Here is a 63,138-nt window from a genome sequence, read left to right as displayed (position 1 = left end):
TTAATTAGCCATATCACCACAACTGGAAGGAGTTTTGAAAGTTGGGAACAAATCCCACCCATTTTTGTAGGGTTCCACTATCTATCCTCCTTGTAAGGGTTTTATGCATATAAAATCCAATTCTGTCTCGGTAGTGGGAGCTTGGCTTGGGTACAAGCACAACATGGTTTAAGTATAATGAAACAAATCATCAGTTACATGTGATCACTCCCACTTTCCACATTTTCAAGCTTAACTCTTGTGGTGATTGCATAATAAGTCTTACAAATAATTTTATCCTCAAAATTCAACAAAATAAGACTTAACACCACTTTGTTCTGCTCTTGATATCATAGGAATTTAAGCTTGTTAAACCATACTCCTACAATTTGACCAAAAAAGAACTATATTCCTACATTATGTAAAATGATGACAGATACATATATATGTACACACACACACACGTGTCTGTGTGTGTGGGACTTCTATTTTATTTTTGGAACTGATGATCAGACCGTTTCCAATTAATATATAGAAAATGAATGAATGCATGATTCAATCAAATTAACGTACAGTTTATTAATGGAATAACTTAGAAATCAGCGCAACATTCTCTGGAGGTTGGAGTTACTGGAAAATGACAATACGGAGCTCGGCAACTCTACACTAATTTGTTTTTCTCATTGTCTGATGAAATAAATAATTAATTGTATTAAAGTATGAAAGCTGCCATTTTGTTTTGCTTATGGTGTAAACTACATTATTGTTTCATGTTGATCGAAGCCTGACTTTCTGATGAAATAAAATAATTAATTGTATTAAAAAAGAAAGCTGCCATTTTGTTTTTCTTTTCGTGTAAACTATATTATTGTTTCATGTCGATCGAAGCGCAAACTACACTAACGTGAGTAGTCACCGACATGATGAATGGATGGATGAACAAACTAGAGGACTGGGTAATGGGAAGTTCTTGGAGCAAGACCAGCGTGGTTAAACGCCAAGAGTACCGGCTGCTCCACCAATTAAAATCGCCAGCCTAAGTAGCTCCAGCCCATTCGGGCTATTGGGCTGAGGGGAGCCCAAAGGACAACTCAGGTACAAATCCAAGGCCCTAGCGTCTAAGTGGGGGATGATGCAAGCTGACGTTAGCCATGCTATTAAAAATTTTGTGTTAGGTGCGTGCAACACAAGCGCAGGTGGGGGTGTATAATTGATAGGATTTGCGGCAATGGGGCCCGCGCTAGACAGGCTATCTGTAACCGTTGCTGGGTGCAACGTAGCACCCTCTTGGCCGTTGGATTTCAACGACTCTTTTTTCTGGACCGTTCGATTTCCAACGATCAAAAAAATTTTCAAAACTCCCCCAACGACTAGATGACGTGACACGATCTGAGCCCTTCGAATACAGATCAACGGTCCAAGTTTTTCAGCTTTAAAAAATTAAAAAAAAAGAAAAAAAATTCTAATATGTTACCGTTATGCCACGTGTCACAATCTGTAGGGTTGGATTTCAAATTTTGTGTAATCCAATGGTACAAATTAATTAAGTTAATAAAAAATTTAAAAAATATTAAAATTAATTAGAAAAATCCGAATTTTTTTTAATTTTCTATAAATCCCTTATCATTATCTTCCACCTTACACCACACTTTCATATTTTCTCAAATATTTTCAACCACTTTCCAATCTTTCTCTCAAAGTTTCTATAAACTTCTATTTCCAAAAAAATGGCCAATGATGCATGTACTAATTGGACGCTTATTGAAGATGTTGCATTGTGTTCTAGCTGGGTTGAAGTTACTCATTATCCGATTATGAGTAATGATATGCAGTTGCGAGAAATGTGGAGCAATATTCATTCCCTTTTTCTTGAGAAAATTGGTGGCAAAAGAACGAAACAATCGCTCTCAAGTCAAGGGAATACTCAGCTAATCGTTTACTCATTGGAGAAACGCCTTGGCACAATCTAGTACCAATATTCGAAGTGGGGAAAATTACGTGGATCAGGTAACAATATATTATTTGTTTGTTTGTACTATACCCAAATTTACATTAGCTACTTTGATTATAATTTTTTCTTCTCCACATTTTGTAGACACTTCAAGTACAAGCTTGGTACAATGCCAAAAATAAAAATAAATCATTCATCCGGTGGGAATGTTGGAATATTGTCAAAGATTCTCCCAAATTCAGAGTTGTGCCTGTCGGTCCAGGAGTTGTCATGAACAACACCCAGCCAGATCATGACTCGCATGTTCATGAAAGTAATACATAAAGAGTACCGGAAGCGACCCCTGAACAAGTGTCGGGGTCGACCCGTTATCCACTCAAGCCGCAAGGTAAGAAGGCTTCAAAGAGAAGAGGGAGTTCTTCCAAGAATGATTATGCAAAATATATGGAAGAACTTGCTCACCAAGGTTAATTGACTTTGGCGCGGAAAATGGGTAAATTTGAGGCTCATAAGGCTAGAGATGAGGCAAAAGCTACAGCTGCTGAGAGATTGATTTAAGCTAATAAGAGAGAAAGAGAGCTACTTAGGCAAGAAAATGGAGATGCTTAAAGAAGAAAGAAGGGCTTAACAAGATCGTGACATTATGAACATGCATGTAGATGCGATGTCTCTGAATTCTAAATATTTTTGGAATTCGAAGAAAGAGGATATGTTGCATGGTGTTCTTCAGCGGCGTCATGAGCACAATATATCTGTGTTTTGGAATTATTCATCGTGTCTAGCTCAAATTCATCATTGGCATCATAATTAGACTCATCTTCCATAATCATGCTATGAAGAATGATGCACGTCATCATGATGGATCGAAGCGACTCTAAATCAAACAATCTGGTAGCATCCCTGACAATCACCCAACGAGCTAAGAGGATATCAAAACAACACTCCACATCCTTCCTGCACCCTTCTTGACATCTAGCGAAGTGTTTTTCCTTTTCACTTTGTTGACGTGACACTGTTTTGACAAATGATGTCCATATTGGGTAGATGTCGTCTACTAGGTAGTATGCCCCTGAGTGTACTATTCCATTGATTGTATATGTGACTTGAGGAGCTCTTCCTTGCAGGACACCGTTGAACACTAGGAATTGAGTAAGGACATTAAGGTCATTTGAGCTCCTGGAACACCGAAAAAAACATGTCAAATCCATGTATTAAATGATGACACCACCTTCAAAATGATACTTTTGGCTTTTTTTCTATCCCCATAAGCTCCTTGCCATGCAATTGGACAGTTTTTCCAGGTCCAGTACATACAATAGATGCTTCCAATCATGCTAGAAAAACCTCGCATCACACCCTTCTTTAGAAGCCTTTGCAAGTCCATTGTTGTGGGTCTCCGGAGGTACTCTTTGGTGTGAATAGATTCGATTGCGGAGCAAAACCTCATCAGGGACTCCTGAATGGTTGTTTTCCCCATCCTCGCTATCTCATCCATTTGGTCTGCAGATGTTTCGTATGTAAGCATCTGCAAGGCAGCAATAATTTTTTGCTTAGGAATGAGACCCATGACACCAAAAGCATCCTTCTTTTACACAAAGTAAGAATCATGGTTGCAAATAACAATTATGAGTTTGTTGAACAAATGTCGTTGCATTCTAAAACGACATCTAAAGTACATATCATGGAATGCACTATTACGGTCAAAATAATCATCCAAAAGATCCTTACCTCATCCTTGCCTATTTCTATCAATGTTTTGCGGAACGCCTAGGCCTAGAGATCTCGGCCACAACTTGGATGACTCGACGAGAATGTGAGGCTCTTTGGCTTCTTACTTCGTCATCTCTCCTTCTACGCTCTTCATCCTCTTCCTCTTCCATCTCATTTTCTCCCTCCTGGAGATTGAACATTCCTTCCTCTTGCTTAAATAATTTTTTCTCTTACCCATTGATTTCCCACAATATCCTTGAAGAAGACATTGTAAGAAGGAATGAGAAACTATGAATAAAGATAGAGATTTTGATTTTGGTGTGTGATTTCTTAGGATGGATGGTGGGTTATATGGAGGAAAAAAAAAAGGATTATGTTGTAGATAATACCACGTGGCATGTCGTGATTCGTTAAAAATCTTATTGAAATCTATCCTCAAATATTCTAAACAGATTGTGCCACATGGCGCGATGGAATTGGTTAAAAATCTTATTGGAAATCTATCCTCAATGATTCTAAAAAGGTAACAACAAGTGGCGCAACGGAATTGGATAAAATCTTATAGAAATCTATCACAAAAAATTATATTGAAATCTGTCACCAAAAATTATACTTTCGGATAATGACACATAGCGTTGCGTGACCGGTTAAAAATCCTATCCAAAATTACAAATAAATTATTTTTTATTATTTTATAAAATAAAAAATATTAATATTTTATTATCTATTGCCATGACTATTCAGTTTAGGGGTGGAGATGCAAAATGCAATTACTGTTCATTAAAGGCAATTAGTATTCACTAGAGGGGATTCAATTGCCTATTGCTATGGGGAGCCCTTACACACTGGAATTGCTCTTAAGGCAGTGGTGCGTAGCAGTGTGTGCAGGAATCTAAAGCTTTTGTAAGCTTCTTGTCTCAAGAATCTTAGCTGCTGACTAATGATATTTAAGAAACTCTAATGCCATAAGTAGAATACTAAAACTCACATAATTGCATTCAATAAAAACAAAATGAGTCCTCATAAGGAAGGTATCATATGTGCGGCAAGGCTCTAGGGTTAGGATTCAAGAAGGTGACAACGCTGATACTAGCGTGCTGCTTTCCGAATCAATAGAACGTGATTTGGGATCGGATCTTGTGATTGCTTCGTGTATTAAGGACCTGCTAGCATATTCCTACCAGTACGACTAACCTTAGTGATCTTAGGGTTTGCAATGGAGAGGATAGGCATGCAGAATATGGATGTTTTGGCAATGAAATTTGGAACTAGTCTTTCTCTGTAAAAGAAGGAGAAGGGGGACTAAAATTGAAAAGAAGGCTATCAAGGGTGCTTGGTTGGGCTTCCATTATAATGTTGTGGGGGAGGTTTTTTCGAAGAAAGCTGTCAATGAGAATGGGTTTATTGATTAATTTACTAGTTTATGGAGAGGAAGGGAGGGGGTATCAATTAGGGCATTGAGTGGGGCTCGGTTTATGCCTCGTTTTATGGGCCGTTAGGATATGTGTCGAGTTTTGGAGGTGGAGAAGCCATGGCTATATCAGGATGATATGGTTTTAGTTGTTGATGGTGCTCGCCATGGTCGATGGGCAGAACCTCTTCACTTGGCGACAGTGTGGGTGCAATTACATAATGTTCCTCCACTCAATATGACGAAGGCTGTTGTTTTGGCAATAATAGGCTTGATCAGTAAAGTGGTCAAGTTGGACAAGGATGATGGGCGAGATTGTATTGGTAGATTTTTACGTGTGAAGATTTCTTTTGATGTCTGAGAGCCGCTTATGAGGGGAGCAAATGTGGAATTTCCAAATTATGGGACAATGTGGGTTGATTTTCGCTATATGGGGCTACCGAACTATTGTCTCATTTGTGGCAAGGTGGGGCATGTCACTTGGTGGTGTAAGGTTGAAAAACTTGGTGTCGAACCTCGTGTTGCGTTGGAACTACTTCAGCAACAATGGGGTAAGATTGAGGACTGTGAAGGGAAACAGCCGCAGCAACCATGCCATAGGCAGCAAGTGAGGGGAAATCCAAGAAGGGAGGACAAAACCTCCATTTTGTACAATCAAAGTGAATTGTGACGAGGCTTGGTGTAGTCACATTAGAGTGGGAGGTTTTGCATGGGTCGCGAGGGATTTTGCTGAGATTTTTAAAGGTGCTGGTGGTGTGGGAAACATTCTATGTGAATCTAGCTTCATGGCGGAAGCGGAAGCAATGAGATCGACTTTGTTGGCTTGTGTAGAAAAAGGTTTTGGGGTAGTTCAGTTGGAAACTGATTCGAAGATCCTGGTGGACATGTTCAATGGGGTCTTGCAACCGGAGGCGTCATGGAAGGTATTAAATGGGATATTGACCATATTAAACTACAATTATGTTCAATAGAGTTTCTTTTTACTCCTCGTGCCTGTAATGGGGTTGCCCATCAGGTGGCATCTTATGTCACGCGTGTGGAGGGTGTTCATATGTGGGATTGCTTTGAACCAGAGTGATTGTTTAATTCTCAGGCTTTTGATGTAAATGTTTCAATTCATATTTAATAATATCTGATCTTCGACAACATATATATATATATATATATATATATAATTGCATTCAATGTAGGTATCCTTTTGCCAATAAAAATATAGCCAAGTTAGTTTTCGTTTATCATTTCCTAATATAAACTCGAACATGGCACGACTCATTAGATGCAGAAGTAAAAGAGTAGTAAAGCGAGTCAAGTTACTGTCAAACTTACTAACTCGAGTTTGAAACGATAAACACGTTTAACTATCATTAAATGAAGAAAACGATTTAATTTTTCATTTGTTAATATGCATTCTATGAAAATTTGTATCATTGTTAGACTACTGGTTCTCTTTTTTAGGGTTTGGTAAGTTTAATTCTTAGGGTTGTTTTCGAAGGAGACTCAAGCTTTGCGCTTGCCTCTATGAAGATGCAGGGGGATTTATGCGTCTTAGGACCAATTACCAATTATCTCCGCGCCTACCTACTGGAAGTTCCTCATGCCCAGATCAACCATATATGCTCGTTGTGAGGCTAATGGAGCAGCCCACCATCTCGCGCGTACTGGGCTTGGCTGTGGAGAGGAATTAACTTGGTTCAGGCTCCTCCTGACATACTTCTCGATCTGCTGCTGCAAGAAAGCTCTTCGTGAGCTATTTTCCCAAGTATTAGAGTTTAAAAGCCTTCAATGTAACTCTGAGGATATCAAACTTTTGAAGTTGGTTGTGCGGGACGTTTTTTTTCTCTTCGATTGGGTTGAAATCTCTGACAAGATTTTTATTGAGCTCCATGATTGCACACTCCTCTATTTGTACATATTTTTTTTCAATCAATAAATATCGTACTATTTTCTCAAAAGTTTAATTTCATATTTAAGTGAATATCTATTTTATATGTAATGATTCAATAACGGAAGCTTACTCTCAAGTTCTTAACTCAAATAAACACAAAAAATTTGTGTGAGATTTGACTTGCCACTGAATTTTGCTGAATGGCACTACAATCTATTCAAAACTCGCCTACATGGAAAGTTTTAAATATAATCATTTATATTTAAATTCTCGTAATATTTTTTTTCTACTAACTAATATACACCACGGGATCAATCTAATGGTTCATTTTTTTTTCTTCTCCTCTTTCTCTCTCTTTTTTTTTCCCTAAAAGCACGAAAGAATTTCTAATCAGCATCTCCATTCACTCAAGTCTAGTTAGCAACACTTTTTATTTTTCGAAAATTGTATTTCTGTTTCCATGAAATAATTGATGCCCACTTCATTGTGCTTCATGTTTGCTCAATTGTTTTTTAGATTGTTTGTTCACATCAGTCTAGTTGAATTGATATCTGTTGGAAAACTCTTTTCACACAAATTCTAAAGCACTAAATTTGAATGGAATATTTGGGAAGAAAAAAAGGGAAAAAAGTAAAAATATAAACGGTTAAATTGATCTCATGGTGCATATTAATTAGTAGAAATAATATTTATGAGAATCTTAAATAAAAAAGAATGATAACTGATTATATTTAATATTTGCCACATGGCAAATTTTGAATGGATTTGTAGTGTCATTCAATAAAGTTCAATGGTAAGTCAAGCCTCATACAAGTTTTTCTTCAAATTTACGTAAATATAAATAGGTTGAGTTAGGGTTAAATCCTTCAACACAATAAACTAAACACATTGAGTTTAAATGACTAACACAAGAACACAACACGGTTATGTCCTATTAACATTAATTGCTAGCTTTCAGTTTTCATAACGTGTTGTAGGGTAAGTCAGGTTAGATCTGAATCTTTCGATAAATTAAACATAATATGTCTTTGACACAAATACGAAATGACACAACACAAATATGACCGAATAACATGAACTGCCATGTTTAATTAGTTTCCATAACGTAGGTTTGTCCATGTTATAGGGCAAGTGGTAGTTAACTAAAACCAAAATGTAACTTCAACCAGCATCATATGTTTGAGTTTGACAATCATATTCTAAATATCTTAAACCAAGATTTAATTAGCTGCATAACTTAGACCAAGTACACAAATGTAAAATAAAAATATGATTTATGCATGCAAGAAGGTTAGGACTTGGGAGTCTCTGGGTGTCCTCCAAGATTTTTGTTAAGAGGTATTGCACGTCATGCCTATTTCTTGTATTTAAAATATACATCAATAAAAAATGGATAATATTCAAGGCCCAAAAAATAAAATAAAAAATCGACAAGAATATGAAAGTTAAAATTGAGGCACTGATGTCAGTGCCTTAGATACACACACACACTACTCAATGAAACTGGTAAGGGTTGTGATTAGTGATGGGGACTTAATTGTCTTGCTCAGCAAGAATAATCTAGTTGTTTATGTTTGAAATGTTTAAGTAGTTTCTTAATGAGGTTTTAAAAGGCACCAAGTGGGCTCAACTGTAAAACAGATTGTGACTTTTATTAATTAAGAAGTTGCAAATGGCAGCAGCTTGCATTACAGACCAAATGGGAAGGTTGTTGACAATGTAATCTTCTTCATCTGGTGACGCGTGCAAGTGCTGTTTCTCACCCACCGTGGCGTACCGCTGATTTCAATTTTCATTTGAATAGGAAATTTAGAGGTAACTACATTTTATACTCTTCAGATTTGAGGTGATTTTTAAAATGGGTTATAAAATTTTAATTGTCTTATATTGCACTATAACGTATTGATATTGTATCAATTTGTATCTTAGGTCTGATTGATTATATGATAATTTATTAAATTAATGAGGCAATCAACTTGAGACTCTGTATGACCTGACATGTAAGTCATGTTTGCACCACAATGACAAAGAAAAAATCATCAATTTAGTGGATGATTTGATGTTCAAAGATACAAAACGTGTAAATCAATACAACCTCAAAACCTTAGGGTGCAATGTGAGAATTGAAGCCTCATCGCCCATTTTCAAAAGGACAATGCTATTTCAACACCCAATTTTACCTCCCATACTCTTATTAATTTTTAGCTATTGATCGTCTTCAATTCAATCGACCCGAAGTAAATATGGGTGTATGGATAGCACTACCCCTTTCAAAATCACCTCAAACTTCAACGGTGCCTAAATATAGTTAGTCCGAAAATTTAATACAATTTTATTCTCTTATATTGTATTAGGGGCTGTTTGATAACTGTTTTGTTTTCTATTTTATTATATTTTTTGTGCGTGAGACATGGGAATATCACGTGGTGAGAAAATAAGGGATGAAAAAGGGTGGCAAGACAGAATGGAAAATGAATGAAAATAAATTTTTTGAAAGTGAAAACAACTTATAATAGTTTTTTGTTTTAATGTTCATTTTGTGTAACTTTCCTTATACATTTCTTCTACACTCTCTATCCCTCATTTGCCATGTTGATGACTAAAATTGGTTCAACAAGGTGACGTCTCGTGATTGAGGACAAACAATTCTTCCAAACTAGCTCGACGCAACCAAGGACATCATCTAGAGCTCTACGAAGAGCTATTGGGAGAACACTGGTGTGGTGTCGTTCAAAAGCCCTCTAAGGCTTAGAAGTGCACACTTTGGAGGAGGGGCAGTGAGGTCTTGATATAATGGTGTTAGATGACCTAATTCATTTAGGAGTAGAATCGCAAAACGATCTTATTTGATCCTTAGCTGATACTTAAGATTTGGCGATGATCTTATCAATACGAAAATCCAACTCATTTAGGACTAGGATTCTCTTTAGCGATCTCCAAGTGACTTGGAGTCTGCTCTAAGTTAACCCCAACTCTTTCCTTTTAGATAGTATCTAATATACCCATTCAAACGAAAAAATAAAAGTATCAAATATTGATCGAGTTAAAATGTGCTTATTTCACACTGAGGCCCAAATTTATTATCACATGATCCCATGCGTCCACTTTGTCAACATAGAGAACATTTAAGTGGCTCGCTTGCCCACGCATGGGTTGTGCATTATCGGTATTGATAGTGTATTAATGTCGTATTTTCACCATTTTGATAATAATAAAAACTGTGTTTTTATTATACTGTTAATATAGTGTGAACATATTGTCCATACGAGGTATGTGATCAAAACCTATGTGCACAAGATAGAATTCCTTTTCTTTCTGATTTGAAGTGAGTTGGAACACACGCTGGTCACCCTCGGGTCTCGTTGGCAAAGGAGTATTAAAACGAAAATGTATTAAGAATCCGTTGAATTGAAGAGGTTGGTAAATTGAGAAATGTTTTGAACCAGACTTGCAGAACTAAATTGAACTGCAATTGGGTTGGTTGTGTTATGGGTTGCTAAGGATTTGGGTTTGAAACAATATAACCTGGTAGAGCTATAAATCTGTTCAAATTTTCCTAGGGGACTTTTCGGGCCACTTCGTGATATAGTTTGGAGTGATTAGCTTTGCTAACCTGTGCATGTTTTTTAACATGTACATGTTTGAGATTTAACTAAATCTCAACTAGTTAGATCCTAACCCATTTAGTCCTGAAGGAAAATGTGCGGGAGAGAATTTCCACCAGAGTGATTATATATGGAAACCACAAAATCAACTCTTTTTTTGGTCGAAAATTCTAAATTCATCTCAGCACACTTGAGATTCAAGCATTTCAAAAGCTACACTTATATACAAAGTCACTAAAATGGAGATCAATAAAGTTAAACTATTCTTTTTTTTTCATAATAAGAACAAAAATTTGAGGAACTAGAGGAAAAATGGATGTTGTATTTACAAAAACTGACGTCGGAAGACAATCTTTTAGTGTCTATAGAATCCTCTATGGTCTAGTATTGCGCTGCAACCACATATGGAGCAGAAAACAACTCTATGCTACTCAACGATTTCTCACACAAGAGACTTACGATCTACAGATTTCTAAACAATATTCATCTCAGCAATGATGTCCCAGCTTCAGATCCGTCAACGACGCTTGCAATCATTTAACTGAAAATATAGCCAAAGCAATGAGACTGTCGATGCTATATTCTAAGAGAGAGCTTTTTGGCTACAGTTAGTAAATAAGAATGCAAGAACCAAGAACTACCAAAATGAGAATATCAAGACAGATTTTTACAACATTGTCAATTCACAAAGAATACAACCAAATAGGAATAAAACAAGAAATTTTCTATGCAAGTGAGGTGATGACCTCGTGTTGGAATATATCTTAAAACCGTAGAAACCAAAACTCTCATATTGACGAGGCATCTCAGGAAATAAGCAAGAGATAGATTTGTTCTATCCATAAAAGATGGATAATTGATAGTTACATCTCCCTTTTGCATCAGGCAGGTTAGCTTTCTTACTCCTATTGTATGATACCTTTTGTTGTGCCAATGAAGAAAAGCAAAGGAAAAGACTTTTTTAACAGCAAACACCTCAGTTTCTAAGGCCTAGTATTTTCACATTTTTTCCCTTGATCGAATTAACTAACCTTGCTCTCGACAAGACATGGATCATTTGGCATTTTGATTGCCAATAAGTGGTCCTTCCTTTTTGTTTAGTGAACCATGAACGACCCTTGCTGCTGATATGGCAGAATCTGCCCTCTTGATAACTCCCTCAAGCTCTCCAACCTTCTCCGACAATGACATGACATTTGAGTTTGTTGACTGAATTAACTTGTTTGCAGTTTCCAAAGCACTGCATAACTGGAATAATTAAAAGATAAAAACTTCAGAATCTACACCATATTACGAGTCACAACAATTGTTTACACCATAACACAGAAAAGTCCCATAATCTATAAATCTAAATATCAATGGAAACCTTACGTTGTTGTACAAAGAACAAAATTATATGGTGTCCAAACTTTTTTTTGGTTATAATTTTGTCCCATCTTTTTGTCCAGGCAACTTTTGGGACTTTCTGTGACTAATATGGTGTCACATCTTGGTGCTTAAGCTTCTGCAGCTGCATTTGATCCAAGTTACATGTTTCGTTTCAATTTCAAGTGTTTGTTCTTAGTTTGTAATGTAGGGCTGAGATTAAAACAAAGCTAATAGGCTACATGTGTGCCACATGTCATAACAACTCACTTATAGATGAGCATGTGTTGTGCATGTGAGTGTGTGAGTTGGATGAGCGAGTGCGCCTCCAACGGCTGTTACTCACCTCCATTTCCATTTCTATAAGCATCAATTCAGTTACACCTAAATCGAATCCAAGGAGCTACGACTCTGAGTTTCTCGCATCTCCATTCTTTCATGCTCTCCGAGCAGAGATCATCATCTCATTGATTTTCTGCTTGAACAAAGTTGCTCTGATATCTCTATTACCACACACAGAGATCATAAACACTAAAAATGGCCTCAGAGCCAGGGTCATCGCTTTAATCTAGGCATGAATCTGTGATTTATGTGTTCTTCAGCGAAATTCTTTCATCGAGCTTCATCGCTGTAGAATCGTGCGTTGAAAGCCTGTGAAAATCGAAGCTCTGAGTCTAATATGGCTGATTAACGAGTTCTAAGCTTCGCACTCCAGTTTCAATAAGGAAAACTATGAATTCTGGAAAATCATAACGCAATCCATTCTCAAGTCTCATGAACTTTGGGAGCTTGTAGAAAATGGGTTTACTATCCTAGAATCATCTAAAGAGAGTGATTGCATGCTTGAACCAGGAATTGCACACTTGAAGGTCTTTGGTTCAATATGCTATGTTCATGTTCCATAAATCTGAGACATAAGCTTAAGTGTAATAATCACAAGTGCATTTTTGTGGGATATGGCACCAGTGAAAAAGGATTCAGAGTCTTTGATCCTATCACTAAGAAGATTATCCTATCCAGGGATGTGGTATTTGATGACAATGGTAGCTAGAATTGGGAAGCAAACTCCAAGAAGTATTTCAGTGTACCAACCACTACTGGTAATGCAGAAATTGAACCAATTCAAACTCAGAAGAACAAGAAGAGTTAGTATCTTCTAAGATTGCTCCTACCACTCCACAGGAATAATTGAGTTCAAACATTGATTATGACAGAGGGGCTTGAGTCTATCACAGAGCTATGACTTCACTCCAAAGAAGTGGAGAGCACTGGATGAAGTTATGGCTCAATGCAATGTATGCACTTAAAACCTGAGAATTATGAAGAGGCAGCTCAGGTTGATTCTTGGAAAAAGACTATGCAAGCTGAGCTAGATATGATTGAAAAGAACCATACATGGATGCTGGTTGATAGGCCTTCTAGCAAACCTGTCATAGGTGTGAAATGGGTGTACAAGATTAAGTTGAACCAAGATGGGACAATACAAAAGAACAAAGCCAAATTGGTTGCAAAAGGTTATCCACAGAAGCCAGATATTGACTTTAATGAAACCTTTGCACCAGTTGCTAGGCTAGACATCATAAGAACACTGATAGGTCTTGCAGCTCAAAAGGAATGGCAGCTATTTCAGTTGGATGTAAAGTCTGCTTTTCTTAATGGTGTACTCAAGGAGGAGATTTATGTCAATCAACCTCAAGGATTTGTCATTCAAGGCAAGGAGGATAAAGTGTACAAGCTGGATACGACATTATATGGCCTTAAGCAAGCTCCAAGAGCTTGGTATGATGAAATTGATTCCTATTTTACGTAGGCCGGTTTTCAAAAGAGTCAAAGTGAAGCCACCTTATACACTAAGGTTGAAAACTCAAGAATTCTCATTGTTTCTTTATATGTTGATGATACTGTGTACTCTGGAAGTAGTGTCACAATGCTTGAGGAGTTCAAAAATGACATGATGCAGCATTATGAGATGACATTTGGGATTGCTGCACCATTTCCTTGGTATAGGAGTTATACAAACAAAGAAGAGCATCTTCCTTCATCAGAAGTATGCAATGAAGCTGTTGGAAAAATTTGGCCTAAAGGACTGTAAATCTATGGGAACACCACTTGCAGCACATGACAAGCTATGCAAGAATGATGGAAGTGAGGCTGCAAATGAGTCTGAACACAGAAAATTGGTACAAAGTTTGTTGTACCTTAGTGCCACTAGATAAGACATTATGTTTGGTGCTAGTCTCTTGGCAAGATTAATGCATGATCCAACTAAGAAACATATGGGAACAACAAAAAGGGTACTTAGATACATTCAAGGTACTTTGGATTTTAGCATTGAGTATGTGAAGGGAAAATCAGCTCTTTTTATGGGATATTGTGATAGTGATTGGGCTGGCAGTGAGGATGATATGAGAAGCACCTTAGGGTATGCCTTCAATCTAGGATCATGTGTGTTTTCTTGGGCTTCAATCAAGCAAAAAACAGTGGCATTATCCACTACAGAGGTTGAATATGTGAGTGCAGCTGAAGCAACTTCACAAGCCACGTGGCTGAGATTTGTTCTAGAAGACTTTGGGGAAGAACAAGTGGAGCCTACATTGCTAATGTGTGATAAGAATCCATTATTTCACCAGAAAACAAGGCACATCAGTAGGAAATTTCACTTCATCAGGGAGGCTATCCAAGAGAAGGAAATTGAGCTTGTTTACTGCAGTAGGAAATTTCACTTCATCAGGGAGGCTATCCAAGAGAAGGAAATTGAGCTTGTTTACTGCAAATCCAAGGAACAAATGGCTGATATCTTGACCAAGGCACTACCAAAGGAGAAGTTCAACTATTTTAGAGAAATGTTGGAGTCAAATCAGCTGCCAGCTTAGAAGGGAGTGTTGGTGCTTAAGCTTCCGCAGCTGCATTTGATCCAAGTTACATGTTTCCTTTCAATATTGAGTGTTTGCTCTTAGTTTGTAATGTAGGCCTGAGATTAAAACAAAGCTAAAAGGTTACATGTGTGCCACATGTCATAACAACTCACTTATAGTTGATCATGTGTTGTGCACATGAGTGTGTGAGTTGGATGAGTAAGTGCCCCCTCCAACAGCTATAAGTCACCCCCATTTCCATTTCTGTGAGCATGGATTCAGTTACACCTAAATCGAATCCAAGGAGCTACGACTCCAAGTTTCTCGCATCTCCATTCTTTCATGCTCTTCGAGCAGAGATCATCATCTCATTGATTTTCTGCTTGAACAAAATTGCTCTGATACCTCTATTACCACACACAGAGATCATAAACACTAACATTACAGACTCAGTCACAGTGATGTCAAATGCATTAGGGGGAGTTTATTTCTTTAAGTATTTTTCCAACCATGCATATAGAAATCATATTGGGACATAGTTACATGAAAATCTTATAGGGAATATTTACGTAGTTATGTGAAAATATGAACTGGTTTATATATATTTTTGTTATGTTTTGATATCATTTGTCTCGTAAGTTATGAGACTATTCTCTCTATATACCTAATTATGTGAGTGACAATTAACCAGTTGTAATGCAATTGATCGTACCAAAAGGAATATAAAAATGCCTGAGTATAATGATTTACATTCTACAACCTACAAGACACTAATTTCCCAAAATAATGAACAAAGAATAATCTACAAGACAAATTAGAACTCATGGAGATGTAAAACAAAAGAATTATGCAGGTGAAATCCGACCTAGAGTTTCCGAATGTCTTTGCTTAAGGGAACAACCTTTCAGAAACAGATTATGATGTAGGATAAACCAATACCTCTACATTTCCTCGGAAGAGTTAAAATCATGTGAATGTACCACCCCCCAAACGAAAAACACACACGCACACATCCGAGCCCATAAAATAAAATGTTTACCATGCAAGAAAAATTATCTAAATGTTAGATAGCATACTAGGCGCTGCACAAATTATGGAGAACAAACAATGGCGCGGAAAGAAGTGGAACATTAATCATCCTAGCAGAATCTATAGATATGTCATTCATACATTCTGATAAGATCATTCATCACCTTCAAGGTAAGAGCTGCCCATGAATGATCTGTACCGCCAAGCGCCTCATTCAGCTGCTCATAGTTCTCCAAAAACGAAGATAGTATATAAAGTAAGGAACACTCCCATACAACAATAAGAGAATGCAATTGCAAAACTACGTTATAAGACACTGAAACCTTTTTCTTTCAGAACAGCAGTTCAGCAAAACTTTATTAACAAGATCTGAAGATCATATACACAAGGCATATTACAAAAGGAACCAGGTTTACCCATGATCTCTAAAGTCTAAGGGTCTATTTGGGACCACTTCTGAAAAGGCTAAAAGTATTTTAGAACTAAAAGCGTTTCTGACTACATTTCGCACTAAAACATAAAAGTTCTTTGGGTCATAGAAGCACTTTGATTTTTAATAAAAATTTCAATTGTAATTCAATAAAAGCACTTCTAGCAAGAGCGTTTATGGGCGGAAGTGTTTCTTACATAAGCAAATTCCACATAAAAGTTGTTTACTTCTGTCCATCTTTGGTCTTCCTATCAAAAAGGATGCTACAACTGAAAAATCCACCTAATGGGTTTTCGGTTTTCCAAACAAAAATGTGTAAAACTCACCGAATTGTTCTTGCAATTCACAGCAAATGAGAATGTGAAAAAAGGAAAACTTGGAACAACTTGGTGAGGTCCAAGCTCTGATCGAAGCTGGAAACAGAAGAAAACGAGGAGGTCTCAGGTTGTTGCGGTGGCGGCGAAGCATCTGATTCCCCCACGTCGCTCAGCAGATCGCCTATGCACAGAAGAGGACCTCCCACACCTCTCATCATCTCTCTCCTCGTTCCCCTATAAGAGAGTCTGAAACTCCTTTATACCAGTTGGGCCGGGCTTTAGGCTTTTTTTATTTTGAGTATAAACCCCCACCCCCCCCAATTCGACCCGGCTCATGTATGCTATGACTCGAATCTGGCTCAGGGCCACAAAATCAAAGTTGTGATCCTTGAGGAGGATTGTAATGAAATCTTCAACTTCTCAGCCCTGTGTCTGATCAGGTAAGCTTCATTTGCCTTGCACTCCAATCGGCACCTTTTTAATTTTTCAAATTCAATTGCTTTTTGTTCATTCCTTTCGGTTTTGTTTGTGCATTTCAATGGGATTTTTGAATTTCTTTAGGATATTTGGTGATTAATTATAATCCAACATTCATAATTATCAAATTTAGTAAAATGGGTTAGGCCAGTTGGGCAGGGCAATGGGCTTTGGGCTTGTTTTATTTTGAGTATAAACTCGACCCCCCCCCAACTCGACCCGGCCCATGTATGCTATGACTCGAATCTGGCTTAGGGGCACAAAATCAAAGTTGTGATCCTTGAGGAGGATTGTAATGAAATCTTCAACTTCTCAGCCCTATGTCTGATCAGGTAAGCTTCATTTGCCTTGCACTCCAATCAGTACCTTTTTAATTTTTCAAATTCAATTGCTTTTTGTTCATTCCTTTCGGTTTTGTTTGTGCATTTCAATAGGATTTTTGAATTTCTTTAGGATATTTGGTGATTAACTATAATCCAACATTCATAATTATCAAATTTAGTAAAATGGGTTAGGCCAGTTGGGCAGGGCAGTGGGCTTTGGCCTTTTTTTATTTTGAGTATAAACCCGACCCCCCCCCCCCCCAACTTGACCCGGCCCATGTATGCTATGACTCGAATCTGGCTCAGGGCCACAAAATCAAAGTTGTGATCCTTGAGGAGGATTGTAATGAAATCTTCAACTTCTCAGCCCTGTGTCTGATCAGGTAAGCTTCATTTGCCTTGCACTGCCATCGGTACCTTTTTAATTTTTCAAATTCAATTGCTTTTTGTTCATTCCTTTCGGTTTTGTTTGCGCATTTCAATGGTATTTTTGAATTTCTTTAGGATATTTGGTGATTGACTATAATCCAACATTCATAATTATCAAATTTAGTAAAATGGGTTAGGCCAGTTGGGCAGGGCAGTGGGCTTGCCACCTTCCGCCCAAGTTTGAATTCTGCTTCTCATATATTGGAGTAGTTTAAAATGTCGCTTTGTCGAAACTGACTAAAGAGTGGAACAGGAATGAATTGGATTGCTACTCGTAAGCACGGGTGTAGCTTAAAACCAGAGAGAGATGGGTAGCCAAGAGACTGTAAAGCAGCTTGAGGACTGCTCAGTTGCCAAGTCAGTTTAATCCTTCCTTTCTGTGACTTATATATTTTTCCATTATTATTTCTACTTTGCGCTTGAATCTCTACTCTTTTTTCATATATGTTTGTGAAGTGTTACCGATGACGTTCAAGTAATATTATGGAATAAATTTCTTGTTCAATCGTCCTTGAAGTTTTAGTTTTGAGATAGAAGTCTTCTTTCGTTTTCTCGACGGTGAGGTAAGACTAAACTCATGAGCTTATTATCCTAGGTTGGAACAAGTTGATAGGCCATTCTAGAACGGCACTGGGTCACTGACTGCAGGCTTTGGATATACTTATTAAGAATTTTTGACGTTCGGAAATCCATTCGCAACTTATGGATGTTTTCAATTTTTGTGGTTCTTCGAGTGGCATGTGTGAGAATTTCACCCTTATATGGAGATCTTAGTAGTCGATTGGGGATGTATCATGTCCATGATGATTGGTATTGTATTGGCAGTGACGGGTTATCTAGTTGGATTGGATGTGTTGAACAATTATGCGATGAGCTAAGATTTAAGAAGAAGCTTCTCTACCTGTTCTTATCATACTTGATCTTTTTCGAGCTTTGTATTCGAATATTTAACCGTTTCTTTAGCTCCAAACCTAGAAGGAAAACCATTTCTTCAGCTCTCTTGAGGATGCCACTTGTTTTCTAGTGAAATTTAACTTCTAGTTCTAGATCACCAATCATCATTAAGTTTAACATATTGGAAGCTTTTCTTTGGAAAAATTTGTGAGTAATCGTTTTCTGAAGCTTTCATCAACGGATTTATTGCGTTGGAAGGTTTTGCTTATTGCACATCACCATAGATGTTCTATTATTTTGATCCAATAGTTTTTCTTTGTTATTCAGATACTCTTAAGCTGTGCATATCTTGGATAGTTTAATCATTATAATTTTATACATATTGGAGTTCACCTATCAAAAGGAATATCAAACAAATTGATATTAACAAATCCCCATGGAGCTAGGAGATCACCAATTTCGTGTTGAACTTTAAGATTTTGTTATAAACCAGAATATTTGTACATTTGACTATAGTGACTTCTAACTATCATGGAGAATTTAGACCTGTCTACTAAAACTTGTACAAGTAATTCAAGCATGTTTTTGCTCCCGTCAGTATTAGTTATTGACTCATTGGACTCCATACACAGTTTCTGTGATGTTTTCTTCCACAGTTTTATGGTTCGCAATCTTGCAGAGGTTTCTACTCGGTTTAATTGTTTTAATTGTCTCATTGACCCATGTCATTTACACGAAAGAGAAAAATTATGTGTTTATCACAAAAATCATAAATAAAATTTCTAGAATATTAGTTTATTAATACATTCCGAATATCATCTGGCTAAACCAGCAATACATCACTCAACTTCATTAGAGCATGGAAAATTTCACTTTATGGTTCCCAGGCCATTCTTCTCTTTGGCATCGTAGATACAGTCTTTCCCGTTTAAGTTTATTCAGGTTTATGTGCTAGCTTGAGGTGTAGTTGAATGATGCTATGCATGGTTATCTGTAGCGCAATGGGCACTTGGGTATTCTCTGTAGTAGGGGCTTTGTTAGCAATTCCAGTAGGGATTAAAAGGAAATCTTTAGCGCCGCTTGTGTTCTTTAGCACAACAGGTACCATGCTTGATATTATAATGGGAATCGCTCAGTGTGAAAGAGAACATGCAGAATGCCAAGCGAAGCTATTAGAAGCCCAGACTTCTGGAACTGATGCTTCATTTGCTAAGACTGGGGCGGAATCATAGTCTTGACTCTTAAGCATATGGATCATATGCCCGTGTTTGGCTGCTATCAGTTTTCTCTTCAAATTTCTTTACTGTAAAGGCTTAATAGTCGAATGACCCCCTTTGCTTGAATTCTGCCTTCCCTTTTTCATGGGTTAATAATCACACGAAAGTTGTTAATGACATAATGTTAGGTTTAATTTCCCTCGCATGGCACGATTCCATGAGTTAATCATTCGAGGCAGAGAATTCTAATTCCTCTGTGTTTATTTATCTTGGAAATACCTGTATGAAAATTACTTTAAAGTTGTTCAGCAGCAAATGTTGTGACTTATAATATACGATGTATAATTACGAAGAAAAACTCTTAATTCTTGATAAACAATACATAGTTTGAAGATTATTTGGTTTTGAAGCATGGCAACTGCACAGAAACCATTTCAAACCTCCCATTTTCCTTGTCTAAACAAAACCAGCATTTGCATTGACTTCAAATTTCAAAGGGCTGTTCTTTCCTTCCAGCAGCATTGTTTTCAGCAGTGTTTCCCCTTTGATTCCGAGTTCTTTTTGTCTCCGTCTGCTGAACAAGAAACTAGAACACCTCCCTCAGCCGCTTTAGGTTGCCAGGCCACTTTGGCATTTAGACTAGTATGTGTCGGAACATCTTTCGAATCAACTTGTCCGGCTGTTCTCGAACAAGAGCTCTGCGGCCTTGTTTTTGACCAGGAGCGGTGCATAATCCGCTTTGTCCCACACATATAACTGCAGTCAAGAGAACAGCCGTGTTGAACATGTATATAACAAACAAGAAGTCAGAAAGCAATCAGATTGGAACAAATCATGAGGGAATAGTTGGCATAAACTAAATTCGAACAGCACGAAAGTTGATCAGTGGGAAAACAAAGTCATAAGGGGCCTGTATATGGAGCTTATGACATGAAGGTGATTCAAGCTTTCTGAACAATAAAGCGCAACTGCATTCTGCTTAAACACGTTCTCGCTGCAACAAGCCACCAAAACATTTGCCATCGACATAAATTCGGTACTCATAACTACCTTGCAACGCAAACAAAGCATAATAGAATGTGTCTGATCTCTCATTACATACCTGCAATGGGGAACCACAAAGCTGGCAGCCTGTGCACATGAGATCTCTCGCCAAACCACCATCACCGGCTTTATACAGTCTCCTACTAACAAACATGTCTTCCTTGTTAAACGACTCGCATGGATCATGAGATATTGAGTTGAAGGGCAGAAAATTTTCAGCAACAGGCACGTAAAAAAGGGCCTTGCAAGAATTGGTTAGTGTTGCAAAAGTGAAAAGCATGTCCCCGGGTTGTTTTCCAGTTTCTCGAGAGTTTTCCTCCTGCAGTTGACATCCATGGAAATCTTGAGTGTTCCTCTTCTTCACCCATTCTACCACCCTTTTAAGCTTCTCCTTTGTTGCTACACCAACTCTACGTAATATCTTTTATCCCGGTTAACAGTGTGACAATTGTTTCGAATGTCACGCTTGCAAGAAAATTAATATCATACCCTCGATGAACTCATAGGTGACGGAGTAGACATCTTAGGCCATCCCCAACCGATCCAGCCAACGGGTCATAGAGCCATAGGGCTAAAAGTAGCTCAAAATGACATGAAAACCGTCTTCAACCGAGGGCTTGGCCAAAGGGCTTGTGGGCCCCACCAAGCCAAAACCCCCAAATCAAGCTAGCAGGCTAGCCATTTCCAGCCAGCCATCTAGCCCTCCAACGCCAGAATGTCAAGATTGACTTTGTGGCAGGTGCAAGAATACCACTCTTTCTTCGTTATTGTGGCAAGTGGCACTCAAAATATATCCAAAAACCTTATTTTAATATGGTAATTTAATTTAATTAACCATATTAATTCAATTAAAATAATAAATTATTAAGGGGTTTATGTTTGGCTTACGGCCTTTTGGCCCCCTCAGTTGGAGATGGTTTTTTTGTCAAAAGGCTATGTTTGGCCTATGGCCTCTTGACCCTCTCAGTTGGAGATAGTATAAAATATGATCTGACATTGTTCATTAAAATATAATTTGTTACAAGGCTATAGGGCTAAACATGACCTTTTGGCTCTCCTTCGGTTGGAGATGGCCTTAGGGATGAATACTGGTGGGTTCTCAACAACACCACCATATTTCGTTATCTTCACATGTATTAAATCAAATTAACAAAATAAACACCAAATTTATCAAGAAATATTATATGTATATACATTGAAACTTCTAATCTTCAATTATAAATCCAAATGCTTTCTAAAATAGCACTTAAAAGTAGATTATGAAAAAATATCTAACATCTACTTTTCTAGAGAGCGCTTATATGACTTGTACCTTAGCGCACGTTAGTCATTTTATTAACAGTCTCAAACATTGTCATTTGACCAACCAACCGAGATATATGAAAGAAATTTTAAGAGAAATAATAAACAGACAACATTTTTAATTTCTCATAAACCCTTGTTTATTCATGTCAGTTATTTTAATTTGATTTATTCAATACGACAGTCAGAAATAATAAGAAGTGTTGAGCAGCTAAAAATGATGTATGAAAATCATTTTGCATTTTAATAACACAAACACTAGTAAAGTAAATGTCATTACTCTTTTGGTCTGCATTATTATTAGAGTAAATTACATTTTACCGTCTCAACTTTACGTCCTATAACAAATCATGCCTCGTCTTTTAAACAGCAAATAAAGTTGGAAACTGTAATTCACACAAGTGTTGCGCTTGCATATGATTCAACTGGAGACTGCCAGTCACATATTCATGTCACGAACAAACCAGATCACTACCACTAATCCTGGTCACCCAAAGCCAAAAACCTTATTGGGCAGCAGTCCAGGAATAATAAAAACAGAAAATTAAACCCCCCAAATTTGGCTTAAGCAACTCGGCGTCCAAGGGCCTGACGCAGCAGGCGCATATTCACCGAGTTACACTGGACGAGACTGGCCAACAAAAACAGCGGCCTATTCCAGCAAGCAGCTCTATCAAAAACAGCTGCGATAAGCCAATGACACGGACTAGGACACACCCCCTTTATCCATTATCAACACCCTTCCACAAAACGTTTCGCCATAAGACAAATCCATAGAGCATCAGCGGATATCTAAACCACAAAATTATTATTTTCTTCTACACCTCTATCCGGTCTATACACTAACGTCCTATCGGCAACAGAACCTGCCCCGTTATCATTCATCTGTAATAAACCATTCGTCTCTGTAAGTTCCATCAATCGGCAACTAGGTTAACCAGTCCAAACCCCAATCTAGCAGAGATATGAGCTCATGTACAGCCTTGCCCCAATATCGACAGGTCCATCATCCCCTCCAACTGCATGAAGCACTACAGGAATGGTTGAAAGAACACGCAGTGTAAGGGGGAAAACCACAGGTTCGATTTCACTATGGGTGGCTCCGCCAACATCTTGGGTCCCAGCACCCTCATTAGAACTATTTCCAGTTCCGCCTAGTTCAGCTTTGAGGCCATAAGGTCTTACAACCAAGGCAACATCTTCAAGTGCCCTCCATTTACCAGGGCAACCTCTCCTGAGTGAGCATCTGTTAGAACATAAATTCAGCACCACTGTGGACGTAGCATCAAGCCATTCTACCATCAAGCCTTCAACTTCATCATAATATATTCGACGTTCAACCTGAAGGCATGTAGTGTGTAACAGTCAATTGCAAATGGATACCCATACTATATTGGCATAAAACTACACGACACCGAAAAAGCTACTTACAGCAAGCTTGTGAATATAAATGGACATGAATCTAGGTCCTGCACCCAATACTCTTGCTTCTGATAGGACAATCTGCAACCGCTAAAAAAAAGCCAGACATTAAGCACAGACAACAAAGCTAGAACATCTAGTACGTAAATGCAAAATGAGAGCAGAACAAAACAACAGTAGGACTACTAGTGTTCAAACCATCTAGCTCAACTAAACAAGAATGAAGACAATGATTGCTAATAAAATGAGGATGCGTTGAGTCTGTTCAACACCAAGTGATCTGATGTCAGGTAACACTATTATGTTATGGTGACAACATCGTTAGTATAATACGGGACGCATTAGTTGGTTTAGGCACATAAAAATACATAAACACCATTTTATATCAGGTTACTGGTGATGAAAAGACGGGCGGAAACTCTTGCACTGCTTTACAGCTAAATAGTAACAATGAAGCCATAGATTTTAACATCCAAATACAACTCAGAAAGTATAAGTAAAAAAAAAAAAAAAGAACCGTACCTCCTTTTTCTTCAGCAGGGCCCACATGTATAGCTTATCACAGGCATCTTTGACATGTCTACTAGCCAGCTTTCTTTCATTGCAATAAAAGGAAACATCAGCAAGCATTTCAGAGCAGGGAACTCTTTGCTTTATTGCTGCTGCCGATAATGCTTCCTTGATTTCACAGGATTCAGCAACATCCTTATCAAAATAAATACCAGTGAAACATCTCATTTTAACTTCATCTCCCCTGCTAAAATTATTCAATATTCTCCGACGTTTCAAAAATAACTCCTCTGCCTCTATAACTGCAGCCAACGTGCGATGCACTACAATATCTGGATACCGACGCAGTGGTGACGTAAAATGAGTGTACAAAGGAACAGCAAGTCCATAGTGACCCCAATCATTTTCTCTATCTTTTAATTGGCCACTACAAAAATAAGAAGCCAACTGCATTGGTTTTGTAGCATAATTCATAAGAATATTGAATAGAACAGAGTCATCCTTGAGCTCTTCCCTGATTCTCTGCAATGATTGCTGGAACTGCCCAGAAGAAGACGTATCCAATTCCAAACCATGCTTAGAACAAAATGCTTCAAATTCCCTGAGTTTGCGCATGGTAGGCTCTGGGTGCCTCCGCAGTAATGCATTCTCAGGAAAAGCTCTAGATATAACTTCAGCTGCTGCTCTATTTGCTAAAAGCATAAACTCCTCGACAAGAAAATTGGAGTCCTTCCATTCAGAATACATGCTATCATATGGAACTCCATCTTCGTCAAACAGAATAACAACTTTGGAGCTTTCAAGCTGAAGAGCTCCATCACTAAACCTCCTCTCCTTCAAAACTCTGGAAATTTCATGAAGGTCTTTGACAGATCTAATTACATCAGACCATTCAAAATGGCCATGCAACTGAGGACAACCATGTCCTAAAATGTTAGAACTTTCCAAATTAAGTTTCCCATTGATAATCTCCTGAGCATGTTCATAAGCAAGCTTGCAACAAGATCTTATTACAGTGCGGCCAATCCATCGGTCAACGACATCCCCAACATGGTTGATGTCAAAGAAAATTGAAAATGCTAGTCTCTCTACTCCTGGGTTAAGCGAACCAATATCCTCTGAGAGCAAAGGAGGCAACATTGGTAATTTCCGCTGTGACATATACACACTTGTTGATCTAGATTGAGCTTCTTCGTCTAAGGGTGTGTCGGGCAAAACAAAATACGACACATCAGCAATGTGGATACCAACTCTGAAAATTCCATTGGGTAATTTCTCAATTGAGAGAGCATCATCCAGATCAGTAGCAGTGGAAGGGTCGATGGTAAATATGAACAGGTTTCGAAGATCCTTTCTACTTTTGATTTCCTCCTGAGGCACCTTCCATGGGAGAGGAGGAAGACAGGAAAGTGATTCATGACAAAAATCAGACGAATTAATTGAATTTTGGAATAAAATTGCTTCAACTTGTGGCTGTACTTCACCTGCCCGCCCAAAAGCATTCAAGATGACAGCTTGAGGAGCAGAACTTTGTTCATCCCATTCATCTATTCGGGCAGCAAACAACTCCATTTCGATTGACTCATCACCATTCTCCAATCTTTTCTTGATCGAATCAGGCAGAGTTCTCACAAGGACCACCATTTTTGGAAATCTGGGGTCAGTTGAGGTCATCTGGATGTACTCGTTGTTAGAAAATGATGCATTTTTTTTCTTTCTCGTGTCGTTTCTGCAAACCTCCCTGTAAGCAATCCACTTCTTAACATGAAGAAAACCAACAACAGTGTCTCGACGAGGAGACCTTTCAATGATAGCAACAACCCTGCCAGTTGGTCGTTTTGAAGGGAATGAACTGATTGTGGCACACATCCACTCTACTGCAACTGCAACTTCATTCTGCTCACCATGAGAACCTGCTTGTAAAGAATCTGAAGCCAAGGGGTACCTTCCAGTGACATGATCATAACTTGTTGGTCCAATTTGCTCTGAATTAACAGATTCACCAAGGGTATTACTTTCCTCAGGACGTGAGCCCCTCTCAGGAAACAGGCTTCTTCTATCATTATCATACAAATTCACTTCCTCTACCTTATCTTTACCTTTGCAGTTAAGACCAGAAATTTCATTAGCTTCTTGTGGTAAGTTAAAATCCTCCACCAGTGCAGAGCTGGTACAAGTCCCAGCTGATCCTTTCATCCTAGTCCATAACGCTAAGGGATCAACCTTAATCGCCACAATGTCTCCTTCCACCTAAATGTAAAAAATCAATGCAAAGCAATTGTTAACTCATTGAACTGTATTCTCCACAAAAAAGAATGTCACCATAATCAATCCATAATAATCATGAAGCCTATGTGGTACAGTAACATTATGAGGCAGCCAACTACTTGCAAGTATAGTAGACAAGAAAGCAAACAAGTTAAAAGGTTTCCAAGTGAAGATGCAATATGTAAAAGAAAATAATTCCAGACTTACAGCTCTATTCTGCTCAGTATGTCCTCCAACGAGAACATCCGTTGGTACACCATCAATATTGCAATAGGCCTACAAGCACAGAACATAGCATGCATGCTAGGTAAGAAGTTTATGACTGAAGCATTGAGAGATACTAATCCCACAGAACATATCCGAATATTAACATAGAAAGAATAAGATCACAAACCTCAAGTCGGTTGTGTGCATTGACTCGAAACAAAGCTCTGAAAGCATCACCTTTCTGGAAAAATAACATAATAAATGAGTCACAGTGATCATTTTCTTCGGCAACCATACAACTTCAAACAGGTTCATATGTAATGAGTAAACAGCTCCCATGGAAAATGTACACTAAAGTCTAAAACCAAATAAATATACCTCCAGAGCATCATTAACAGCCTCTATGGGCCAGTGTGAAGTAAAACATTTTCTCCGAGCATGACTCTCAATGTTATGAGGAGGGAAATCCTTGAACATCCCAGGTGATCCTCTACAAGCCACAGGTTCAGGACAAGAATTTGCAATAACTCTTTCGGAAGGATCACATTGGAGAGAATGCTGATTTACCAAAATCTGCACATCCTCGTGGTTGACTTGTTCATTGATGTGCATTGTTGGCAATGAATGGAAGGCAAAATTAGATGCTTTGATCATTCCGTGCTCATATGGAGAATGCATGTCTAATTGAAGTTGCTTCAAGGATGTGTTTACATGATGAGCCATACTTCCATTTGCCAGGCACTCAGATACTTCACTTCGTATTTCATTTATCCGACTAGCTGCTGCAATTAAACAGACAAGAAAATAAAATTCAGAACCAACAAAAACGACAAACAGAAAGAGTAGAAAAAATAAAAAATAAAATCAAAACAGTGTTTTACATGAGCATAAGAAACAAAATTCAGAAAGGCATTCAATGCTAAGAATGCATATAACCCAAAGAACAGTATATATATCTCCATCAAAGTCCAATTTTATCCAATCAGGCAGTGATTACCTTAGCATTTGCAGGATAATCCCACTCCTTGACCAGTACATAGATTACCCAACAGCCAAACAGCACCAATACGCTACTGACATAAGGATAAACAGAAAAAAAAAAAAAAAAAAATACTAATACCCACAAATCATTTTTCTGTTTAAACTAATTCAAAAAACTCAGATTGCAGTTTCACTAACAAAACCCAGCAGCAAAAGACCCAGTTATTAAAATAAAAAATGAATCTTTGCTCAGTGAGAACAAAGGGGGAAATTGATCAAAGTACCTGAAGTGGAATTGTTTTGCTTGGATCGGCGATTGGATCGGCGCCTCTTCTTCTTCTCCTTATCGCCTTCTTCAACCCTTTCAACAACCGATTGAACAACCGGGCCTTTCATAATTTAAAGAAGCAAAAAAAAAAAAAAAAAAAAAAAATCAATTTCCAAATAAACCCAAAAAAAGATAAGATCTTTTGGGGAAGATCTCAAATACAACCGTTGCGTCTTCCGATTGGGAAAAAATATATACGGAAGAAACCGCAGAGAGACACAGAGAGAGAGAGGAAGTAAAGAAGTTATAAAAAAAAAAAAAAAAAAACATAAAACGGAACAAGGAAAAACTGGAGGAGAAGAAAATGAGAGGGAAGAGAGGGTAGGGTTTTATAAGAAAGTGGAAAACTCTGTGTGTGTGTGTGTTAGAGAGAGAGAGAGAGAGAGAGAGAGATGGATTTTCGTGGGTGGGAGGGGAGGTGGGGGAGGAGGTGGTGGGGGAGAGGAAAAGGACGCGACGATTGGTCGGCTAAGCTAACGAGACATGGGGCGCCGACTTTCGATTCCTTTGTCTTTCCCCCTCCTTTTCTCCCTCTCTCGCCATTTCTTTTCTTCTCTTCTCTTTCTCGCTTCCTTTTCATTGCTTTTGATTTTAAGAATAATTAATGAAAATGATTTGAAAATTTAAGATTTAACGATAAGAATAAAATGAAAGGTAAACTACAGGATTAAATTTTTAGTATAAAAATGTGATTTTTCGTTAAAATGAACAGTAAGTTCCCTTTGATTTTTTGGACCTTTGGTTTTTAGTTAGAACAAAATTTAACAAGAATTGAGACATTTGATACTTGTTTTGTTTTTGCCAATAAATAATGGTATGGATACTAAATTTTTTTTTTGAGCGTTTTGATATAGATGTCTAGCTCTTGAAATTTTGAGATTAAACATTCATGTCTTTTAGAATTTTGATTAAACATCGTCCTACAATTTAGACGCCACATAATACAAAATTATATGATTTGTCATTATATGTAGTGTACCAAATTAACTATAAAATCTCTATTGGTTATGATTCAGTGTTCAATCTCAACAGAAATTCTTTTACAATTTTTAAAAACAACTTGATATTTGCTTCTATTTCTTACGTACATTTTTCTTCCAACTCCACACCGTATTGGAACACACACTAACTCTTTCAATCGATGTGTATATCGTACCACCGTTTAAGTTAATTTAATGACTGTTCTCCACCATCTTTGATGGTGGTATGATATATCATCTGAATATTGATACCATAGGATAAGCCTTTTGTTTTACTGCACTTTGTATCCATGTTTTCATAACTTTTCACGTGCCATGGTACATTCGAAAAGTTAACTTCGATTGGCACAATGCCTTCTAGATATTAAAGTGGGTATGTTTCACTTTAACATGAGGTATGTTTCAAGTTGCATGGCACGTTTGAAAATTTAACTTCAATTGGCGCATTGCCTTCTAGATATTACAGTGGATACATTTCACTTTAACATGAGGTACGTTTCAAGTTGCATGGTACATTTTAATTCGATACTTGTACGTTTTAATTTGACTTGGTACGTTTCAATTTGACATTGGTACGTTTCTATTTGAAAAATAAATTGTAATGGTCCCTGTCAAGAGAAATAAGATACAATGTGTGTATACTCAATACTGGTGGATATAAAGACCGCGGAACATTCGTATGAATTAAATAAGAAAATGCTGATGTGGACATACATTAAAGCACCCTAATTAAAATTTTAAAAGTTTAATCAAAACTTAAAACACTACAAATGTTTAGTTTAAAAAATGTGAAAATGAAGTGGTAGAATCTAATTTTTCCAATTTTTAAATTATATTTGTAAACTAAATAATGTATTGTCAATAAAGAATAACCACATTAATCCGTACTTAAAAGATAATTAATCATTCACAACCACATTATTTAGTTTCTAAATTTAGTTTAAAAAATTTGATCTCCACATTATCTTTTTGTAGTTGTGTGGTAAAAGAATAATTTTTTTTTTTTTAAATTTACATATGGGGTAAGAAGAAGGGTTTTTTATTGAAAAAAAAAAAGGATAATAGTTTTGCGGTTAAGAGTCGAGAGTTATTATTAACCGTCTAAATATTTAGAAAATATATAGAAAATGAATTTAAAAGTAGGGTGGATAACTTTTTTAAAGTTTGAATAATGCTTTTTCAAAAGAAATGTCGGATAAACAATAAGTAGACAAGTATACAAGTTCATAATGTGACCTTTCTTTCAGATTTTGACCGAAAAATATGAAAATTAAAAATAATACCATAAAACTTGGCCAAAAAAAATAAAAATACCATAAAGGGTAGGGATGGGCGTGGGTTGGTTTGGATCGGTTTTGGGCCTAAACCGAAGTTAAACCAACCTAGTTGATTGGGTCAAAATTGTAAACTGAAATTGACCAAACTAGGTCTAGAACCGATAAGGTCAGTTAACCGACAGTGGCTGGGTTGGTTTGGGTTTTCAGTTTGTATGAACACAAAAATACATAACAAATTATTTTCCCAAAAGCTACAAAATGTAACATCAATACGAGTGATTACTCAAAGAAAAGCACAAATGATACAGCTTAACCAGAGCACCAAAAAGCAGCACTACCTATGTTTTAATCACACATTACGTCTGCTTCTATCTCCCAAAATAAGAGAGCTGATTGTTCTATTTTCCAAATGGGAGAGCCAAATGCTCTTCCCTAAAGGTGTGGCTTTCATCTCTCTCCTCCGCAATTTTTTTTTGCGTCAACTCTCTTCCCTGCATTTAATAATCACAAAGGGCATCAAAATGCCTGTCATAATTTCATTAATCTCAGCTTTTTAGGCACAGAAAGGTTGCCTTTCCTTTTTGTTGTTTGCTTTTTGAATGAAAGGAAAAAGTACTCTTAAATTAATCAAGTTTTGTTTTCATATGGTGGATACATGATAACTCATAAATAATTAATTATTTATATACACACGTATTAGTTATGACTAAAAAATAAAATAAATATATGCAGGACATTTCGGTTAACCGCATCCTTAAGAATTTTGGGAACTACTTGCCAAACCGATTAAGGTCGGTGTAGTTCGGTTTAACCACCAAATTAAAAAAAAAAAAAAAAAAAAAAAAGCCAAAGCCGCCGGTGTGGTTTGATCGGTTTAGTCGGTTTTTTTTTTTTTTTTTTTTTTAATGCCCAACCCTAATAAAAATCTATTGAGAAGGATATATTACACTACATTTGAGGTAATGATTTTGATAAAATTACACTAGATAAAGTTAAATTTAACTTTAAACTTATGTGCAACTTTGAATTAGGATAGTTTATTAAGAGAGTGCAGGGAAATTTTATTTTAACCTGTGTTTAAAATTTCTTTGATACAGTTAATATTTTCATGAAATTATCCAAAAAATCAAAGAAAGAAATGGAAATGGAGGGTGAAGTCTAAACTTCACCTCATATCGGAGAAACTAAGTTTAGGCTAAAATCGACAGATATCGTTAATATTTCTAACACATCTGTTAAATATTGGAAAAACTCTTATATTTCGTCCAAACCAATGTTTGGCAATCCTTAAAGTTTCATTTTAAATTCCATGATTCCATCGAAAGTAACCGATATCAATATTGATACTTAATATATTCGTTGATACAACAACAACAAAGCCTTATCCCACTAAGTGGGGTATGCTACATGAAACCTAGAATGCCACTGCGCTCGTTTTTGCGCCATGTCTTCCATTAGATTCAAGTAGTACAAGTCTTTTCTTAAAGTTTCTTTCCAAGTCATCCTCTACCCATTTGGGCCTAAGCCTCTGTCTCGTAATCACATATTCTAACTGAAGCGTTTGTAGGTCTTCGTTTCACATGTCCAAACCACCTTAATCGATTTTCTTTCATCTTATCTTCAATTTCAGTTACTCCTAATTTGCCTTGGATATCCTCGTTCCTAATCTTGTCATTTCTCGTGTGCCCACACATCCAACGAAGCATTCTTATACTACACTCATTTTGTGTACTTATTGATGCTTTACTGCCCAACATTTTGTGCCATAAGCATTGTTGGCCTTATTGTTGTCCTACAAAAAAAATTCCTTGAGTTTTAGTGGCATATAACGCCCACACAACACACCTAATGCACTCTTCCACTTCATCCATCCAGTTAGATTTTTCTTTGTTTTGTTTGTTTTAGCTTTAGTTTTGCTCGAGGACTAGCAAAAACCAGGTTTGGGGGTATTTGATAACTCATCTATTTCATACATTTATACCATCCATTCTTAGTCTCTATGTGATATTTTTGAGTTAAACTAGTTGCGTTTTACTCTCTTTTGTGTTAATGTGCAGTTAATTGTATTTTAGAGTCATTTAAGGGTAAATAAGGCAAAATGGTGCTGAAAGTGGAGAATCGAATAAGGATTCTGATGTAGAGAGAGATTCAAAGTGTACAATTGAATATGGAGATGAATATGGCCCTTTAAGAGACCAATAATAGCAAAAAACGTCTGAAATAAATGCTCCATTACTAGGATGTCTTGGCATTCTATAACAGCCTCTTTAACCTTATAAAACTGAGAGTTTCAGCCACTTTTACACAAGGTTCCCCTTGAGGATGCCCATAGCTCTCTCTCTCTTCTCTATCTTTGGCCTTTCATTGAGAAACAAAATCCTTTCTCCATTCACCATCTGCAGCCACCAAAGAAACCACGCAGCCATGCGGTTCTTGGAGAAGTTCAACATCAGAATTGCTTCAAGGGGGTTTCTTCTATACACTTTAATTTCACTCATGTTGTTCTTGATATTAATATTTTCTATAATCATGTTGTGTAATTAAGTTCATAGCTGGGGATTTCGATGTAGCCTTGCAAACCTACTTTATGTTATTAAGTTAAAGTATTTAACTTACCAATCTGTATTCTTGTTTCATTCATTGATTTTATAGTATAATTTGTTTGTTAATCTTAATGTTTGATCACCATTTGGGCTTCTTATGAATTATTTGATCAGGGTTATAGTACACATCATGCGTAATCTTGGTAGACATGTGAATGAATGAAGAAACTGCTATGCATAAATCTTGTCATGTGATTTCTTTGGTTCTTTAAAGTTTTCTTGTTCTTAATGGATTCTTAGTTGGTAATCTAAGTTGAACATCACAACTAGGTTACAGATTAGGAGTACTTGATCACAACCACACATCAAATGGATGATTATAAATAAGTAAAACGAACCCTAGTTACAGATTGGACAGTTGAATGCATTTTGACTTAAATTTCATGAAATTGGCTTGTAATCGTGAAATCGGTATCCCTAGTTCCCTTCCCATCGTTTATGAACCAATCTATCATTCATCTTTATTTTGTCTTGCATTTTAAGTTACTTTAGCTTCAACAAAAATCTAAATTCAGTTTTCATTTTCATTGTTAGTGAGGGTTCACATAAAGCTAGTAATTTGTAGAGTTCTAATCAGTCTCTGTGGTTCGACACCCTTACTTGTGCCATTATACTATCCTTATATTTGCACTTGAAAAGAACACAACAACCTGTCGGGTGACGAATTTTTCATCGGGGAACGATTTTCCCGATTATGATATTTATACATTTTTATTATTAATTAAACAAAAAATTTTAAATAAAAACAATATTAAATAAATTGCTATTATTAATACAATTGATACACTCTTGAAAATAAAAATGATATCTAACAAATTTTTTTAAATATTTATATTACCAAGAATGCATTTACACTCTTGAAAATTAAAAGCATATAATTTATACATATTAATGATCTAAAAGTAAATAATTAATTTTCATATTTAACAATGCATGATTACCAACAATTCCTTTTCATATAATAAATATTTATATTTTTTATTAATAAATGAAATGGGTCGGTTTCGAGTGTGGTTTAGGGCGGATACCCCAATAACCATAATCGAACCCGAAACCAAAAAATTTACCCGACGGCTACCTATAACCGTAAAATACCCAAAATTTAATACCCGAAACCAAACTGTTCGAATCGGTTACTTGAGGGGATCAAATTTGATGGGTTAAATTGCCACCCCTAGATGATGCCAACACCATTTCTCGTTCTGTTTATGCCCGAACACCGAAGCTTAAAATCTAAGTTTTCGAGATTCTTTGCCTTAGCACCAACCCACTTAGTTTCCTGGAGGCACATAATACTTATCCTTCTCCTAGCCATAACTTCCACTACTTGCATAATTTTCCTGTTAAGGTTCTTATATTCCACGTTCCTAAACACATTCTACTATCTTGAACCCTACCCTCATGTCCTAACTTCTTTGCCCTCCCCCCGTATAGTGAGGTCAAAGTACTTCTTTTGTGTGTCCTGGGTAAAGTTGATGTGAGTAGATGCTTCCAAACAACTTTGAGTGGAGTCATTAAAAAAGAAGTTTCTATGGCCCTTTTGCTCGTTTAACACTGTATCCGGGTGCCGATGGAGATATAGTGACCCTTACTCACTTATCACTGTGCTTGGGCCATACAATGCGCCACTTACGGGTCACGACCTAGTTTTAGCATTATTTCGTTTATGATTCATTATCATAAGGATTTGGCGTAAGAACAGACTGTCGGCTGTCAATTACCTGACGCCCTCCCCCTCATCCTTTATTTGGGCTTGGGATCAGCACTGTAAAATAAACGTACCCAATAGAGTTTGCACTCTTCCACTTCATCCATGATGTCAATATTTTAAACACTGTTTGAAACCATATAACCTCATTGTATACCCAAATAAACTTTAAATATGAATTGTCTTTTTTACCCTATTAGATAATTATCATCAAATACAGGATGAAATGGACAATAAAAATAAAATTTATCAATAAACTCATACTCAATAATCAATCTCTTACCATCATATAATCATTATACTATTTTTTTATTCTAGCTAAAACCCTAAAACTTCATATAAAACAACATTTCCTTTTCCTTCAACAAAAAATAAACATTTAGATTTAAAGAGATATTGATAGTTTAATTAAAAATAATAGGGGTATAGAGAATAAGTTGGGTGTAGAAAAAAGTTATATGGGTTCAAATAAAATTTCCTGAGAGTGTAGTGTCCTGCTTGCATTCAAATATCTTTTTCCATAGCCACTTGGTATTACGGTATAGTGATATTCATTTACACTTGTAACTTGTAAGTAAGAGGTCTTAGGTTTGATTCTCGCCAAATGCGAATTTGAACCACATTATTGCTAGCCCATTGTAAGGCTTAGCTCACCCCTGACCTCTTTGTGACATTCCACATCGCCTAGAGGAGTGATCCTTATATGTATATTCTCATCCTTACCTAGCACGAGGCCTTTTGGGAGCTCACTGGCTTCGGGTTCCGTAGGAACTCCGAAGTTAAGCGAGAAGGGGGCTAGAGCAATCCCATGATGGGTGACCCACTGGGAAGTTGCTCGTGAGTTCCCAAAAACAAAACCGTGAGGGAATGGTAAGCCCAAAGCGGACAATATCGTGCTACGGTAATGGAGTCGGGCCCGGGAAGTAGTTCCGCCCCGGGCCGGGATGTGACATTTGGTATCAGAGCCTAACCCTGGTCATGGTGTGCCGACGAGGACGTCGGGCCCCTAAGGGGGGTGGATTGTGACATCCCACATCGCCTAGAGGAGTGATCCTTATATGTATATTCCCATCCTTACCTAGCACGAGGCCTTTTGGGAGCTCACTGGCTTCGGGTTTCGTAGGAACTCCGAAGTTAAGCGAGAAGGGGGCTAGAGCAATCCCATGATGGGTGACCCACTGGGAAGTTGCTCGTGAGTTCCCAAAAACAAAACCGTGAGGGAATGGTAAGCCCAAAGCGGACAATATCGTGCTACGGTAATAGAGTCGGGCCCGGGAAGTAGTTCCGCCCCGGGCCGGGATGTGACATCTTAGTGTAAATCATATTGTTTGTTAAAAATATATCTTTTTCCATAAATTTGGTAATTTAAATTATTTTTATAAAAATAAAAAATAAAACCTCCATATAGGATACAAATCTTATTCACACAAACTTTATAATACTTGATGAACACACTTGAAGTTTTTCAAGAGGAGTGATTTTCATACTTCTTTTTTTAGCTTCTCAAACAATCTTATTTATTTATGGTCATTAAATTAAATAATTCATACAACATTAACAACCATAATTAAACAGAGATGTGTACAAAACAAAAAGAGTGTGTGAAAATTACTTTCCTTATTCAAACTTTTTTCAAATGTATTTGGCTTATCCAATGTCACTATTTACAATTGTGAAAGAAAAAATTCACCCTTTATAAAAAAGAAATGCAACTTTTTATTCTCACTCTCTCGCGTACTTTAAGGTTAGTCAACTTAGTTTATATCAATTATATAATACAATTCCATGTGAAAGATTGATTAGATCGGAAAGTGAAATGACTTATGATAGGGGTTTGAATGTATTGTCGTCCATTTATGTCACTCTAGCTAGCTAGTATATACTCCCTAACTTGAAAGAGTTGGTGGTGCCACTTGTTTTTGAGTCATGCCGCACATCAAGATATATGTTGGGGCCACTAGTCATCCATTACCATAAGCTTCTTTTGCCAACTTTATCAATTATGTCCGCACATTGTTGCAAGACTACTTGCTACGCCACAATAATGGGTTTGTTTCGTTCTTTGACATGATAGCATAAGTAACGTTTGTAGATATTAAACATTAGAAGTTAAATTTTATACACTATTTTTGGTCTTTCGCACACTTGAGAAGAAAAATTTATCTGTATTTTTATTATTTCCCTAAATTGTATCTTGAGATATACTTTGCCTCCCTCTAATGTTCTTTTATGTTTCTATTGATTTTTGGAGTACCAATCATTGTACTTCGTGGTGGTTTCTCCCTTTATGTAGTCAAGTTCTAGTTGATTACTTAAAAAGGGAAAAATAAAATGAGATAAGACAAGTACTTAAGCCAAACTTTGATTTGATGTTGTTTTAATAATTGAGAACAAGATGATTTTCTATTTGGTGTTTAGAGATAACAAGAAGCATCATGCTAAGTAGATACAAATGCATGGCCAAGTTGTTTCGTGCGCAATGTTTGCAGTTAATGGATTAGCAAAGGCCCAAGTATGATATAATATATATAGGGAGCATAGCGGACGGTTGGCATCCCACATTAACAATATTCTCTCTGTTATAAATAGGCAAAAGTAGAGAGAAATTTTTGCTAAAGACATAAACGAAGCAGGTGCAAAATATCACACTATAACTGTAACCCAAAAGTATTGCAGAGGAGGTGAGAGATACTGATATTATTTCTCTTGCTTTCTTTCGCAGTGTACATTTAGATAGCACACAAAGTGCTCTATTTATAGAGCAACTCCCGTAACTACAACCATCCAAATACAATTATGATACTTTTGAAAGTATCAAACACTATTCCTAAGTTTTTATTCCTTTGAGTGGGCATTCACCCACTAATTCTACAACACTCTCAATTATAAATTTTATAAATTGTCACTTAGTTTTACAATGTAGTGATATTATTTTACTCGTACATGAGATGTCTTAAATTCGAATCTTATAATTGGCAAGTTCGATACCAATTTATTTCTCCCATCCTTGAATGTAAATGTATAGCATTGTATCGTAAATATTACAGTGTCATTTATGTTAGTTATTCTTCCTAGTCTCATGGCCTATTTATTTGGTCTTTTTATGTATGTAAAAATCCATTACCATTAGTCCCTCAACTCATCAAAATGTATAGTTATGGTCATTTTTGTCAACTGCATCAGAATTTTGTCAAAATGAGTTATGTTGAAAATGTCATTGCTACAATTAGGTTAAAGTTGAGGGACCACTCTCAAATTGGGTTAAAGTTGAGGGACTATTTCTCCAGTTGAATTAAAGTTGGGGGACCATTGATACAATTTTTCTTATTTGATTTTTCCTATTTGCCCCTTGATTTAGCCTTATGTACATGACACGTGAATCATTTTGATAGAAGTTCTATCGAAGTTGACGAAAAGACCATAGCTTCACATTTTCATAAGTTGAGAGTTCAATGGTAATGATTTTTTAGTTGAGGGACCAATTCTCCAATTGGTTTAAAATTAAGGGACTATTGCTATAATTTACTAAAAAAAAAAATCAATACATTTTTCTTTAGGTACATAAGAGGGCCCATAGGCCCAATTCTTTTGGATTAACATCTTACAGGTATTGGCGAGACTTGGCCCACAAAATTGCACTCTTTAGAACCCGACTGAATAAAAGGAAAACTCACATGACTGTTCCAAGGGTCAATAATCAAGTTGGAGGACACATAAAAGAGGCCAAAGCTTAGGTCGGTGCCCAAAAATTCACAGTGAGACTTGCTATTCAAACTTTGAATCCCCCAAACACTCATTGAGATAGGAGAGACCAAATTTGGAGATATAGAAACTAAACAAGAGAGTTGAAAGCTGAGAATTTGCAACATTTGACTTGGATGAATGTGATGATAACGCATTTATAGTGAATCTGATACTTAGTTGTAGCTGACCCATTATAATAATGTAGATGGATTATATTGTTAAAAAATTAATTTTGTAAATATTGTATGGCTTGTCCAAACACAAATGAACAATAAAGAGAGTAGCCCTAATCATTTCGTATCTCACTCCTATCATGTTGCCTAAGTATTCAATAATTTATTAGCCGTATATTATCTATATACTAAAAGAATGGCATTGTTCATACTGTGAGAGAGCGCACTGTTTACCAACAGTGAACAGACTGAATTGCCCTCCAATTCCTTTGTTATCAGCCATTTTTTCCATTTTTTACACAGCTAAAAGACACATTTGCCCTTCTAGCCCACGCGTCCGTCTTCCCTTTTTCTTTTCCTTCGGTGCCGTTCTCCATTTTATCTTCTCCGCACAGTGGAATGACATCCATTCTGTCCACGCGTCGATTATCGTCGAAAAGGGCTCTGCTTCGACTCCTTCTCGACTTTTCCTTTGACTCTCCTTCACTTTTGTGGTCTTCTCTCATCTTTCACTCTTTCTCATGCTTTCCTTCTCTACTGAAGAAGTCCTGATTTTTCATCTTCTTTCGCTTCTAGCGATGTCGACACGTTAGTCTGATTCCGAGAGTTCTCCACCCTTCCTTTTCGTTTTTGGTGGGGAAGGTGCTCGAAGGCTCTTCCATTTTCTTCCATTGCTTTTCCCTTTCTCTTCCTCTTTGTTTCCGTGCTTTTCTCCCTGCGTCAATCCTTCTTGTTTCCCTGCTTCTCTCTCTGCGTCGATCGTGTGTCGTATGAAGAGTTTCTTTTTCCGGCTGATTACACTGTTTAGGGTGGTTTCTCTGCTTATTTTTTTTTGTCTTTTCTTTGATTGGGAAGAAAATTTGCAGATCAATCACTGTAAAATTAAAGTCTTTGCGTTTTGCACTGATTGTTTCCTTTTTTTTTTTTTTTGGTGTCTTCAGTGTGGTTGTTTGATCTGATTGGGTTTTTTTGTTTCACGAAAATTGGTGTGCGAATTTTAGGGTTTTTGTGTACAACCTTGCAAACCCCTTCTGATTAAGGTCTGTGAGTTTTTTCTTCAAATCTTTTCTTCTTTTTTTTTCCGATGATTTGTGTGTGGCTGTTCCATCTCATTCGAATTTTCGTTTTAGGAAATCTTGGTCTTCGAGATTTAGGGTTTTCGTCTAGATCGATTGCTCGATCAATGTAAAATTAAAGTCCTCTGTTTTTTTTTCTCTCAAAAACTCTGTTTTACTGTGTTGTTTCTGTTGCAGGTGTCGGTGTTTACTTGGTTTTGTTCTCTGGTCTCAGAAATTGAATAGTTTATTTTTTTTTAAGTGGTTTCGTGCCATCATGAACTCCAAGTGGAAAGCCCAGGGAGCAGAAAATGGACAATCACAATTATTATTGGTTTTTATATTTCTTTTTTAACTCATTTTAATTAATTAATTTTTGCACCAATTAATTTGAAATATGTGGTGAAATGATCATATATAATTGGCCAAATCGGATAAATGATCCCTGTCATCATAAGGTATTCAGAAGATAATTCTTGTGCTAAAAAAACTCGGATTTAGAGCTGGTTTGGTATTGCTGTGCTTTGAAAAAAACTGCTTTTACTGTGCTGTGAGAAAAAGTAGATGTGAAATAAAGCAGCAAAGTGTTTGGTATACTTTTTTGTAAAAGTGCTTTTGAAAAAAAAAAAAAAACAGTATTATAGTGTTTAGTAAACTTTTATGTAAAACAGATGTGAAAAAAAACCGGTTTTTCAAAGCTGGGTTTAGCAGCTTCTTGTTTTTGGTTTTTTTTCACCCAAAACTGTGAACAAAAACTGAAGTTGAATGTTTACCAAACACAAAAACAGCTCCTAGTTTTTTTGATAGCAGCTTTTTTCAGAATCACCTCAGTACCAAATCAGGCCTTAAACTCTTGTGATATACTCTGTTAAAAAATTTAGTCCAAAAGTGATTTTTCTACTATCAAAGTATGAATTTGGGGTCACTAGATTCATCTGCCACCCGAGAGTTGATAGCACCAAAAGCACCATTTTGAAAACATACTTTGTTTCCTCCACCTAATCACAATCATGAGAAATCCAATAAACACAACAGTACAAAAATTTCACAAACACACAAATTACAAATGGAAATTTACACATGCTTGCAAATTGAAGAGAAGGGGCACATAGGTCTCTTCCACTTTGGCCGTCAAAAAGAAGCAGGCGACGGCGGCTAGCTGACTTATCCACGGTTTGCCCCTCTGAAACAGCCAGCTGGCAATGAACCTATCAAAGTAGTTCACAGCCAGAATGGCGGTCAAAGAAGAGAAGCCATAGTGTGCCTTTACACTCAGAATCCACTTAACCACCTCTTTCCGAGCCGCCATCAAAGACCTATCTAAGGTTTCTCCACTGAAAACACATGGGTTTGTTCCTCTTTGGAGATTAGAGAGGAAAGTTCATCATTTTCCCAGAACATATCACTTTCTAGGAAAATCAAAGGGAAAGATTGCTTTTTTGAAAACCCATCACAGTTCTTGCTCTCCTCCTCGCTACCATTGTCTCCCAAATCTTCCACAAATCCTTCTTCGCAAAATAATAAAGGATCGAACGCCCTTGGAGGGTTTTGGAGCTCTTGGGGTTCTTCTTGCAGAGCCATCTTCTTCGAAGAAGAAGAAAAGAAAAGCTTTGGTCATTACATAAAAAGAATAAGGGAGAGAGAAAAGGTTGAGCTCATGCCCATATCCATCTCTGAGTCTATTGCTTTCTCTCTTTTACTTTTTTAGGACAGAGAGCCTAAAAAATCACTTTCAACATATAGTTAACGGAAAAATCATTTCTAGACTAAATTTGTTAACAGAGTATGTCACATCACAGCTCGCCCGGGACCACTTCCCTGGCCCGCTCCACCACCGTAGCACGATATTGTTCGCTTTGGGCTCCAACCACGCCCTCACGGTTTTGTTTTTGGGAACTCACACGAGAACTTCCCGATGGGTCACCCATCCTGGGAATGCTTTCGTGCGCTACTCGCTTAACTTCGGAGTTCCCATGGAACCCGAAGCTAGTGAGCTCCCAAAAGGCCTCATGCTAGGTAGGGATGAGAATATACATATAAGGATCACTCCCCTGGGTGATGTGGGATGTCACAATCCACCCCCCTTAGGGGCCCGACGTCCTCGTCGACACACCATGACCAGGGTTAGGCTCTGATACCAAATTGTCACATCCCGGCCCGGGGGGGACCACTTCCTGGGTCCGCTCCACCACCGTAGCACGATATTGTCCGCTTTGGGCTTACCATTCCCTCACGATTTTGTTTTTGGGAACTCACGAGCAACTTCCCAGTGGGTCACCCATCATGGGATTGCTCTAGCCCCCTTCTTGCTGAACTTTGAAGTTCCTATGGAACCCGAAGCCAGTGAGCTCCCAAAATGTCTCGTGCTAGGTAGGGATGAGAATATACATATAAAGATCACTCCCCTGGGCGATGTGGGATGCCACATAGTATATTATAAGGGTTTAAATCCGAGTTTTTTTTTAGCACAAGAACTATCTTTCGAATAGCTTATGATCATATGAATCATTTATCCAATTTGGCCTATATAATTAAGTTTATTAGTTTGCTATTTTTTTTTTTTGGGTGTGTTTTAGCAGGTGGATCGGATTTGAAGTATTTTTTAGGGTGGGTAAAATGGTTGAGCTGAGTTGCGAAAATTCCTAAGGTAAAGTTCTTTTGCCTTAGGCACACAACTTCATTTTACAAGTATTTTTTTTGGGGTTTTTTGATATGAGTCCAAAGTAACTAAAAATTGGATCTATTTCAAAAATCAAAAGTCACTAAAAATTGGACCTATTTCAAAAGGTGGTCTATAAAATTGGACCTATGTCAAAATTTTCCTTTTTTTTTTTGTGCTGCTGTCAAGAGTCGATCAGTTTTTAGGCACACAAGTGATCATATGGATTAGAATTTGACGAAATTACACAGATTCAGATGATATTGATCAAAAGAATGTGTTAGAAACTGAAAATTACAATAGTTACAGAGGTTTTCGAATCAATTTTATTTTTATTTTTTATTTACAGTTCAAGCTATTGATTAGTTGATGTGGAATGAGGTTTTGGTTGATTACTTATGTGCATAATACCTATTAGTCTTTTTTCCTATGTAGCTACAAACTCATCAATTTGATGTCACTATTCATTAACAGTGAATGCATTGCAAGAAATAAATGACAACTATTTGTTTAATCCTTGGTATAATATATTCCACCATAACATGTTAACAATTGTTTTAAACCAACATGATCTTACCCCATTTCCAAACCAAATTAAAAAGTACGGATCAACTCACATGTTAAAAAAATTATAAATTTAAAGAACTAAATTTAACAACCATTGCCTGTTTAGTTTAACACAGATTTCCTCCGTTTGATTGCCAAAAAAATGTTCAGAAATAAAACAACTTAATTTCCGTGCTATTGTTGTGATGGATGCTTATTTTAACTAGCTTTTAAGTTTATAACTTATGAATTTAAGATCTTCAATTTTAATATTTAAACATTAATGTTTTTTTTAAGTGCAGTGATTAAAGAAGAGTACAAGAAACGTTCTGTTTATTCCTCCAGAAAAGATTAAGAAAGGTGAGTTGATCATAGGATTTAAATTTTAACAATTCAACTTTAAATGCTGGCATATGATGGTACATTGAAGATGGTATTTCAACTTTGAGTTTTAACTCTTTACTGTTATTTTTTTTATTTGGTCCTTGGCATGGCATCATACATAATAACATAACTTAGCATTTACCAAAAGATTTAAACATGTAAACTAACTTAACATTTACATTTTTCGTTTACAGTTGGTGGTCACAAATCAACTGACTCAACTTTATATCAACATTGGAGCATGACTTACAAGTGTAAATCATCTTTTTTTTTTTTATTTTATAGAATGATTTAAGTTCTGAAGTTTATATATTTTGAAACCGTGTTCGTCACTGGAAGTTACGCAGCTATGTAGAGGGTCACATAGTGGAACTTGGATTTCAAAGATCACAGTGAACAGGGTGATAGGTGTATTTCCTCATTTTTACCATTTTAGAACTTATATTAGCGATAAATTAATTCGAATCATGTAGCATGAACTTAAAAGCTGTGTGTGGGAAAGTGGGCTCTTTACCCCAAAGGTGCTTGCTTTTGGTAATATTTGGAATTGTGCTTCTAAGCTGTTTTTCAAGCTTTTGGCCATACTAAATGGAGCTAAGTCGAACAGCTCTTCAGTTGCATTGTAGTTGCTTTCCTAAATTGATTGTTCTTTTGTTGAAAAATTTTTAAGGGCGAAAATTATGTTTCAAATTAGACTTAGATATGAATATTACACATTCAAGGTGTTGAATTCATCTTTGTTTTGGTGTATTGTGGTTTTGAATGTCATTTAGTGCAGTATAGCCTTAACTTAAATGTGGTTCTGTATATCTTAAGTACTCATTTGGATTTTGAGCAGTAGGAGAGAGTTTAGCACGTATTTGAGGAAATGCAAAGAACTTTTTTTGAAGTGGCTAGAATTTGAGATTCTCAGAAGGAAGCTCCTATAAGTTTTTGGTTTTTTGTGTTGATTCGAACAAAATCGGTTTTTATATTTATTAATTTTTGTTGTGTGAGTTGTATTTATTGGGCTTGATGTTTTTTTGAAACACCAGGTGGTTTGGAGACGTTTGAAATCGTAAGAAGACTCGAAGATTTCAGCTAGGTTTGAATCAAAGCACCAAATGAATTCTTCTTCCAGGTTATGATTAAATGTGCCCAACTTTTTTAGTTGTATAAAGACTTGGGTAGATAGGAATTTGTTTTTAGTCATGTGTTTCACTAATTCTTTGGTAATAGATAAATCTTTGGGAGCAGTCTTTTGCTTCTATCAATACCCATGGTAAGTTCTTATAATTTACTTTTAACAGTCAAGTCATTTGTGACCAAAAATTCTTTTTCAACTTATGCTTCGTTTACTCTTCTTTTGCAGCCTATTTTTTCACACATTTAGTCTTCAGTAGATGGGCTAAGGAATTTCCACGTGGCATTGTATCAAATTATCATTGATCGTAGGGTATGGCATTGTAAGATCGTCTTCTGTTCACTTTGATCAAATTATTTGTCAGCTATTTTAGTTTTTTATAATTATGACATTATTTCTTATTTGACCTCAAAATTAGTGGACTTAAACTTTGTTTATTATCTTTGCAGTACGAAGAAGACCTTAATAATGTAATAAGAGATTACAATATTAACTTGACAGTAAATGATCCGTTCTTTTTTTGGATGCAATGTCCATATTTTAGTGTAATTTGTACCTTATGTTTTACCTTTGTTTTTAAATTAAAATTCCTTAATTTGGTTTTGGTTTGTTCCATAATACATGTGTGAAGATGACCACGTTGTACATTACATATTTTGGGAATTAGACTAAGTAATTTGATCAATCAGAGTAAATATATTTTAGCTTTTCTTACGTCTTAACTGTCAAGATATAAACTTAAGGGTCATTTACATAAAATTCACAAATTATAACGTCAACTGCAAGTTAGCATATGATCCCGCGATGCATAGAAGAACTAAGAATTAGTGGACAATTTTATGCATTGGTGCTTAAATTTCCAAGAAGACGAGCTCCATTTTCTTTTTAATGTTAATTTGTAATGTGAGTTTGTGTTTGCTCAGTTTTCGTGGTGAGATGGAATAAATTGGTGAAACGTAGAGTGGTTTATTTGCAGAAAGGTTTGACCTTTGAATTGGAGCTATAGTGTTCGTTCCTATTGCTAGATTGGCAGGTAAACACTCAACCTTTTGTTATATGTTAATGTTGGTTTCGTGCTGCAAATATGATAGGCACATTGGCGTGTAAAATTGAAAACCCAGTAACATATGGTATAGGAAATTCAAACGAATTTGTAAAGATTTTCTTTTATTGTTTTCTGTTGTTTTCCACTATAAAATAAAACTTCTTTATATCTATGGTTCATCATTTGGAACAATTCTCAGTTTTTACATGTATTGCCGAATTCTCTAACAAACTCCACAACAGCTTTTGACTCAGAAATGTTCACAGTTGTCTTCATCCGAAACGAGTCAATCAACTGTATATACCATCATCGTCAATCAATGAGAACTTCAGCATGTACTTCAAATCTAGATCAAAGCTAGATTAACCTCTCATATGGTGTGTAAATTCAATTTACAAAGAAAGCAATCAATGTTTTTTTTTTTTTTTTTTTTTTTTTTTTTTTTTTTCCTGCCAATTGTCATTTTTGAAGGCTGTGACAGTTTATGCCATCATCCAGTGTTACTATCGGAGAAGATTGCCGTTCAAAATCATAGGTACCTTGCAGTTTTCTTCGAAGTATATTATTAAATTTATTTAAAAACTGCAAAAATTACCCAATCTCTTTACCAATTATAAAAATCGTTCTTCTTTAACATTCTTATTTATTTGTACTAACAGCTTCTATTTTCTCAAATCATAACAGAGAAGCATGTACATCATCACAAATAAAGCAAAAAAATTGTGAAGTGACAGTCAATATAACTTTCAGGCACAAATTATTATGTGTATAAATACAATTGTAAATAATACACCTAATATGAATGCACATATGTTTTACACGTTTTTAAACCAGCAACACGCGAGCACTATTACTAGTATATTGCTGTTTGCTACAAATAATGGTGTAATACAGGAAAGACTAGAGAATGAAGACTCACATCGCAAAAAAACGTCTCATTTAAATTTTTAGTATCTTTATAATTCATTGCTTCTTTTTCGTACATTATAATATGAACGTTACACCTACAAATTTGCATCTTTAAACCTACATATAAGTTATATTGTGTAACATTAGGCTAAATTTGCTAATAACTTTATAATAATTTTTTTCTTCAAAGAAACGATATTATTTACAGTAAAGGGGTGGAGGTGGGGTTAGCCTCACAATGAGTTATTAATAATGTGGTTCAAATTCGCCTTTGTAAGAATCAAACCTAAAACCTCTTACTTAATAATTATATTCAAAAAAAATTCTGAAAGAAAATTTTAAACAGCAGGGTTGATCTAGTCAGTACTAATTTACATCATTGTGATTAATTAAATGGAGCAATTAGAACTCCCTAAATTTTTTCTAACTTGTTTAGACTAAACATCTCTTTATAAAATTTGATTAATTAAGATGCTTTCTTAGCATTTTTCTATTAATTTAATACATATCCACTTAAGCTAACCTCCAACTAATTTTTTACAATCTAGGAATTTTAAATTCAAAAGTTTTTCTATTAAAAATATTAATTTCATTATTCCTCATTATCACTTAAAAAAAGAAACTTTTTATTTTTGTTATTATATTTAATTAGTTGCTTCCTACATTAAAAAGATTTATTCATCTTTACTAATTAATAAAACACTCATTGTCAACCAAAATCTTATGAAATTACTAGTTTAATCCTCTATTTAAAATAGAACATGAATAAGAAATATGGGGCAGAATGTAATTTCACACAATCAAATTTTGCTTTTTTTTTTCAAAGCCTCATTTACATGTAATCCTAACATATTTCTAATTTAAAAAAAAAAAAAAAAAAATCTCACACACTTTGTGTGCGCCCATATGCTAGTACTTTCATAAGAAAACTTTATTAATTTGTTAATTTTTCCTTATAGTTATGTAAAAAATATATTTAAAACTTATGGTACATTTCAAATTAAACGTACCAAGTTTTGGGACATTTACATTCTAAATGTACCAAAAAACAAAATGTACCAAAAAAAATCAAATGTATCAATATTATAGGAAATCAAACGTACAATATTATAGGTAAAATTGAACCTCTAATAAAATGAAATTAAATCACCAAAATTGTAGGAAAAATGCTTTAATCAAATACTTAAAAGGAACATATGTTTAATCAATGAAACAAAAATAAAGCGCCTATATCAAAACGCCCCTTAATTAATTAACTTGGGTTCAATTTGCGGTACTTTATCACATTTGATTCAAAACTAAAGCAACTATTCAACGTGTTTATTTAATGGTTGCCTTGGTCCAGTTTGGCACGCTAAATCAGAAAAAGTTTATGGCCGAAATAGGTGTTTTATAGTTATCGTCTAAGTGTTAATTTTTATGACGAAGTGAATGTGAGCTTCGTTTTATGAACCAGGCGTATAAAAGTTTTACTCGTATAACTTAGCAAATGAAATATGCATTTTAGGAACCGGGCGTATAAAGGTTTTCTCCATAAGATAGTAAATGTGAGGCACTCGATTGATGAACCATGAATTTCGTAACTGCATCACCTTTGAATTTCCTGCACTAGTTCTACCATCAACAGGACTGGACTTCTCAATTAATTTATGTCGGGTTTGTTTGAAAGTGTTTTTAGAATGATAGAAAACTTTAGAGAAAATGATTTTGAGTTCCAAAAACACTTCAAATACTTCCTGCAAGAAGCACTAGTTATGTGCTTATTTTAGGAAACACTTCAGTGCTTTGGCAGGATTCGTTTGCAAAACATTTTCATCAAAATCACTTTCAGCAATTCTCAAAGCAGTTCAAACGAGGTCTCCCTATCCTTACCCTTCATTATCAGCTCACGTTGAAATCTCATTAAGCACTCAAGTGAGCAGATAGGGTGCACCCACCCCTAATAAGTGGATAGCAAATCACAAACAATTCTCAGATTCATTTAAGACCATCTCTAAAGGAGATGTCAAATATATCATATAGGCATATAACGGTAACAAATTATGTACCATTTACTCCAATTGAGATGTCAAATATGACATGGAAAAGAAGGCTAAGACCATCTTCAAAGGAGATGTCAAATTTTAAACCTAAAATTTAAATTTGAAGGCTTACGTGGCACTTTGGCATCTTTTAAACTTTTAATCTCCAACCGATATGTCAAATTTTAAACATAAAATAATAATTCATATGTATTTTCTTTGCATTGGGAATGAAAAGAAACAAAAGGATAATGGTTTAAACTAATAAAAAAATTAATAAAAAGCATTTAATAATTAATTAAAAAAATTTAAAGTTGCTATCAAATTTGGCAGCAAGGGGGAGAGATGTTAATCCATGTCATGCAACATCAGATTTGGCTTCTCAGTTGGAAAACATTAATACTGTCTTTTGTTACCGTGATTGCTGATTTGGACATTTTGACATATCCTTTGGAGATGCTCTAAGCTAACATGGACAAAGAGATGTCAAATTTGAAGCTGCCTTCAAATTTGATTTTTCCTATTTCCAAAGGCATTTCACTTGTCTTACCTTAAATGCTAGCATATTTAAGTATTATTTAAATATGTTTAAATTTTGGCATATCGGGTGGAAGAAAAAATATTGACAATAAGTCAAATTGCCGAGTTAGCCATCAAATTTAAATTTAATGTTTTGAATTTGACGTCTCATTTAGAGATACTCTAACACACCGTAATATATTATTTCCTGATTAGGATTGAGAATTAAACTAATTAATTATGTTGATAATTTGCATAAGTGGTAGCCAAGAAATGAATGATTTAGACTTCGTTTGGTTGTCACCCGGATTTGATGGAGATCGGAATCATTGAAGGAGAATGAATCTTCCGGATGTGCACTTACAGCTCTTCATATATAAATATTCCCTCGGCAGCTTCTTATCAAAAAAGAAGGAAAAAAATTCCGCAGTTGTTAAATTGGACTTTGATTAATTCAATTATGTGTGTGGGGACCTATATACGTATGAAATATATATCTATGAAATAGAAAAATCATGTATTTAGTTGATGATTGTTTGATTTAGTGACATTTAGTTTCTATTTTGCTAGATGGAAGGTTTTGAACTCATATTTTATGAATGAGATTTTGTTTTGTTGTTGAATAATTAATAATATAAAACACAAATGATTTTGAGGTAAATTTATAATGAAATTTAGTGACAGATTCATAAATATTTTTTTGCGGGACATGATGAAAAAGCTATTTAATATTGATTAAAGTTTCCAAATGTTTGTTTGTTCACTAAAAAATGTCAATACAATTGGCGTGCAATTTAATGGGAAAAGAAGATGGTACGTAGGGCAACCCACAGTTCTAAACATCTTTGCCTATGGCCGCTTAGGTACTATGCGGCAAGCCACCGCTTCGATTAATCCTTAGGCATTTGAAAGATGGCATGTAAGGCAAATAGCTTGCATTAGTCCATATATGCATCTACCACTAGATGTAGATGAGGGTGAGCAAATGCAATGTATGTTTTTTTTTTTTAAAAAGTCATTTTGGTTCCAATCCCTATAATCAACCTAATTGTTAGACTAAAACTTTGTTTGTTTAAATATTTTGATCGAGGTCCTTAACCTCATTTAAGATATTTAATTCATGCATTTATGCATTTAATGTCCCACAAATTATGAAATTTAAACAAATTCAAATAATATTTTTAAATGTAATAAATACTTAAAAATCAATTTTAGAGTAATATTGTTCTTCACAAAAATTATAGCAAAAAAAAGATGTACCCACGTAATTATTAACATATTTTAAAAATTAACTATTGATATATTTTAGAAGATAAAATAAATACATATAATTAGCATGGGTACATTTAGCAAAATAAAAAATGGGTACAAATAAATTAAAAAATATGGATACAAATACAAATAAAAGTTTAAAAAATATGAGCACAAAAAGGAATTAATATATGGGTACAAATTAAAATTGAAAAAAAAATTGGTACAAATTAAAAAAGGGTTGCAAATTAAAAATGGGTACAAACTAAAAAAATTAAAATATACGATAAAAAATTTACCCATAAATATAAATATAACAAATGTAACGTTTCTAACACTAAATGAATATATTTAGAAATGAAAAATATTTTATTATTGAAATAATTAATGATGTTTATTAAAATCAAAGGATCTTGACAAAAAATTGAAAAGGAATAAGGTTTTAATCAATGGAGTAGAAAAAATAAGGATGGAAACCTAATTTTTTTAATTTTTAAATTTTAATATAGGAGATATCCCATCATACGTTGAGGGTGGATTAATTCTCCTTTTTATGCAGACACAAAGAGGCATTGCACTTCTGACCTTCGAAGAAAATGGTGCACCGTAGTAGAGTCGTTAGCCTCAAAAAATACATCAGTGAGAATTCCAACTCCGATTAAGAGCTCCAATTTTTACTAGCTTTTCACGAAACCAACATATGCAATGTATGTTAGAAGAGAACATAACGTGCAATTTGATGTTGCTCATGGAAAAGACATACAAATTGCAATGCAACGTCTATCAGACAATAAAATATTATGTTTTTTTTTTTGGTCGAAAATATAATAATATGTTGGGTAACATGGTTAAGTGATAAAGTCGTGCCTATGTTTGTAAGTTTTTAATTCAGAGCCTTGATCGATGTTGATTCCATGTTATACAATCATCGGATGGAATATCAATTTCCTTGTATTTTCCTATTCATTTTGTCAAGATTTATGATTTATTTTGTAAATGTATTGTGTGGATTATCATTGTGATCGTTACAAATGTATGAGATAGAGTAATTTCTTGTGGATCCAAAGTACAACAAGGGATTTCTTACAATACCATACTGAAGAAAAAAAGAGGGAAAAGAAGAAAAAATCTTGAATTTTGGCATGCCTACATAGAAGAAAATTTTGTAGTGGTTAGTTTAGCACTCTATAGTTTTGCTTTTTTTTTTTTTTTTTTCCCTACCATCTCAGGCTAAGATGACTTGGTGATGTATTGTAATGTCAGCATCATTGAACCTGAAAAGTATGAGGAGGCAACAACTGATAAAGCTTGAAAGAAAGCAAAGAGTGCAGAAATTGAGATGATAGAAAAAAGCAACACATAGAATGCTCATCCTTATGTATCATCCTCAACGTGCTTGTTATAGAGATGAAGATGCCAAATCATGACATTTCTTTAGTTTAGGCAGCCAATCATTTTGTTACATGCGTATGATTTTGGTTAGGTTCGTTAAAGTTTGTTAGAGAAAGTATTGTACATAGCCTGTGCTATATATACTCCAAATGAAAGTGTAATTATTAAGTCAGTTAATGAGAAGAGCAATATTTAGACAAATCTATTCTTGCTTCCATTGGTTTCTTTATGTTATCTATCATCACCACCTCACGACATTCTTCGATCCCAATTTTCTTTTGCTTTGATCTCATATCTGATTGTCAGTTTTATCTCAAATTTGTACAAAATTGATTGTTGTTCTTCTCCGATATAGATTTTTGCTTATTTAATCTTAATCTGTGATGGCGTCTCCTTCTGAATCCTCTTCTCCGATTGTGTCAATCCCAATTTCAAATCACAATTCTTCCTCTTCGAACCCTAATTTGTCGCAATCACACACTTCTCTTATGATTCAAAATATTGGCAGCATGGTGCTGTTCAAACTCAAGTGATCTAATTACTTGCCATGGCGTGCACTCTTCGCCCCGATTCTTCGTCGCTACAAACTTCTTGGAATCATCGACGACACTGAGCTTTGTCTGACGCCATTCACTTAACCCTGCATTTTAGACTTGGTATGAGAAGAATCAGAATCTTCTTATTTGGTTCAATTTAATGCTTTATGAGGAAGTAATTCTGTTCATTGTTGATGTTTCTTTGTCCAGAGATCTGTAGCTTAAACTCGACTAGCGTTTTGGTGGCTCTAATGCTTATATCCATCATCTTCATTCTCGTCTTCAAGTATCCAAAAAGCTCACAATCCATGTCTGATTATCTACAACAAGTCAAGGAAATTTTTGATTCCCTTATTGTAGCCGAAGTTTTTGTTTCATATTGTGATCGTATTGCTACGGCCCTTGCTGGACTCCTTGATGAGTTTGAATCATTCATTGATTCAATTATGCTCCATCTCTCTTCAACATATCTTCATGAATTACATGGATTTTTTTATTTTTATTTTTTATATAAAAGGAGTTATCAATGACTCGATGGAAGAAAACTGCCACATCTAGAAACACTGAACCTTTTCATGCCTTCTAAGCACAAGCTCCACTGCCTTTTCTTCCTACACCACCTCACGCCTTTGTTCCTCAAAATCAACCACTTCAGAACTCGTTTCAATAATCATGGTAGGAATAATCGATTCTCCAATAATTGTGGAAATAAAAGCAACTATCGTGGCAATCACAATTCTGGCTTTAATCAGCTCAATTTTGGTTGTAATCGTGCCAACTATCATAACTCTCGTGGTTCTTCTTCATTTGGTTATCGTATTCCTTGCCAGATCTGTGGAAATATAAGTGATAAGGCCATAAACTGCTTTGATTGTATGAATCTAGAAATCTCTGGTAAAATTCCTTGAGCAAAGGTTGCTGCAATGTGTGCACATTAGACATCAAAGCCTTCTCCTTCATGGCTCATTGACTTCGGAGCAACTTCACACATTACTAATGACATCTCCTTACACTGGTGAAGACAAAGTCCATATAGGTGAGGGTAAATGTCTGTCCATCAATCATATGGTTCTACTTCATTACATACTCTTACCACCTCTTTTAAATTGAAAAATGTTCTTCATGTTCCTCAAATGAAGCACAATTTGTTGTCTGCCTTTCAATTTCTAAAAGACAATTAATGTTCATTGACACTTGATTTTGATATATCCACTGTCAAGGATCGTTCTGCTGGGAAGACACTTTTGTGGGGACAAGTTAGAGATGGGTTTTATCCTCTGCAAAGCTCTCATTCCAATGGTATATTTTCTTCAATTTCATCATCAACACTTGTCTGTATTAAAGCTCTAATAAAGATATGGCATTAATAGATTAGCTTATCCCTTTTCCAATATATTTTGATAAGTGATTTTTGGTAATAAACATGCATTGCAAGGTAAATCCTCAGTTGATTTTTCTTGTTTAGATTGTGCTATAGCTAAAATCATAAGTTGCATTTTCACCTTGTTCGTTCATCTACTTCTCAAAGCTTAGCTCTACTACATTATGATGTATGGGGACCTACCCCTATAACTTCTGAATGGTTTTCGATATACTTGTTAGTAGATGATTATACTAGATATAGCTAGTTCTTTCTTTTAAGAACAAAATCTGAGGTGTACTTTTGTATCTTTAAAGACATATGTGGAAAAATCTGTTGGTACTCAAATAGAATCTATACGTTTAGATTTAGGGGGTGAATTCACCAGTACCTAATGAATGGTGTTTCTCATCAGTTCAGTTACCCACATATACCTAAACAAAATTGATGTATAGAAAGGAAACATAGTCATCTTGTAGAAACAGCTAGAACATTGTTGCGTCTCATATCCCACAAACTTATCGGGTTGAAGCTCTCTTGACTGCCCTTTATTTGATTAATAGACTGCCAATTTCTGGTCTTGTTCAATCTCCATGGGAATTACTTTTTCATACATCCTCAGCTTATACTAGGTTAAACGTTTTTGGGTGTAGTTGCTACCCATGTATAAAACCTTATGTCACTTCAAAACTTGATGGTAAAAGCAAGCAGTGTGTCTTTCTTGGATATAGTTTGCAACACAAGGATATAGGTGCTTGGATATTACAATTGCCAAAGTCTATATCTCTAGGCATGTCTTATTTGATGAGACTTCATTTCCATTTCATAAAATGTCTCAAGATGCCAAGTCCACAACTAATCCAAGTACTTCTTCTACTGTCTCTCCTATTATTGACTTGCAATTTCCAATTTCAAGCTCACCACTTATCTTATCAGGCTCTAGCTTCAACGATACTTCCTCAATTTCACATGCTTCTAGTGAGTTTGTGCAACCACAAAACTCCAGTCCTTTTACAATCTCATTCCTCTTCTTCAGTTTTACAAGTCCACAACATCCATCATATGGTTACTAGATCCAAGAATGGCATTTTTACACCTCAAGCTTACACTGCCACTAAACACCCCTTACCATCTTCTCTTGATTATGTACCAACAACCTATAATCAAGCTTCTAAGTATGCTGAGTGGAGATCAGCTATGCAAGATGAATTTAATGCTCTCCAATCCCACTGGAACTTGGATTTTGGTTCATTATGAGATGAAGAATGTTGTTGGTTGTAAGTGGGTGTTTAGAATCAAGATAAAGGTTGATGAAACTATTAACATATATAAAGCAAGGCTTGTTGCTAAGGGATTTCATCCAAAAGAAGGCATGGACTATCAAGAAACCTTCAGTCATGTGGCAAAGCCTATTACTATAATATTTTTTTTGACCTTTGCTATTCAATTTAATTGGTTCCTGCATCAACTTGTCATAAGCAATGCATTTCTTCATGGTGACTTGAAAGAAGAAGTGTTTATGCATCAACCTCTTGGTTTTAGTGATCCAAACTTTCCAAACCATGTGTGTGAACTTAAAAAGTCCTTGTATTGACTTAAACATGCCCCAAGGGCATGGTTTGACAAACTGTTTCAAGCTCTCAAGTCTCTTAGTTTCACTTAATCCTCCTCAAATGCATCCCTATTTGTTCTAAAGGCTCCAGTTCTTGTTATTGTCCATGTACATGTGGATGACATATCGGTCAGTGGACCAAATTCATCAGTTTGTAACTTGTTCATCAAGAAATTAAGTTCTATGTTTCCAGTAGAGGATTTAGGTCATCTAGCCTATTTCTTCAGTCATGAAGTTCAAAGAACCAAAGAAGGACTTTTTCTTCATCAGGGTAAATATCTTATAGATTTGTTAGAGAAGACAAAAATGGAGGGTGCCAAGCCATGTTGTACACCTCTTTGTACTTCAAAATTGGATCATAGTGGTATACCTTTGGAAAAGCCAACAGAGTAACTATGGGAGGCCTACAGTATCTAGCATGGGCTCGGCCTAATATTTCTTTTGCAATCAATCAAGTATGCCAATTCATGCATACTCCAGTAGATTTACATATGCAAGCAGCCAAAAGGATACTCAAGTTTTATAAGGGTACCTCTTCACATTGTATTTGGTTTCACAAAGTCATCTCATTCTCTCAGCCTACTCTTATACAAACTGGGTTGGCTGCACTTTTGAGAGAAGATACACAAGTGAATTTTGTGTGTTTCTTAGCTTAACTTAGTTAGTTGGAGTGCTAAAAAGTAGCCCATAGAAGCTCGTTCTTCTACTGAGACTGAATATCGATCCTTGGCTTATACCGCAGTTGAAGTTAGATGGATTTGTAAAGTCTTCAAAGATTTTGACTTTTCCTTATCTGTTAAACCTACCGTTTGGTGTGACAACATCTTTGCCATCTCTCTTGCATCAAATCCAATTTTTCATGCAAAAACCAAACACGTGGAAATTGATTTCCACATTATAAGGGAGTTGGTTCTTGCCAATCTGGTTAAAGTTCTGTATGTTTGTAGCCAGGACCAAATAGCTTATATCCACACCAAGTCATTGTCTAAGAACAAATTTCTCTTTCTCCAATCCAAGCTTTCTCTTGGAACTCCTAGTTCTTCCAAGCTCAGCTTGAGGGGGTGTACAGATGAAGATGCCGAGTCATGAGATTTCATTAGTGTAGGCAACCAATCATTTTGTTACATGCATATGATTTTGGTTAGGTTTTTAAAGTTTGTTAGAGAAAGTATTGTACATAGCCTTTGCTATATAAACTCCAAATGAAAGTAATCTATTATTTGCTTCTTTTGGTTTCTTTATGTTAAACTTAGCATCCTCATCCTCAGTGGCCTCATGGCCAAGAGGTATGTGAGGTGGAGTCTTTTCCTTTTAACAACGTTAAGATCAACAACATGTTTCGCATGTTGTGTATAGCTGTCCGCAACATGCAAAGCATGTTGTTAAAGGGGTTTTTCTTTCCCTTGTAGTGACTCTTTCTGTGATGGGCATTGCATGTATGTTGAATCTAACAACTGGATAAAATATAATGATAATTAAAGTTTGAAACAGAACTCAAATACGATTCATGGACACTTGAGCAAATGATACAACAATGCAGATTGATGACAAAGCGAGTGAATCCAACTCACCTATACTTGATGACAACATATGATCACCATTGAAGGGATTATTCGAATATAAAACGGAAAATGGAAATAAAATCACTCCTACTGTGGGAGCTTGTTGAACTTTCGGCGTCGGTACTCCGCGTATGTTTTGGTCGAGTATTTGGCAGGATTTTGCTCGTCCAAGAGCTCCTGTAGAGGTCCGATCACAGCCTCATGTGGAGGAGCAATGAACACGGCCCACGACATGCGCGTACGTTCCTTATTCACCAAACTTCTGTGGAGAACACTCTTGTACTTGCCATTGCTCAAGATCTCCATCTGATCACCAATGTGAACAAAAACCGCATTTGGCAGGTAGTCGACAGCAACCCAGTTGTCATCTTTCCACAGCTGAAGGCCGGGAACATTGTTCGAGACAAGTAGGGTTAGGGCTGACATGTCAGTGTGAGGCTCAACTCCAAGGGCTAGTTGGGGCTGAGGGCATGGTGGGTACATGTTGATTTTCATTTCCAGTTCCACTTCTTCACCTCCCACATGGGATTTCAGAACCTTGCTTTCCAGCCCTAGACCTTCTGAAAGCACCTCCAGTAACTTGTCTGTCACTCTTAGCATTTCCTTGTTATATGCGTCATTCACTTCCCTACAATGTCATATAACCATTAGACAGCACAATCCCATTCCCCCAATATATATCGTTTTATAAAAGTCATTTTTCTAATTAAAAACGATAACTTTAAGCTACTCTATAGTTAGGGAGAGGACTAAAACTCAAATGCATAGGCGAGAACACATCAAATTTAGCTACTACGGCTACACTAGCACTCACGCGGGGTATGTTTGCATAAGTAACCTGTTTTACAACCATTTGATTTTTTTTTTTTTGTTTTGTGGTTTTTATTTTTGTCTTATGTCATGGAGGGGAGTATATAGAAGAAATTTCTTCTCCCTCACCTCCCATCACTCTTCTCCATCCCTCCATATACTTTCTCCGACACTCAAACATAAAAACTAAATCCCAAATAATTTTCTGAAAATGTGAGTTTATCCTTACAAATTCAATTTTCATTACCTAAAATCCACCATAATATATTTTCCCAACAAAAATTCAATGACTAGCGAGGCTCCAACTAAGTAAATTTCTTAATTAAGTTTGAGTACTAGTGTAGCCATACTTTACCCCTTGCAACTCTTATTTTCTAAATAAAAACTCACCTAAATGTAAACATCCAAATAAAACCTAAGATTCAAATAAGCATCCATGTAAACTTACAACTTGTGCCACAATACCCTAATCATGTCAATAAATGTTATTTCTCACCATAATTATGTTGAGCAACAAGCCCCACATGAAATATACACCATATTTCTAATTGTAAAATATACATATACAAAATACTAATAACATAACCTACTGCTATAAAATTTTATACTAATTAATTTACCTGCATATAGATTAAATTAATTTACCTACTGATCTAAAATAGTACACTAATTTACCTACATTTAAATTAATGTACCTGTTAAAAAATAGTAATATTAAATAATATGCTGTGCTTTGTTATGGTTAAAAAATAGTAATATTAAATAATATGCTGTGCTTTGTTATGGTAGGAAACTAAATAAACTTGTAAACTAATGCACATAAATCATGTAGGTATATTAGACCATTTTGTAGGTAAATTACACCCTTTAAATTTAGGAAGTTTAACGAAAAGCTTCCGGTATTATTTACTTTAACGAAAAACCATATTTTTACACTAAAAAAATCAATTATGGTAATATTCACTTCATCCTTTATTTTATCCTTATAGTTAAAACTCAAAGTTTTCAAGCCATTTTCATTAGTTTTCCTTTTAAATTTTGGTGTGATGGAATAGGTATATTAGACTATTTTGTAGGTTTAAGTTGCGCGGAGCATAGCTTAATTTGTTTTGTGCATTAGGGATTGAAGTATGCAATAGCCAAAGCCATTTTAGGTTTATTGTTGTGTTGATAGGAAAAATAAGTTGCATAGTTAATGCACAAAAGAATGAAAATAGTAGTATTATGATTCAATCGGCACCTTACAACAATTTGAAAGTTAATACATTGAATTGCATGAAATACTTTGTAAAATAAATTCAAAAAGTTAAATAGATATAACAAGTAACAGGTTCAAAAACCACATCCACGTATTATTAGGGGTAGTTTAGGAATTCAAACTAAAGAAAGAGGAAAAAAACCTAAAAACCGATCGTATTTGGTGTTGTGGAACAATTGGATACTTACCGGATATAGACTTTAAAGGAATCTGATGTTAGAGAAAAATTAGAGCAGCACAAAACTATGAGTGAATCTGCGGTTGGGCTGAGGATTTGGAGGCGTTGGAAGTGACGGTTTTAGGAATTTTTAGAAGAGGAGGTTGCTGCCTGTTGTTGATATTTGGAGTTGTTGGGTAATTTTGTTTAATTTTTTTTACAAGAAAACACTCTATATATATATACTGGACAAGGTTCACGATAATCAAAATAAGATGGGTGGGCACCACTCATAAGAAATTTGCTTAGTTAGAATCTAGTCATTGGGTTTTAGTCAAGAAAACAAAAAGAGAAGGGTTTTACTTAGGAAAATGGGTTTTTAGATTTCAGGGCCTAAATAAGATTACTTTTAGACTATAACCTGTATGGTTTTCTCTATCCAATTTAAGTCTCTATTTTAAAATCTTAACACCATGTCATATTTAACTACCTCTATCACATATACTATTTACAAACTTGCCATCCACATTTTCATATTCAATTCATAATTAAGACTAAAAATTAGAAATTGACTTTCACACTCAAATCACCCATTAATACACTTAAATCAAAATTCTAAAATTTTAAAATATTTGGAAAGTAGTAATAGGTACAAGAAAATAAATGAAATTTTTTATTTTGATTAAATGTGAATATAAACGTGAAAGAATGACAAAAATACATTACAAAAGAAAAGCAAAACATCATCACTAACACAATTTCCATCTCCATAAGAAAAAAGAAGAACACCCCTAAAAATTTTAAGTACATTAACAAAGTGCTAAACCTACAAAAGTATAAGTGCATAAGCATAGGTACGGAAGTATAAGTGCATAAGCATAGGTACGGAAGTATAAGTGCATAAGCATAGGTACGGAAATATAAGTGCATAAGCATAGGTACGGAAGTATAAGTGCATAACCATAGGTATGGAAGTATAAGGGTATAAACGTAGGTACGAAAGTATAAGTGTATAAGCATAGATACGGAAGTGTAGGCATAGATATGGAAGTATAAGGGCATAAACATAGGTGCAAAAGTATAAGTGCATAGGCATAGATATGGAAGTATAAGGGCATAAGCATATTTACGTAATTTCGGTATGCAAACTTTACTCCATGTATCTTCATATAAGTACACAAATCATAGATTTAAAAATACGTACTTGTCAATCTCCATAGACAAAAAATTATCATACATGAATAAACACAATCTATTGGTATACATGAATAAACACAATTCATAGGTAAAAAATAGATTTGCAAACCTTAGTTGTTCCATAATGCAAGAAACATATGAATCATGAGAATATACAATTGAGAGAGATAAGCGATAATATAAGGGAGAAGTACGTAAGTGAGTTGGACATGTTGCTTTTCATAAATGAGACCTGATTGTGCATAGGAATGGCAACGGTTCGGTTTGGGGACAAAAATGCTATATCCATCCCCATAACCACGAAAATTAACCATATCCATAACCACAAATTAACCATTGGGGATTATCCATAACCATATCCACCGGGTAACAGATTTTCAATCGGTTATCGGTTATACCCATCTTCGTCAAAAAAAAAAAAAATACCCATCTTTGTCAAAAAATATATATATATATATATATATATATATTTATCCAATTGACACATTATAAATTTTAGTAGATACTAATTCCGTCATTAAATTGCAATATCCAATTACAAAAACTAACAATATATTTGAAGTTGTTCATGATAACATGCACCAATTTCTTGACAGTGAGACTCTTGAAGAGAGATGAATCTGATAAACTTGTAATATTTGATAATTGATATATAAAATGATTCAATGAATTAATTTGGTTGAGTATAACAATAAGAGTATTAAATTGATGAGGTTGTTGGTATGCCCCATGCATAATGTTTGGTGCATAATAAAGATAATATAGGGGTTTGATGCATGCATAATGAATTAGTATAGGGAGGGTTCAGTGAATTGAATAAAATTATATTATACATCAAATATATATATATATATATATATATATATATATATATATTCGGGTCGGATTCGGGGACGGATACGGATTGGGGACCCCTATAACCATATCCAAAACCATAACCGAATAAAGTTCACTGTTTTTCCCCATATCCATACCATACCCGAATTTTCATATCTAAATCCTATCCATTCGGGCGGTTATCCATGGTTATCGGGTTTAATGGTTAGAATTGCCAACCCTAATTGTGCAACTCGTATAGACATTTAATAAAAATAAATTTTTTTATTGATTTCAAAATAAAAATGAAAGCTCAGAGGTCTAGTAGTCAATATTTATTAGCTAAATCATAGGAAAATGGCGATTTAGGAACAAACAAAAATAATTCTTTTAATTAATTGACTCTTCAATTCCTATTTGGAAAGTTGCTGAGTTGAATATAAAGTCAAATGATCAAAATTAAATATTAGATCTTACACTCGGTTTGTTTGAAAATTGAATCTTGTGAAAGGATGTTAATCTAGTTTTGGAAAATTTAGTTTCAAGGAGTAGTGTCAAAAAAATGTTACAAATCTTGAGCTTTATGTGCATGAATTATTGTTAGTTAAAGATATATACCTGTAAGATGGAGGGTTCTTAGGCCAGATTTCATAGTTGACCTTTGATGGAGGCGCTGTAAGATGGAAGAAATAGTCGATCCATTCGACCTTCTCGTCATGGTTCTTTGTCATTTTAGTGCCATATCCATCAAACTTCCCATTCGCAGGGTCGTTCGCATAGGCCTCCTTTTCCTCCTGAGTGAGGAGGAAGAACTCCTGACCAACTTTTTGCAACCGTTGGATCAAAGACGACGGTATGCCATGGTCAGTGATGAGAAAAAAACCCCATTCGGTGGCTGCCTCCGCCACCCTCTTCACAACAACATCATGAGGCTGAGCTAGGGAGATAACAGGCACTGAGACCCCCTCTAAGGCTTTGCTGTTCTCAGGCTGCTCATGGGCGGGGCGAACAAATTTGGCCGGAAGTTGGTTCAACCCGCCCAAAGCCAGTGCCTGCACTCTCTCCACCTCCGTTCCCCCCATTTTTTGTTGCCTTTTTGGATGTTATGGTAACAGATATATATACTGAGTGAAGATACTTTGCATATGCATTGTGGTCCTACCCTTAGAAGAGCCGGTTAGTTACCCATAGAAAACGTGCACCTAATCTTCAATTCATAATTGACATGTAGGATTGAACGTGCTCTTCAATTCAACCTAACATTAGTTAGATGTTATGGACGAATAGTTTCATTATTTTAATTTTGAACGGTATCTTCAAATATTGATTTAATTTGTATTAGGAACATTAATTAAATATAGACTTTAAGTATTTATTAACAGTTTCTCAAAGTACTAGTATTGATGCAAGTGGCCCCTTACTATAGTATTGGAAAAAAGTTGAGTTTTTGTATGACGACGTGAGTTTGAACCCTGTCGGTGGTTAATCTAACAAAATCTATCGTTTGACAGAAAAAAAAAAAAAAAAAAAAAAAAAATACTAATATTGATAAGGTCATCAAACTTTAGAGTTAACAAGCCTTTTCAAGTAGCACAAAGTACGAGGTAAATATGTGCTACTTGAAAAAGCTAGTAAACTGCAAAGTTTGATCACCTTGTCAATGCTAGTATTTTGAGAAACTGTTTTTTCGATGAAAGAAAATAAATACTAAATATTTCGGCTTGCCATGGACCTTTGCATGATGAAACAAAATATTCGTCACGCAAAGTGAATTTATAATTGTCGTTGACAATTTAAGGTAAAGTGTTTACTGCACACTTTGCACGACCAAGTCTTCGTCACGCAAAGTGTTCTTCTGAAACTGGCGGTCAGGCTTTTAATGTGCAGTAATTATTGTGGACTTTGTGCTACGAATGCTTCATCACACAGAGGTCCTAGGGGTCTTTTAAAGCACAGATTCACTCTCCCCTTCCCTCACTGAGTTTTCTCTAAAATCCTAAAGCTCCCCCCTTCTTTTTTCTTCTTTCCCAAACCCCTTATATCCCAATTCAAGTTTTTATTTTTGATACAATAGCCAATTCCGCTTCTCTTTCAACAATGGGATATGAGGGTGAAGGATCTCAGAAAGGTAATTGTGGAGCCAAAAATAATCAAGAAAATTATGGAGGTGACATGTGGACTTTTGGGTGAAAAAGACAAAATTACCCTCAAGGCATACTGGGATTCCCACGCTCATGCAACGGACAATAACGGCTCAATCAAGGAAGAGTTTCAAAATGGTAGTTATTCAAATCCCTTTCATCACTCCTCATCAAATCCTTATTCAAAAGGTAACTCCCAAATTTCCTATTTAATTTAGGATTAATTGTCATGTTAATTGAACATATTATTTCACATAATATCTTGCAGTTATTCACCCAATTACACCATTTATGGCTAGCCACTATTCTCCAAATAGGGCTGGTCACTCCCCTATAAATGGCCCTATTATCCTACTAAAAA

The 63,138-nt window shown here is 35.7% G+C and overlaps 5 protein-coding genes, 1 long non-coding RNA gene and 1 pseudogene across 13 annotated transcripts; 1 reads left to right on the top strand and 6 right to left on the bottom strand.

The window, feature by feature from the left end:
* Positions 1-2,607: 2,607 nt before the first annotated feature.
* Positions 2,608-3,497, bottom strand: LOC148690497 (uncharacterized). Its single transcript, XM_088684930.1, has 2 exons — positions 3,241-3,497; positions 2,608-3,106 (listed from the first exon to the last, which is right to left on the bottom strand). Exons 1-2 carry the CDS (start codon positions 3,495-3,497, stop codon positions 2,608-2,610), a joined length of 756 nt encoding a protein of 251 aa, XP_088541056.1.
* A 7,294-nt stretch (positions 3,498-10,791) lies between these two features.
* Positions 10,792-16,786, bottom strand: LOC137708811 (uncharacterized). 2 transcript variants are annotated; one of them, XM_088684871.1, is made up of 5 exons: positions 16,597-16,786; positions 16,418-16,468; positions 15,955-16,023; positions 11,573-11,789; positions 10,792-11,082 (listed from the first exon to the last, which is right to left on the bottom strand). In XM_088684871.1, the coding sequence occupies exons 1-4, from the start codon at positions 16,753-16,755 to the stop codon at positions 11,595-11,597; spliced, it is 474 nt and encodes a 157-aa protein (XP_088540997.1). In that variant the 5' UTR covers positions 16,756-16,786; the 3' UTR covers positions 10,792-11,082; positions 11,573-11,594. The 2 variants fall into 2 exon arrangements, with proteins under 2 accessions (XP_088540997.1, XP_088540998.1); XM_088684872.1 differs by having other exon boundaries at positions 16,418-16,464; positions 16,547-16,785.
* Positions 16,787-20,337: 3,551 nt separating this feature from the next.
* On the bottom strand, positions 20,338-21,213 carry LOC148690496 (uncharacterized). Its single transcript, XM_088686030.1, has 2 exons — positions 20,980-21,213; positions 20,338-20,644 (listed from the first exon to the last, which is right to left on the bottom strand). Exons 1-2 carry the CDS (start codon positions 21,199-21,201, stop codon positions 20,405-20,407), a joined length of 462 nt encoding a protein of 153 aa, XP_088542156.1. The 5' UTR covers positions 21,202-21,213; the 3' UTR covers positions 20,338-20,404.
* A 1,370-nt stretch (positions 21,214-22,583) lies between these two features.
* On the bottom strand, positions 22,584-28,325 carry LOC137707694 (DIS3-like exonuclease 2). Of its 7 annotated transcripts, none has more exons than XM_068446603.2 (7): positions 27,896-28,325; positions 27,009-27,412; positions 26,818-26,871; positions 26,631-26,699; positions 24,168-26,405; positions 23,655-23,735; positions 22,584-23,564 (listed from the first exon to the last, which is right to left on the bottom strand). In XM_068446603.2, the coding sequence occupies exons 1-7, from the start codon at positions 28,005-28,007 to the stop codon at positions 23,178-23,180; spliced, it is 3,345 nt and encodes a 1,114-aa protein (XP_068302704.2). In that variant the 5' UTR covers positions 28,008-28,325; the 3' UTR covers positions 22,584-23,177. The 7 variants fall into 7 exon arrangements, with proteins under 7 accessions (XP_068302704.2, XP_068302715.2, XP_088542153.1 ...); XM_068446614.2 differs by having other exon boundaries at positions 23,655-23,726; positions 27,896-28,304; XM_088686027.1 differs by having other exon boundaries at positions 23,655-23,726; positions 27,009-27,409; positions 27,896-28,219.
* Positions 28,326-40,406: 12,081 nt separating this feature from the next.
* LOC137715139 (cyclin-D3-2 pseudogene) lies at positions 40,407-41,060 on the bottom strand (annotated as a pseudogene).
* A 929-nt stretch (positions 41,061-41,989) lies between these two features.
* On the top strand, positions 41,990-45,685 carry LOC148690495 (uncharacterized). The gene is made up of 8 exons (XR_015956594.1): positions 41,990-42,126; positions 42,987-43,044; positions 43,263-43,322; positions 43,416-43,476; positions 44,103-44,329; positions 44,420-44,503; positions 45,115-45,224; positions 45,491-45,685. It is a non-coding gene; the product is annotated as an uncharacterized LOC148690495 (long non-coding RNA).
* Positions 45,686-56,317: 10,632 nt separating this feature from the next.
* On the bottom strand, positions 56,318-61,861 carry LOC137709751 (flavonol synthase/flavanone 3-hydroxylase). Its single transcript, XM_068448732.2, has 2 exons — positions 61,255-61,861; positions 56,318-57,026 (listed from the first exon to the last, which is right to left on the bottom strand). The coding sequence occupies exons 1-2, from the start codon at positions 61,716-61,718 to the stop codon at positions 56,486-56,488; spliced, it is 1,005 nt and encodes a 334-aa protein (XP_068304833.1). The 5' UTR covers positions 61,719-61,861; the 3' UTR covers positions 56,318-56,485.
* Between the last annotated feature and the right edge of the window lie 1,277 nt (positions 61,862-63,138).

Source organism: Pyrus communis, chromosome 15, assembly GCF_041283825.1.
Source record: "Pyrus communis isolate YQ-2024b chromosome 15, ASM4128382v1, whole genome shotgun sequence".
Classification (NCBI taxonomy): Eukaryota; Viridiplantae; Streptophyta; class Magnoliopsida; order Rosales; family Rosaceae; genus Pyrus; species Pyrus communis.
The sequence above is the reverse complement of the archived record's forward strand: the minus strand, read 5'-3'. Positions and strand labels throughout refer to the sequence as shown.

Coding starts and splice junctions, on each gene's coding strand:
- LOC137707694 (XM_068446603.2), bottom strand. CDS start 28,007: ATGAAAGGCCCGGTTGTTCAATCGGTTGTTGAAAGGGTTGAAGAAGGC. Junction 26,700..26,817: donor ATGCACACAACCGACTTGAG/GTTTGTGATCTT, acceptor CTGTGCTTGTAG/GCCTATTGCAATATTGATGG. Junction 26,406..26,630: donor ATACTGAGCAGAATAGAGCT/GTAAGTCTGGAA, acceptor TTTTACATTTAG/GTGGAAGGAGACATTGTGGC.
- LOC137708811 (XM_088684871.1), bottom strand. CDS start 16,755: ATGATGAGAGGTGTGGGAGGTCCTCTTCTGTGCATAGGCGATCTGCTG. Junction 16,024..16,417: donor TTTATGTGGAATTTGCTTAT/GTAAGAAACACT, acceptor TCTTCGTTTTTG/GAGAACTATGAGCAGCTGAA. Junction 11,790..15,954: donor GGGCAGCTCTTACCTTGAAG/GTGATGAATGAT, acceptor TAATTATTCCAG/TTATGCAGTGCTTTGGAAAC.
- LOC148690497 (XM_088684930.1), bottom strand. CDS start 3,497: ATGGGTCTCATTCCTAAGCAAAAAATTATTGCTGCCTTGCAGATGCTT. Junction 3,107..3,240: donor ATTGGAAGCATCTATTGTAT/GTACTGGACCTG, acceptor TCGGTGTTCCAG/GAGCTCAAATGACCTTAATG.
- LOC137709751 (XM_068448732.2), bottom strand. CDS start 61,718: ATGGGGGGAACGGAGGTGGAGAGAGTGCAGGCACTGGCTTTGGGCGGG. Junction 57,027..61,254: donor AAGAACCCTCCATCTTACAG/GTATATATCTTT, acceptor ATGACATTGTAG/GGAAGTGAATGACGCATATA.
- LOC148690496 (XM_088686030.1), bottom strand. CDS start 21,201: ATGCTTTTCACTTTTGCAACACTAACCAATTCTTGCAAGGCCCTTTTT. Junction 20,645..20,979: donor TTTGTGGTTCCCCATTGCAG/GTATGTAATGAG, acceptor CACGGCTGTTCT/CTTGACTGCAGTTATATGTG.